This window comes from Thalassophryne amazonica, chromosome 9 (assembly GCF_902500255.1).
Source record: "Thalassophryne amazonica chromosome 9, fThaAma1.1, whole genome shotgun sequence".
Taxonomy (NCBI): domain Eukaryota; kingdom Metazoa; phylum Chordata; class Actinopteri; order Batrachoidiformes; family Batrachoididae; genus Thalassophryne; species Thalassophryne amazonica.
The window spans coordinates 43,240,279-43,312,367 of record NC_047111.1 but is presented as its reverse complement, the minus strand read 5'-3'; the positions used below and the strand labels follow the sequence as shown (position 1 = coordinate 43,312,367).

The following is a 72,089-nucleotide window of genomic DNA, read 5'->3' as shown; positions in this document are numbered from 1 at the left end:
CAGTGGTCAAGACCATGAGGTCTGCAACTGAACTGTGCAGGCCTACTCTATGTTCAGTGTAAAAAGAAGTCTGCAGGCTGAGTGCTTGCGTGTTGTGTCCCATACTGTGAAGAAAATCGCCTGCTGGGGTCAGACAGTCTGATTCCACTGAATCTCTTAAATCCAAACTTATGACAGCGGTCTTCAATGTCATTGTTTTAATTATGGTGATGATTTATTGTTTAATGTCATTTCTTAACCTGCTCTTATACATTTATTGGTTTGTTCTGATGTTTCACTGTGATTGTTTCATTGTTCCATGCTTGTTTGACTTTGAAGTGGCATAGGCTCTAGGCTTCCGTAGCTGTGATTGGAGGAACTACAACCCCAATTCCAATGGTGTGTGTGGATCGGGAGGTCTGGGCAGCTTTGTTTGAGCTGTTGCCCCCGTGACCCGACTCCGGATAAAGCGGAAGAAAATGGATGGATGGGTGGATGGATGGATGGATGGATGGATGGATAGATTCTATTTTTATTTACATTTTACACAACATCCCAACTTCATTGGAATTGGGATTGTATGAATAGTGCAACTTTATGATATGGGCTTTCAAAGTAAGAGGATGCAACTTTTGGCACTCAGTGACAGATGATTACTGTTATAAAGGTGGTAATGGACAGGTTGTCTGCCTGGGTGGTGTCCATGCTGTTTTTTTCAAGGTTTAGGGATGTGTTGGTTAGAGTTACACATTTGCTGGGCTATAACATGATGAGGTTGTGTGACCAGTTCCTGTTCTTGCTGCCTTATACCTTCCCCAACTATTCATCACATACTTCTTTTACTGCTGGGTGCCAATGAGAACCAAAGGAAATTCATTGTACCCCCATCACACTCTTGGCAGAATGAGCCTGAATCGCATCTGAATGAAAATTTGACCCGTATTCACTGCATGCACGCATTCAGTGTCGAGGTGCATTTGAAATCGTAGTGTTGTAAGAGCAGTCTAAACAGTCAGGCGTCCGCCTCAAATGTTTTGGACATGTTCAAACAGTTGTGGCGCATTCGAGGTGGAACCACTAACAAACGACAGTTGAAGTGCCATCTGACAGCAGTCCTTGCTGCATTCTAAACAATCGGACAGCATAAAAGCAGAATGTGTGAAATTCTGTTCACTTTGGGGGACATTTAGCATGTTACATCACTTTAAGCAGGTGGGATGAGTTCATCACTGAAATCACCTGCTGGAATCACTGGCTGCAAGGAAAACCTGCACCCTCTCAGCCCTTTCTGGAATACTTTGGACACCACTGGCTTAAAATTTCTTAAACTAAGGAGTTTCAAAAAAAAATCACCACCAGACAGTTGTCATGGAGGGAGGAACTATCTATAAAGCTCAGGCTGTAAACGTGTCTATTGAGATCTAAAGTTAGAGAATTTTAACATGGGTGCCCACGTCTGTCCCATCTACTGTACTTTGTGTGTTTTATTTTGATATCCCTTTTATCTTGTGCATTGTCATTGCTTTCTTCCTGTGTCTGCACAGGTGTGTCTCATCTGTGTAATCATGGTGCTGCAGCCACAAGCCCCGAGCTCTCTTAGCCAGGAGTGGTTCCACCTCTATATCCTTTCACTAAGGTACTTATATCATGTCTCCATATACATTTCAGCATGCTTTAACTTTTTCTTGGCTTTTTTTTTTAAATATTATTATATTAGTGATAAAAATGGAGGAGGTGGGGTACAATTATTTTAACCTAACAGCTAACGTTAGCTTAACTAGCTGGCAGCAGCACCGTTTATCACAGCTAACAATATAGTCGGTTCTGTTCTGTTTGAGAAACTAATGTTAATACACACTTTTGTTACATGTGTTGTTATATGTATTTGTTAATACCATTATTGTAGGGTTAAACTATGCTACTGTACTTATATGCTAGTTACCGGCTTTGTTTAACCTTGTCGGCTAGCAAGGTACGGTTGCTTATTAACGGCTAATTTAACGGTCGCTCATCTAGCTATAGTTAGCTTATTTTCATGATTTACATTTTTATTTTACATGGTGTAGATTTTTAATGATTCTTCAGTTTATGGGTTCTTTATAAATATCAACATATAGTAACTAAGTTTGGGGTTTCCATTAGGTACCATATATAATATCTATTTTGTCTTCCTATAGTAAACTAGCAGGGTGAACTTTAATAAATACCTAATACATATTACACAATAGCTTCTGTTTCTATAATAAAATAACCATATTTTTAGCTTAGCCTACTAGCTATAATTTAATTTTACTACTAGTCGACAGACTAGGTATATGTATACTGCAATCTTCTCCTGTATGAATATTTAGGTTTTAGAAGCTAACTCCTATAATATTATGTAGTATCTATATTTCTTGTATATGTTGTTTATTACCCTTATTGTGCAAATATCACTTATATACATGATGTCCATTTTCTTGAGCCGCTTGAGTGGGTAGGGAGAGTTCCCATGGGATAAAAAAGTTTTTCAACCATCCCTGGTTCCCAAGACCAGGCACCTAAGTGGCTCTTCTCTATTCTACTCTTCTTTTTAGATATTTAGATATACCTTAGTATAGTGTACACTAGTAGAGTTTTACCTTAATTAATTTAATTAAATTTAATTAGCTTATAAGCGCCAAATTACAGCAAAAGCCGTCTCAAGGCTCCTTACATAAAACAAGTCAACATAAAATGTAATAAATAATTAAAAATGAATAAAAAAAAATTCAAATACATAAATAAAAACAGAAGTAAAAGATAAAACAAATAAAAATAAAAACTATTCATAAAAAGAGAATAAAAATAGGTTTTGAGTCTTGACTTAAAAATGTCCACGGACTCAGACTGCCTCACGGTCACAGGAAGACCGTTCCACAGGGTGGGTGGATGATACGATAAGGCTCTTTGACTTGCTGACTTCTTCTTCTCCCTGGGAACACAGAGAAGTCCCACATCCTGCGACCGCAAGCTTGGGCCGGCACATAGAGTTCCACCAGATAAGCCAGATAAGATGGCGCCAGTCCATGAAACAACCTTATAAGTCAATAGCAAAACCTTAAAATCTGCTCTCACAGAGACAGGGAGCCAGTGCAAAGATGCCAAAATGGGTGTGATATGTTCAGATCTTCTGCTATGTGTCAGAGGTCTGGTGGCAGCGTTCTGAACCAGCTGAAGACCCCTAATGCTGGACTGTGGTAACCCTGAAAATAGAACATTACAATAATCTAGTCTAGAAGAAACAAAAGCATGAATAGAATTGGAATGTATTATAGAAGACATACTTTACAGAATTTTCATGTCTTGGTCTATTTAACCTCTCTGTCCTCCTGTGTTCCTTGCTAGATCGTCTTGTGTATTATGCTGAGCTTTCCTGCATTCTGCATTTTGTTGTACTCCCTGGTTACTGAACCCTGCATTGCCTCCTGGACTTTGAGTTTTTGCCTGCCCCTCTAGACAATGGTCCCAGGCCGGAGTGCCCCCTTGGTTTTGAAGCCCTGCCTGTTTTCCTGAACTGCACCATGCGCCTAATCCCCACAAGTCTGTTTGCCGTGTGTCACGCTGTGTGCAATACCCACTGTACTGGAGCCGTTCTCATTTAAAAGAACAGTTTTTTTACAGTGGGCTTCTATGGCAGTGTGCTCAGCTTCAAACAGCCAGTCAAGGAACTGGAACTTATTCCCTCATTCGGTGTCTTCATTTTGCACGGTTGGTGCTTACTACACCTCTTGAATCAAACTGACAAGCATCCAGCAGTTTATAATGAGATGCTTGTTAATTTGATGCCCTATTCAGCAGGATATGTAAGGGAGGTTAAGATAAAAGAACTGTTTGTCCAACCGTCATTACAACCACGAGGATGCCAGTAAACAGGACCCATCAACCCTCACTACAACAAAGAACTACTGTGAGATTCTACAGATTTCTCAAAGTGACAGAGAGAAAGAAATGTGAGGTTTCAGGGAAGAAGAAAAAGAATAGGGGAAGCAGCAGTCATAACCTAGATACAATACAGCCAGGTCCTCTGCTGTAATGTTTACTGCAGGATGTCAAGTGGGAGGAAACAAGAAAAACTGCAATAAAGCACTGATGATGACATAAAACGGAGAATGGAAACACAAATGCAGTCGGTGAGTAAAGGCAAACACTCAAAAGGGATAAAGAAAATGGGACATGTGGGGGAAGTTGCTTTGTAAAGAGTATAGCAGCGGGTGTCTAATGGCACTGCAGGCTGTTATGTGATGTATGGGCAACTATAGCGACAGTGCAGGAGACGAGAGAACAACAGGCGCTTACGCTAGCAGATGTTAGCTAAATCAACACTTTGCCATCTAAAGAAACACAGCGTGAGGCCAGGTGCCAGAAATATCGAGCGATATTCACTGGAAGATAACAAGAGAAGGTTTTGTATTACCTCTGAGAGTGTGTAGTTATTTTACTGTGGTATTCTGTGGAATCTGTGACAAATGCATATCTGCCCTTGCTGGCTGGAAGGACTGTGATACTTTTTGAATGGATGGAGGTTTTCCATTGCATAGTGCTGTTAAGATGTTTATCTGAAGTTGTTCTTCTTCCTCTTGGAGTTTATTATTCTGAATGTCAGTTTTTGGCTGTGATGAGATCTACTCCTAGAACATATCTGGATCTAATGGCAAAAATTCAGCTCCCTGGCTGAGACCTCCTGGAGATGCTTCCTGTTTGAAATGTTCGCCTGTTTGTGTCCTCAAGTGTCATTTATCTTTCACTCAACCAAGTGACTGAAAAAGACACTTAGCTGAGCAGTGAAACATCTTGAAGACCAGTAAGACAACCAGCTGCAGTGGTCTTTGGGATATTTCCAACCTGGATGACTGAGAATCTTCAATGATTTTGTTGGCATGCACGGTCAGAGAACTGTGGGATGTTGACAGTGATTTACATGAATAAATAAGAGACATATTTATGTGTAAAGGGTCAGTATGGTAGATTGCTACACAATAATTCCAAGCTTTCGTTTCTTCCCACATCCTTTCAGTCCTACAGGTTCACTGTTAAATTGTCATATTTATGAGTTTTTTGTTATTGTTGAGTCTGTGTGCCAAATAAATTTATTCATTCGTCCTCCAAGGTGTGTGTGTGTGTGTGTGTGTGTGTGTGTGTGTGTGAGTGTGTGTGAGAGAGAGAGAGAGAGAGAGAGAGAGAGAGAGAGAGAGAGAGAGAGAGAGAGAGAGAGAGAGAGAGAGGGAGAGAAGAGACCTCCTGTTGGAACAAAGCAATCTAAATGCAAAATATGAAGATATCTTTTTCATCAAAACAAAATATGCAGGTAGATTTTGATTGTAGAACAAACAAAAGCAGTTACTGTATTTGTCTGAGTATAAGTGATAGTTTTCTTTACTAGTTTAGGAGGTCCTGCAACCTATACTCCAATATGACTTACATACTGAAAAATCATGTGTTTGTTATAATAATTGATATTATTATTATTATTATTATTATTATTATAACTACATATACAAAGTGCTTCCCAAATTAACATACAATTTCAAAAACAATAAAACACCATACACAAAACATTGCAATTTATATATAAACAGGATGTTACATAAAATAATAAAAAAAAAATAAACATTGAGATGAAATTAAAGAAAAAAAGTTTATAAAAATTACCAAACATCATTGATTATACATAGCTAAGAAAAGAAAAGTTTTTGGACAAGTTTTAACAACTTCAATCAACCTTGTCTGCCTAATAGTCCATGGGACAAGAAGGTTTTCAGTTCCACTTAGTGGACAAAAGCTAATAAAATATTAACCCTTTAATGGTCAATTAAACCATTTGGTAGAGCATATTCATGTCTACGACATTAGCCACAGTGATTGCCAAGTGGTTAGTGCCTTTAAATTTCAATGCAGAAGGTTCCCAATTCAAACCCTACCCCTGCCACATTTCTCCATGTAATGTGGCATTGTGTCAGGAAGGGCATCTGGTGTAAAACTTGTGCCAAATCACTATGTATCTGCTGTGGTGACCCTGAGTGAAAGCAAGGGAGCAGCTGAATTTATTGATATCTACAGCATTTTATTGAAAAATGTGAGGATATTAAAGGGTTAAAAAGGAGTGGTGAATGGTCTACACTATCTGTTATGTGACTTATCAAGTCACAGGATAACATAGGTCAGATGTCAAAGCATCCAATGGATGTCAGGCTTGTTTGACTATTAATTTGGTGAGTAAGCATTTAACATGGTCAAACCTGTTGCATTTATCAGCGTTATGAGCTCAACCAATAATTTGCGTGACTTTTTACCAAAAGTGGAGAAACCTTTGACTCTCCCAAACTGAGCTGACCTTTGTTACAATTTTTGCACTTATTATTTACTGGATTGTACGTGTTGTTTAGTCCCCTTAAGTGCTACTGATTTAGTTAAAATTGGCTTTGCAGACTGTAACTTCAGTCAGAAAATTATTAGACAGCAAAAGCATACAGTCTGAAAACGCTCTCCCACCTGCTGTATTTTGCCCCTAAACATCAATACAGAGAGTACGCCAGCCCATGTGATTGCAGGGCATGTCACTGAACCAACTCAAACCTTGAGAATCTTATAATTCAGTAAAAAAAAAAAAAAAAAAAAAATCTGCCCTGAGATGAAAAGGCAGCCAAGAATACAAACAGAATGGCATTGTATGATAAATCGATGTGAAGTAGGCAGTTTCTCCAAAACTGAGTAACTGTGCAAGAAGAATGCAGCGCTCAATGAGTCATAGGCTTTTGTAGCTGTGATTAGACAAACTGCATCATACAGCTTTTGCTTGCTGCATCACAAGTTAGCTTTGGTGGAGTGGCAGATTTCTTAAAAAGAAGACCTGAAGTTTCAGCTCAAGTTTATCACAAGGCACATCTGAGACTAAAGCCTAGATCTGATCCTTTGTCTTATATGAAAATCTCTGTTTTGTATTCACACATCCAGGACAAACAAACAAAAAGTTGCATTCCTTGAAATTCTTCATGCACCGTAGGAATCCAGTGAGTCATGGCTTCTACCAGAATTTATGTGAGCTGTGTGGTCACATTTGTCATGCCTATTGTGTGCTAAACGACTTTTATCCACAGTTTGCTTTTGGTACTTGTCTTTGTATTTCCCAATGCTTAAAATGTTAATGTGAATACATTTTATTACATTTTATCTTTACTTTGTGTGCTTTTGGTCAAAGTCTTCATAGCCAGAATACACAGAGTACAGAAGAATTTTCCCAGGCCTTACTGACATTCATCTGGGATGTTTTCTGGCTTCTACATCATCCAGTGCTTGCATGGACGGGAGATTGGGTAGGAAAGTGTGAAGGCCAGCGGTTTGACTGCCTTTATTGACAAGGAAAGGTTGCTCACCTTGACTTCATGGATGATGCTGTGGTGCCTGGGTTTGTGATTATCCAGGATTCAGGGCTTTCAAAGACTTCCTGGATGTATGAAAGTGTCAACCTTGTTGAAACATTCACTTGCAGCGACAATCATGTCTCTGGATCCTCTGCCTGTGACATCGAGATGCCTGGGAAGAGTTTATGGAGTCACGAGGTCGCTGGACAGAGGTATTTGGTGATGTTAATATGTTGCAGGGGCCTCATGTATAAAGACTTGCATAGTTTCCTACTGAAACATGGCATACGCCAAAACCCATAAAGTTGTGTAAGCACAAAAATATCCAGATGTATCAAAGTGTGCATACACATGAATCCAAGCATTTCACTTTGATGCATCTAGACCTTAGCGTGGAGACGGACATACGCCATGTTTTTGTGCATATGCAGCCTTTGCACATGAGACCCCAGGTCTTAGGGTCCTGGTGCTAAGTGCCTTACTGTGTGGTTGAGAGGATGTGGAGCCAAACCAGTGATCTAACCAGTGAATTTTGGTGGTCACAATCCAGAGCTAGAGTTAAAAGTGAATACCCAGGTTTCACGTGGATGCAGCAGATAAATGGCTACTTTAGAGATATGGTAAGACTTTTACTGGCACAAACATCACTCCAGTCACCTCCAGTTTTGGTTTATCTTCATTGGCTGCCAGTAATTTTTAGAATTTATTTTTAAATTTTATTTTTAACTTTAGGGGCCCTACATGGACAAACTGCCAGTACATTAGTGACCTGCTGAAATCTTATCTTCTTCCCTGGCCCCTAAGTCATCAGGGCAGAGGGTGCTAATGGTCCCAAACACTCATTTTATACATTTGAACATTTCAAGCAGTCACACCAAGTCTCTGGAATGTTCTTCCTCTGTCTTTATGCTGCGTAGATTCCATTAGTAAGTCCCTTCGGCTGCTCCCTTGTTTGCACTCAGGGTTGCCACAGCAAATCCAGGTGGATCTGCATGTTGAATTGGCGCAGGTTTTACACCGGATGCCCTTCCTGATGCAACTCCACATTACATGGAGAAATGTGGCAGGGGTGGGATTTAAACCCGGAGCCTTCTGAACTGAAACCAAGCGCATTAACCACTTGGCCAGCACCATTAACTCTTTTAAAAAGCAGCTGAAGACACTTTACACAGACAAGCTTTTAACTAGACTTGCTTTTATCCTGTTTCTATTTTTATCATGTTTTGTATAGTTTGATATGCTATGATTTCATTTTTACTGTTTCTTATGTAGCATTTTGTGATTTTTATCTGTGATAAGTGCAATATTAATAAATGTTCCTTACTTATATTTGTATCAATTTTGTGCCTATGTGGTTGCCATCCAGGACAACAGGCATTGTATGTGGGGATGGTACCAGCGCATACACCCAGGCCTGACCTGCCTATGGGCAGATTGGGAAACACCTCTGTAATTAATAGCAGCCTCCTAAGCAACTACTTGCACAGATGAGCCAGAATGTACTTAATATCATCTTTTGTTGCCAAAAAGATTACAGAATTGAATTTGAGTACAAGCCACTGAGAAATGTGTGAAATGAATGAAATAATGAAGCCACATTATAATGCGGGTACACATGAAAACACTGTAGTAAATGTAATGTGCAGATGTCTGTTTCTTTGAGCTGATGACCTTTGCACTATTGTGCAGTGTGTGCACTTCACAGTACCATGTGTGTCCTCTGCTTTTGACATACAGCCTTTCAGGACTCCATCTCATTCATAATGCAGCTGAAGATGATGCAGCTCACCGAGGACTAGGCGTCGACTCATAAAAGCTGATATTTAAGTTCATTCTTGCTTGGAGGATTAATGACTGTGCAACTACACACTGCTTAACTCAACAATGAGTTCATCAAATCCTCCCGGGGTACTTCCAATAATTCAGTGTCAGACTACAATATGCCATTTGAAAACAGAATGGCTAAATTCAATTATTCTGTCTTCAACTGTGAGCTGTCTCAAATCTCACATAATTCTTCTTTCTGTTTTTACACCGCTAAATGTATTTAATAAAATGCTTTGTGTTGACTATGTGAATTAAGATTAATTAATTACCTTTCCAAATCCAACTAAGGCAGGCAAACCCAAAAAGGACTAAGCAGATCTCCAGGTCACAACACATGGTCAGAGATCAAGGGTGGAGGCAGACAGAGATGAGGATTCACAAGCTAGAGTTCAGAACACCAAGGAGTCAGAATAAAAAAAAATGTAGGAGAGATGAACCACAAAAGAATAAATACACAGTCTAGCACAGTGGAGAGTGCCTTAAGTAGGTGGGACTGTGATTGCCCAGGCAACAGTAGTTGTGCAGGAAAATAGGCACACTGAGTTAGCAAGACAGCAAGGGAGGCAGTACCACAACAATATCCCCCAGTCAACATGATACCGCTGGTGAGCAACCAGGCCGGACCAGACAGGCACAATGGAAATCCTAGACCAGAACAGAGTTAAGGATGAGGTGATGAAGGATTCAAGAATGCTCCTCTGGACCATAAGGCTCCCAGTTGACCAGATAGATGTTAGCTGACAGATGTAGTGGGAAACAAGTTTCCTGGACTCAGCCCTGAGAGGGATGTGCACAGCCACACTTCTTGTCCAGGCTGGTACTAGGGAGCTGGGGTGCAGTACCTGTCAGACAGCTGTTGGATCAATCCACTGCCTGAAGCAGTACGGACCGGGCAGATCTCCATATCCTGTGACATCTGTGAAGATGGACCTGGATAGAAGGAACTGAGACCTCTTTCTCCTGGTGAAGGAACAGTGGAGGTTGATAACCCAGTGAGGGGGACAAATCTGTGGCCAAACATGTCAGCAAATTATTGGTGGATTCCACCTGAGGGAGATGAGTGCTCCATTAGTACTGGTTGTTATGACAGACAAAGTGCAAAGCTACTTCAAGGTCTTGGTTGGCCCGTTCCATCTGTCCATTACTCTAAGGGTGGAATCCTGAAGAAAGGCTGACCTCGGCACCAAGACCATGTCAAAAATCCCCTCATACCTAGGATATGAATTTGTGGACACCCATCAGATACAATGTCAGAGGGGATGTCATGGAGCCTGAATATGAGTAGTTAGGAGGTCTGCAGCCTCCCAGGCCGATTTTCTACTGGCAAAACCAATGGGTGTGTGCAGTCCCAAGGAGACTACTTTGCAGGAGATTAGGATTTCAGACCCCCCTATTTTTACAGCCAAAGGTTGAATATTTTTCAATTTACCTCATGCGTGTGTATGCATATATATGTGTGAATGTATGTTGAAGTATAGATAAATAAATACAAATTACAAATTGTACACACTCATTTGCATGCACTACTAACATCTACTAACTATTGTACATTGATATATCCCATTCTGCCAGAATTTGCAGGCTCTCTGATGCCTGTCTCTTTTTATTTTAAAACGTGACAGACATTTGGATATGCCACACCATCGACAGCTCACCTTAAGAGGCTCTTAACACCATGCAAAGGCATTTGTCTTACAAACTGCATTATGTGAAAAATGTTGTTTTCCATTCGGCTGCTGCTGTTTTTTGTTTGGGGTCACCACAGCAGATACACCCAGATCCACATGGGCATTTGGCACAAATTTTATGCTGGATGCCCTTCCTGACGCAACTCCAGTGTAACCTGAAGAAACACATACAGCCGCTGGGGTTCCAAAGAGGTCTCCCACCCACGTACTAACCAGGCCCCGCACTGCTTAGCTTCTAAGATCTGACGGGATCAGGCTGACACAGAGCAGATCGGCTGCTCGTTATGTGAAAAATAATCAGTGGAAATTCCCTTATGGATGATCTTTATCAGAAACCCTGGCCTATGTTTTATCTACTCAGTTTTATCTCAAGAGGTGTGATTGAATTCCTACATAATAATGTAGTAATTTAATTTATCTGTCTTAGTTCAGCAAACATGACCAAACCATTACTTTCAGCCAGGTTTACATGTCAGGATTACAGGATTTCATTTAACTTAATCTATACTTATAAAACTCACCTCATACACAAATAACATCAAATAAGGACCAGATCACAGTCCTAGACACACAGACTGTGTGTCAGTGACTTTATTGATGCCAGATCAGTCATTGTGGTTGAAGAGCAGCAAAGTGATTTCCCCAAATTCAAAAATTACAGTATGCAGTCGACTGCACGGAATGTCCATGAGTTCACTGCAAAACTGATATCTAAGAAAGTAAAAAAGACTTGTTTAAAGAAAATTTGACTTATTTTTGTCTCAATAGAAAAATTATCTTGTCAAACATTTTCTACATAAGAAAAAATGTCCTACAAATTTTTCTTACCCCATTGTCAGATTCTTTTGCTTAATACAAAACAATTTGGCTGGATTTAGGATTATTTGGCTTATTTTGAGAGGGGCAGTTTTTGCCCCTCAGTGTTAACCCCACACCGACTTGACAGCAGGAAGTACAAGGTTAATACATATTTCATATACTACACGGCGCAGACACGTGTCTGCAGCTGATCTGAAATATTGCCTGTCATTTCTTTTATTCCTCTCAGCCTGGATTAGACTAGTGTTGATTTTTCTTGAAAGATGTAAATGGCCCACATCTTCACAACAGGACCTTTTTGGCTCATAGCAGTTGATTTATATTGTCAAGGAAAGTACTCTAAGAGTAAATCCTACATGTGCAGTGACAGTATTAACCACAACATCACCACAAATGTTCTAATTGTGTGTTGGTTTTAACATATGAAGGGGACAGATTGGCCTCAGTCGCAATATTTATTATGGGCGTCAAGGAAAAATTAACACAATATCAAGGAGAGGTTTTCACACAGATTTCCATGGCTTTTCACATTTTACTTTCACACCAAACTAAAAATTAAAACTTAAGATTCTTTTCATATTATAACCGAAAAAGCCTCATTAAAATGCACACATTCTTGCTTCCAAATATGAGCATTAGTTTCCCTCGGTGCCTCCTGCAAACAGTTTTATAGAGGCAGCTATCTCAAAAACCTATTACCAAAGCTAATGACAGCTACCTTTATATTCCACATCCGATGTTGTGGTAGAGCTAATGTTTTAGAAGAAACAAAGGTGTGAACACATATGACCCTCAGATGAAAGTAAAAACATGCAGCTTTTAAGTGTCAATACATTACTGGCAAAGAAACCACAGTGCTTCTTTACAGCATGTGAGATTTTTACAAAGCATTTTATTTGGTTAATTAAAATGCTTTGTAAAAAGCTCACATACTGTAAAGAAACACTGCTGTTTTAGTGAATGTTTTGGACATCGAAAGAGGAAGAACCCAGGTTATATAGGGAGAAGGATGCTGAGGATGGAGCCACCAGACTGGAGGAGAAGAGGGAGGACGAGGAGGTTTATGGATGTGGTGACGGAGAACATGCAGGTGGCTGGTGTGACAGAGGAAGTTACAGAGGACAGGGTGAGATGGAAACGAATGATCTGCTGTGGTGACCCCTAATGGGAGCAGCCAAAAGAAGATTTTATTTGATTAATTTGAATGCTTTTGGGGACATCCTGATCCTCAACACATTGTTGAGCATCATAGCCTGTGTATGCATAGAAACAGTGAGTGCTATGCATTGAAAGGGTAGAATTTCTGATTTTATCCCAGCGTTCATTGGGAATGGTTCCTGCAATGTTCAAAGCTTGGATAAAATGGGTGTTGGACAGGGTTGTGTAAACCAACAGCTTATGCAACTTCATTGGTGAAGAAAGGCTTCCTGGCCATGACTTTATGGATAATGCAATGATTTTTTTGGAATAAATATGCCTCAGTCCATGTTGGTTAGTTAAGTGTCAATTTCCTGACTGCAGCACTGGAGAAACTGACTGAGGAATTGAAGTGTCTGGGGTTGTGATTGTCCTGGATCAGGACTAAGATCCAGGCATCCAATGACTTCCTTGACTCGGTCATCAAAAGTGTATCTCTATGTGGAGAAATTGTTGAACTTGTAGATACATTTAGTAAGCAGTGACTTTCATGTCTCTAGTTTCTCAGCCTTTCAGATGGAGACACCTGACAAAAGTTATGTCGTCATGAGTTCATCGGACATGGGTGTTTGGCGATACCCATATGGCACTGGCAAACTTCAAATAATTGAAAACAGGATCACTGGACAAATGTATCGAGACATTCTTGATAAAATCTGTTGCCATCTACCAGATGATGAAGATGTAATGAGTGTGGACATTTCAGTAAGACAGTGACCCCAAACACACAGCCACAGAAATAATCAGTTGGTTTCAGAGAATGAAAATAAAACTGCTAGAATGTCCCAGCCAATCACCTGACTTAAATCTTTTTGGTTTTGTTGTGTGGGCCGCTGAAGAGGAGGTAATGCTGGCCCACCACCACCAATGGCGCCCTGCTTGGAGTGCGGGATTCAAGCATGAGAGGGCGCCAGAGCCACTGGGAGTGACAGCTGTCACTCATCATCAGCACCAGCTGTCACTCATTCAACTCATCACCATCACCATAAAGGCCGGACTGCAACTCCCCCTGCTCACCGAGAAATCAGCTACCTTGGAGGTAATTTTCTCTGCTAAACCGAAAACACTAATAGTCTGAACTTCTTTGCAGCCGTTTTCCTGTGGGTGTTGCCTTATCCGTGGGATTGGTGTTTGGTGTGATCAGCGATGGCTTCGCTTCACACCCCAACCAGATAAGTGGTTAGACAGGAGCTGCACGAGTGTGTGACTGGAGGTGGAGGTGCTCCCTCCCAAAAGAACACAGACTGTTGGATTACTGAGTGTGGAGTACTCACACTCACCTGTACTGTTTCTGTTCTCTGCCAGCAGTACCAGGTCTGACAGCTGGAGACGGTGACCACGTGGGGACCCAGAACTTGGCGGCTCCGGTGTTCTTCAGATCCGTTGGCGGTGAGGGCCGTGTGGGATCCGGCTCTGTTCTGGACGGGCGTCTCCTATCCTCAAGCCTGCCCACACGTCACCAAACGTAATTGACTGTAGTTCCAAACTGGTTGTTGTCTGTATTCCGTTGTGCACAATTTACAACATTAAATTGTTACTGTTTGGCTTATCCATTGCCCGTTCTTTTACACCCCCTGTTGTGGGTCCAAGTTCCTACACTTTCACAACAGGTTTGCCTCTACTGGTGGTTGGCTCTCACTGCGGTATTGTATCACTTCCTGTTCCGGAGCACAGCGGTGTTTTGCTGTATCTGTTAGCTGTTTAACCTGCGCAGTTAGATTGATCTAGATAACTAGATTTGTTTCACAGTGTAATCTTCACGTGCCTTAACTAAAGCACTCCCTCTGCTGAATCACCTCTAAATTATTTACACATTATTCACTTTGTGTGTTTTTAGGAATCCGCTAGCTTAGCGCAGCTACTAGCTCTTAGCCGGTTAGCATGGCGGCTTCTCCTGTCTCTCCCGCACTTTTCTGCTCTGGGTGTGAAATGTTTAGTTATTCCTCGGCCTCCTTTAGCAGTAATGTTACTTGTAATAAGTGTAGCTTATTCGTAGCTTTGGAGGCCAGGCTGGGCGAATTGGAGACTCGGCTCCGCACCGTGGAAAATTCTACAGCTAGCCAGGCCCCTGTAGTCGGTGCAGACCAAGGTAGCTTAGCCGCCGTTAGTTCCCTTCCAGCAGATCCCGAGCAGCCGGGAAAGCAGGCCGACTGGGTGACTGTGAGGAGGAAGCGTAGCCCTAAACAGAAGCCCCGTGTACACCGCCAACCCGTTCACATTTCTAACCGTTTTTTCTCCACTCAGCAACACACCCGCCGACGATCAAACTCTGGGTTATTGGCGACTCTGTTTTGAGAAATGTGAAGTTAGCGACACCAGCAACCATAGTCAGTTGTCTTCCGGGGGCCAGAGCAGGCGACATTGAAGGAAATTTGAAACTGCTGGCTAAGGCTAAGCGCAAATTTGGTAAGATTGTAATTCACGTCGGCAGTAATGACACCCGGTTACGCCAATCGGAGGTCACTAAAATTAACATTGAATCGGTGTGTAACTTTGCAAAAACAATGTCGGACTCTGTAGTTTCTCTGGGCCCCTCCCCAATCAGACCGGGAGTGACATGTTTAGGCCGCATGTTCTCCTTGAATTGCTGGCTGTCTGAGTGGTGTCCAAAAAATGAGGTGGGCTTCATAGATAATTGGCAAAGCTTCTGGGGAAAAACCTGGTCTTGTTAGGAAAGAAGGCATCCATCCCACTTTGGATGGAGCGCTCTCATTTCTAGAAATCTGGCCAATTTTCTTAAATCCTCCAAACCGTGACTATCCAGGGTTGGGACCAGGAAGCAGAGTTGTAGTCTTACACATCTCTCTGCAGCTTCTCTCCCCCTGCCATCCCGTCATTACCCCATCCCCGTAGAGACGGTGCCTGCTCCCAGACCACCAACAACCAGTAAAAATCTATTTAAGCATAAAAATTCAAAAAGAAAAAATAATATAACACCTTCAACTGCACCACAGACTAAAACAGTTAAATGTGGTCTATTAAACATTAGGTCTCTCTCTTCTAAGTCCCTGTTAGTAAATGATATAATAATTGATCAACATATTGATTTATTCTGCCTTACAGAAACCTGGTTACAGCAGGATGAATATGTTAGTTTAAATGAGTCAACACCCCCGAGTCACACTAACTGCCAGAACGCTCGTAGCACGGGCCGAGGCGGAGGATTAGCAGCAATCTTCCATTCCATCTTATTAATTAATCCAAAACCCAGACAGAGCTTTAATTCATTTGAAAGCTTGACTCTTAGTCTTGTCCATCCAAATTGGAAGTCCCAAAAACCAGTTTTATTTGTTATTATCTATAGTCCACCTGGTCGTTACTGTGAGTTTCTCTGTGAATTTTCAGACCTTTTGTCTGACTTAGTGCTTAGCTCAGATAAGATAATTATAGTGGGCGATTTTAACATCCACACAGATGCTGAGAATGACAGCCTCAACACTGCATTTAATCTATTATTAGACTCAATTGGCTTTGCTCAAAATGTAAATGAGTCCACTCACCACTTTAATCATATCTTAGATCTTGTTCTGACTTATGGTATGGAAATTGAAGAATTAACAGTATTCCCTGAAAACTCCCTTCTGTCTGATCATTTCTTAATAACATTTACATTTACTCTGATGGACTACCCAGCAGTGGGGAATAAGTTTCATTACACTAGAAGTCTTTCAGAAAGCGCTGTAACTAGGTTTAACGATATGATTCCTTCTTTATGTTCTCTAATGCCATATACCAACACAGTGCAGAGTAGCTACCTAAACTCTGTGAGTGAGATAGAGTATCTCATCAATAGTTTTACATCCTCATTGAAGACAACTTTGGATGCTGTAGCTCCTCTGAAAAAGAGAGCCTTAAATCAGAAGTGTCTGACTCCGTGGTATAACTCACAAACTCACAGCTTAAAGCAGATAACCCTTAAGTTGGAGAGGAAATGGCATCTCACTAATTTAGAAGATCTTCACTTAGCCTGGAAAAAGAGTCTGTTGCTCTATAAAAAAAGCCCTCTGTAAAGCTAGGACATCTTACTACTCATCACTAATGGAAGAAAATAAGAACAAACCCAGGTTTCTTTTCAGCACTGTAGCCAGGCTGACAAAGAGTCAGAGCTCTATTGAGCCGAGTATTCCTTTAACTTTAACTAGTAATGACTTCATGACTTTCTTTGCTAATAAAATTTTAACTATTAGAGAAAAAAACCATCCCAAAGACATATCGTTATCTTTGGCTGCTTTCAGTGATGCCGGTATTTGGTTAGACTCTTTCTCTCCGATTGTTCTGAGTTATTTTCATTAGTTACTTCTTACAAACCATCAACATGTCTATTAGACACCATTCCTACCAGGGTGCTCAAGGAAGCCCTACCATTAATTAATGCTTCAATCTTAAATATGATCAATCTATCTTTATTAGTTGGCTACGTACCACAGGCTTTTAAGGTGGCAGTAATTAAACCATTACTTAAAAAGCCATCACTTGACCCAGCTATCTTAGCTAATTATAGGCCAATCTCCAACCTTCCTTTTCTCTCAGAAATTCTTCAAAGGGTAGTTGTAAAACAGGTAACTGATCATCTGCAGAGGAATGGTCTATTTGAAGAGTTTCACTCAGGTTTTAGAATTCATCATAGTACAGAAACAGCATTAGTGAAGGTTACAAATGATCTTCTTATGGCCTCAGACAGTGGACTCATCTCTGTGCTTGTTCTGTTAGACCTCAGTGCTGCTTTGGTACTGTTGACCATAAAATTTTATTACAGAGATTAGAGCATGCCATAGGTATTAAAGGCACTGCGCTGCGGTGGTTTGAATCATATTTATCTAATAGATTACAATTTGTTCATGTAAATGGGGAATCTTCTTCACAGACTAAGGTTAATTACGGAGTTCCACAAGGTTCTGTGCTAGGACCAATTTTATTCACTTTATACATGTTTCCCTTAAGCAGTATTAAGTATGAGTATGAAAAACTAATTCATGCATTTATTTCCTCTAGGCTGGACTATTGTAATTCATTATTATCAGGTTGTCCTAAAAGTTCCCTGAAAAGCCTTCAGTTAATTCAAAATGCTGCAGCTAGAGTACTGACAGGGACTAGAAGGAGAGAGCATATCTCACCCATATTGGCCTCTCTTCATTGGCTTCCTGTTAATTCTAGAATAGAATTTAAAATTCTTCTTCTTACTTATAAGGTTTTGAATAATCAGGTCCCATCTTATCTTAGGGACCTCATAGTACCATATCACCCCAATAGAGCGTTTCGCTCTCAGACTGCAGGCTTACTTGTAGTTCCTAGGGTTTGTAAGAGTAGAATGGGAGGCAGAGCCTTCAGCTTTCAGGCTCCTCTCCTGTGGAACCAGCTCCCAATTCAGATCAGGGAGACAGACACCCTCTCTACTTTTAAGATTAGGCTTAAAACTTTCCTTTTTGCTAAAGCTTATAGTTAGGGCTGGATCAGGTGACCCTGAACTATCCCTTAGTTATGCTGCTATAGACTTAGACTGCTGGGGGTTCCCATGATGCACTGAGTGTTTCTTTCTCTTTTGCTCTGTATGCACCACTCTGCATTTAATCATTAGTGATTGATCTCTGCTCCCCTCCACAGCATGTCTTTTTCCTGGTTCTCTCCCTCAGCCCCAACCAGTCCCAGCAGAAGACTGCCCCTCCCTGAGCCTGGTTCTGCTGGAGGCTTCTTCCTGTTAAAAGGGAGTTTTTCCTTCCCACTGTCGCCAAGTGCTTGCTCACAGGGGGTCGTTTTGACCGTTGGGGTTTTTCCGTAATTATTGTATGGCCTTGCCTTACAATATAAAGCGCCTTGGGGCAACTGTTTGTTGTGATTTGGCGCTATATAAATAAAATTGATTTGATTTGATTTAAATCCAATAGAAAATCTATGGAAAGAACTAAAGATCAGAGTTCACAGAAACCGGTTGTGTGGAAGAATGGGCCAAAATCACACCTGAGCAATGCATGTGACTAGTTTCTCCATATAGGAGGCATTTTGAAGCTTTATTGCCAAGAAAGGTTTGTATGAAGTATTAAATACATTTCATTAAATGTGTTCAATACATTTTTCCCTGTGTCATTCCATTTTATTGCATATCACGTAATTTCTGTACTTATTTTTTGTTTTGGTTTCTTTGCATGTGTGGATCATTTACACTCTTATCAACATTTGGTAAACATTTTATGTTTGTAGGACCTTTAGAAATATATTTACTGAGAAAAATGGTGATGTGTTCAATACTTATTTTACCCACTGTACACTGCAATCCCAGGAAGCCAGTTTGTTGTGTGTTTCCAGGGTTAACAAGAGGATGGTAGGTGGTGGAGCTTTTGCATATCATAGTCCAATTTTTTTGAACAGTCTACCAACTGATGGTAAGTAGTCGAGTTTACATGAATGCCTTTAAGTCCAGAGACAAGATGTATTTATTTTGTGGCTTATGGTTAATGAGGATGTGTAGTTGCACACGTGGTTGAGACATTCATTTTTATTATCTTTTCTTTTAAGAATTGTATTGGTTAATATCACTTTTAATGAGATTTTTATTAGTTAATTTTGTTTTCTGAGCACTGTTGTATTATAATTATAACTTTGATGTTCATGTTGTGCAGAGGGCTATATAAGTACATTAAGTACATTATTATTATTATTATTATTATTATTATTATTATTATTATTATTATTATTATTATTATTATTATTATTATTATTATCATTATTATTATTATTATCTTTGTTCCATGCCTGATGCCTGAGGTTGGTGAGATCAATGCTGGACAGACACATTGCAGGTTACACCTAGAATAGGATTAATACACTTACTGTCAACCATTAATAAACATATTAATAACTACAACAGCGTATTCAGCAAACTTCTACCAACTATATGAACAGCAGTCTTCAAGAACACAAGATAACAGCAAGAAAGACTGCCATGAGAGTTTTCTTGTAGTAATAACTGTTACATTCTTAACACATTAACAGTATTTCACTGACATTTAGGAAGTACCTTGGGTATTTTTGTGCAGGTTAATGACAATTAACCACATGACATAATCAGGCTGACTGCTGACTGAACAGAAACGTCACCAGGATCAATCAAGCCTGGCTGTTAGCCTGGACTGTGGGAGGGTGGCGAAACAAAATATATTTGTAGTCATTTATGCACCTCTGCCTTAATGAAATGGAGTAATATCATAAATCATTCAAGATAATGGGGAGAGCTTAATTTGCTGACAACATTTTGTGAAATACCCATCTGATCATTTCATATAAAACCCTGTGATTCAGTCTACAACAGCAGTAACAGCAGCACACCGTGTGGTCACTATTTCACATTGATATTGTGCAAAACCTGCAAGGTCCATGCAAATAATTTCTGTAGAACTGTTGATACATGATATAACATTGCTTCTCCCTAACATCCAATGCAGGCATTAGACATACATTAATACCTGCATTTATTTCAAACTTCATGGTGTTTTTTTTTTTGTTTTTTTTTTGTTATTTTGATTTGGAAGTGAGCCCAAAGTGAATGTTGTGAACAAAGAAAGGACAAAAGAAAAATGGGTTGAATTACCACATCAAATAGTGTAGTTCAGCCTAATTAGGAAGATCTGCAGCAGGAAGTTCTAATTCTACACAAGGATAAACATCGAGGGAACACTGGAAGATGAGAAGCAGAAACACTGACCGGGAGTGAAAGGAAATGCAAGAAACTTAAATACTGACACCATAAAAATCATGACAAATAAAAGAAACAAGACCAAACTAGAGAACAGCCTGGAGGGTGCAGTGACACTGGCATGTCAGAAGTGTGCCCTGGAGGTCACATTGGTGCTGGAAACTCTGAAGGGTGGCCTAGAGGGTCAAACACCCCAATGAAATGGCTTGAAAGCAGCAGTAGGGATGAACTTCCAGATGGACGACCAGAAAATGGAATTAGTGGTGCCATACTGTAGCTCCGAAACTGGATGAAACTGGCACTCTGCCCTGTCCAGTCCCAGCATGCACACACTCCAGCAGATTCTATAAAGGATCACATTGCAGACAATTGTGTAACGGAGGCCAGCAGGTGTCGCTGTGCAGATGTAGTTAGTAAACCTCACTCCCAACGGCTCAAAAGGATTCTCTGGTCACAATGCCAGACTTATGCTTAGAGAGTCTGACTCCCATGCCGGAGATCGTGAGTTCACGTCCCGAGGGGAGCGAATGGGCGGAGTCATAACAACACAACGCAGAGTGCAGCCGCTACAATTGGTTTAATGCAACAACACTGGAATCTGGATTTGTTCACTGGGGAAGGTTGTACACCATTGAACTTAGTAGGGAAGCTCCGAGGGTAAATAATGTTCAGGATGATAAATCCAATCAGGAACCTTCTCTTGGGGTGGGGTGGGGGGTTGGGGGAGGAGGTGTGTCTTCTAAATCAAGAAGCACGTCCAACATCCCAGGTAGGAGTGGTTATCTACCAAAGTGTATGTGCCATTCAAAAATCTTAGTTATGGCCTCGATAACTGATTAACTATTCAAAAATGGTCCATCTCTGGACCATTTTCCTTCTCTCAGCTAATAGTAGAAGATTTGCTTGGGAAGTTGGCTGTCATTCATACGAATAACATGACTCACCCACCGAAGCTGGTTCTTGATGATGATATACTCCATGCTCTGTAGCTTGGCTTCAGCCAAGACACTGATGTTGGTATGGTAGTTTTCTGCTGCAGAGGACTCTGCTCAGGCAGTGTTGGTGGAATTGCTCAAAGGTCTACAGGTGGCGGCAGTAGGTGGTCCAGATCTCAGATCTGTACAGCAGGTTTGGCATGACGATGGCTTTGTAGACAAAGACTTTTGTCTCATGTCGAAGGTCTCTGTCATTGAAAACACAGATGCACAGAGATCCTGCACACTTCAATTCAATTTCAATTCATTTTATTTGTACAGCGGAAATTCACAACTAAGCTGCCTCAAGGTACTTCACATGAGTAAGGTCTAACCTTACCAACACTTGAGTCAGAGTTGGATCTTGTCATCGATGCCAGCGTTTGATGACACATGGCTGCCCAGATATGGAAAGTACGCAGATGAACTGACAAAGAGTGGATGAATCAAACAAACCAACTAATGCAACTGTACACATAATCACACCTTTTGTTATCCATTTAGTTATAATACCTACTACACAGTCAGCACACAGTGGTTTATAATCAGCAACTTTAAAGAAAAAAATATTCTGATCTCAGTCATCTTTTGTTTAATAATACACATTTCTGACAACTTTCACTTCGACCTCGTAATGTCAATCAGATCAAAAGACGTGCAACTACCCACATTATTACTGCAGCATGAGCGCTCACGACAGAGTACTAAATGTCACCTCTATAGTAACTCATTAACTTTTTATTGATTGTGTCCTGCTGGGATGACTGTAGGCCATGTTCTGCTGTCAGAAATCACAGAAGTAAGGTTGGGGGGAGTGAGAGACAGCAGCATGTGTGCACAGTGCATATATTGAATAATAACAGGGAAGAGATGTCTTAAAAGTGACACTTGATCAAAACTTCCAAATCCTAAATGGTGAGGGTTGTGAGGATTCACTTCATGTCAATGATTTCATTGTAATAATAATTACCCAATGAACATTGGGATAGACTCCAGCCTCCCATGACCCTTATTAAAATAACCAGATATAGAAAATTAATGAATGATTAATAATCAATATAATAATAAGAGTAGTAGTAGTAGTAGTAATAATAATAATAATAATAATAAATAAATAAATAAACAAAAATAATAAACTTTCATAGCTGGTGAACTCAGGTGAATCAAATCAGTTGAAAATGCAACACTGGTTGCCTGTGTATAGTCTATTGACATGTCTGCCACCTGGTAGATGGTGTGGTTAATGTGTGCTGGACTGATAATTGATGTGAATCAGGTATGGCTGTCAGTAGGTGAGTTTCCATTATCTTCCAAATTGTGCATTTTGAAGTATGATTGACTTAATATGCTAAATGTAAATGCAGTACAGCTCAAATTCCACCCGAAGACTCACAATTCAGCATCTCTCACAATCAGCTAATTGACTCCAGCCACGTACATAGTCATAAACAGATAAATACAAATCATTTTTTTTAAATCCTTCAATGTGATTTTCTGGATTTTTTTTCTCATTTTGTTTCTCATAATTGAAGTGTACCTATGTTGAAAATTACAGACCTCTCTTATCTTTCTAAGTAGGAGAACTTGCACAATCAGGAGCTGACTAAATACTTTTTTGCCTCACTGTATTCTCTGCAAATAATAAATTAATACATTACTTTAAAGCCTTAGATACTGATGGAAGGACCTTCTGTGAAATGAGTGGTTACTGTGATTTGGACTATCACTTCCACTGTGAGGGAGCATCAGCTATGACATTTTGGCCATGTGGTACATTTCTCTATGCGTGATCCAGTACGCAAGTGCCTGAGTGTTGATGATGTCAGTGGATAGAGAAGTCCAAGGGGATGCACACATTTCACCTGGCTGCATAAGATCAGTGGTTAGTTTTGAGAGGTGGGGATGGTTTGGTTGTCCGCCAGGGCATTTACCATCCAGGAAGCAAGATGATTCCATGGTCAGTGTGCAGCACCAGCAATCCAGAGTCACAAGGGGTGGTGCCTATCCCAGCAATCATATGGCATGATGTAGGCTACACCCTTCACAGGACATTAGTCTATCACAGGCCACATACGTATACTAGACAGACAAACACAGTCATACTCGTACATACACCTACGGTCAATTTAGAGGCACCAATCCACCTAATATGCATGTCTTTGGAAGTGGGAGGAAGCTGCAGCACCCAGAGGGGAACCCACATGAACACTGGGTGAACATGCAAACCCCACACAGAAAGGACTAGGTGGGCAGCGATCCCAGGAGATTCTTGCTGTGAGGTAACAGTATTAACCAATAAGCCACCGTGCCACAAAAAATAAGAAGAACAATAATAAATAGCAGGATGAGGATTCAAAAGTTGCATCGTTTGGCTGTTGATTGTTCTGCTTTTTGGCAGAGCATTCCTTTAAACTGTCAAAACTCTGCTCACTCTCTGCTCTGTTGCCTCACTGCAAACATCTGTGATCGAAATGGCTGCTTCTCCTTTGGCAGCTTTTCTCATGATAAATTAAACTATATTTTGTGAGCTGGCTGAATGAACTACAGCAGGAAATATACTTCCATTTTAGTGCAGGCTAACCAACAAAAACATCAGACTGCTGTGTCCATGTACATGTGTATGCTGTGTTGACTTTATAGTGGCCCTGATGCACAGTAATGGGGGTTACTTCTCACTATACTGCAGCATGAAGCCAGTGAGAGTCTACAACTACCCTCTGGATGAGACACCAGTCCATCGCAGGTTACTTCCCAGCCAATGCTGGGACAATGCAGATAGTGTCTTGTCCAAGGACATAGCAGGTAACATGACCATGAATCGAATCCACGTCTAAATTTTGGTAATCCAATGTATATCTCACTGAGTTACCTTGCAGATCAGGTAGGTCATGGTTTTTATGCCAACAAATATACCAAAGTACTTTTAAATATCATTGTCATCTTATGTGTGTGGCCTGTAAAGTGTCAATGTGTTTTTAATTTGGTTGGTTTGATTGTGGAGGTAGATTTCCGAATTGGAATTGGACTCTTTTTTCCCTTTTGCATTTGTATTAAAGGGAAACACATCTTTAAACATTGTATGATTACCCCCCCCCCCCCCCCCACCACCCCCATTGCATAAGACTAGAACACTGAGGTTTGGAGCAACACTTTCAGTTTCTTTAAATTGTTGAGTATGTGTAATGATGGTGTATATATAAACTATATGTATTGCAATTTATTTCAGTTTGTGGTAATCGAATGCAGTGTGCAACTTCAAAACAAGGAATTTCAATGCACCAGTTTATTACCTCTGCCAAGAAGGGAGGAAACATCACTGTGTTTGTTTGTTTGTTTTTGTTTAGTTGCAGAAAATCTTATAAAGAAATGCACTGATATCAATAAAATGTGTTGGAAATGTAAGCCTTGGGTCAAGGTAGAACTAATTCTATTTTGAGGCAGGTGCAGCTCCAGCAGACATTTTTACCTCTACAATGAGGAAATGTTTTCTTTGCTGTTTATATATTCTCCTTTTCAGCAGAATGTCTCAAAAGTACATAAATTCATTTAAGTGCCTTTTGATTTATAGGTCAAATTTGGATCAAGGTAAATTTGATTAAATTTTACTGTGAATTCATGTCAAGGGGTAGATCTTGCCTTTGATCATTGATCTTTGATCCTGATTCCTGTGATCCTGTAATCAGGATTGTTGATTAGTTCTGCAGATCAAAGGTCAGGATCCATCCCTTTATCCTGATTCAGTTGATCGTGTTATTAGGAACAATGCTAGAAGAGACAATGGCCAAGATCAAGGATGAGTGACCAGGAACAAACATCAGGTCAAACAACAGCAACAAAAATTTGAATCGTGATCTGAGTCTTAGACAAGGGATCAAAGATAGAACCTGTGATGATAAAAATAGTTTTCAAAATGTATCCTTCATCTTTAGCCATCTCAAAATCAAGTTCTACCTCTCCACCAAATGTAACTGAAAACCATTTATGCCATTTATAGATATCCTGCTGACAGGCAAACCAGATGGAGAACATTACCTCTTCATTCAGGGTAAAAATGTATGACAGTCCCCAGTTCTGTCCAAGTGTGTGTCTGTCTGCCTGTCTGTCTGTCTCTCTCTCTCACACACACACACACACAAAATAGAGTCATTCTGGCTCTCCATCATGCTGTCCTCATAACAGGAAGGACACATTTGTCTGTTTGCTCCTCAGCTCCTCCGTGTTCTTCATTATTGCAGCTTTTTGCTCAAGTGGCTGTGCAGACATTCTGGATTGGCTCCAGCTTGAAACCTCAATGGCCCAATCTCCCCTGCATGATTGAATAGGCTAAGCCTTATCTATCCCCGCTCAATATCATATAGCTGCTGGTGCTAAGCGATTGTCTTTCGTCCCATGTAGATGCTTGTCAAATTGAACAAGGGTATTGATTGGATGATAACAGAGGTGGCATTTGAGGGACTGATTGAGCTTCGGTAAGCACAGATGATCCTGAGGTATCAAGTGAGTCCTTGTGCAGCTATTGTGTGTACATGTAAGGCCAAATAGTGTAAGTTCAGGTCACTATGAGACAACGTTACATGGTACATAGTGTGAAAATTTGTTTGGGATTCCATTTGCTTCATTGTAATAGTTCTTTCAAATTCAAAATTCAAATTTATTAATTTCTATAGCACCATCTCACGATGAGACTGTCTCAAGGCGCTTTACACAACACAATACCAACAACAGAGGAAAAATTGGATTAAAAAAATTAAAAAGACAAAACATAAAAGAGCACAAGAATAAAAAAACAGATAACACAATAAAACTAATGATAAAACAAGGAAAACAAATGGGTTTTCAGTCTCGCTTTAAAATTCTCCACATTATCCGACTGTCATGTGTGTGCCGGGGGATCATTCCACAGAGATGGGACACGGTAGGAGAAAGGTCTGTGACCGGCAGACTTTTTATTCACTCTGGGAACACACAAAAGTCCTGCACCCTGCAAATGCAGAGAGGGGCATGCGCCATGTGTGCAGATGAGATGAGTTCGTATCAGTCAGATGAGTTTGTATCATTCTCTTGTCAGTGTGTGCATAATGTCTGGAGCTGCCTTGATAACATCAGACTGTAAGGGAGGGCAGAAGATAAGAGGGCAGCCGGATGGTTCACCAAAGCCGTAGAAATTCTTCTGGAGGAAAACAGCTGATCAATGGTGGACTGGACGTTTGCTTTTTTTAGCTATCGATCCATAAGAATAATCCAAAATTTCTGTTCAACACTGTGGCTAAACTTATTCAGTAAGAATCGCCTGTGAACTGTTTGCTTTTACAGCCTAGTATTTTTTATTTTTGCAATTTAATACTGTATTTCCTCAATTAAATGCCTGGCCTTGAATAGGGGCCTGCCTCATTTAATGATTTTGATCCATAATTGGCGTACAGATTAAGGAGTGTTACTGCTGCTTTAAGGACGGCCCACAGCTGCTGAGAGCGCCAGCGCCGATCGACAGGCTCAGACCCCACTGAAACAACCAGATCATTTCCAAAGTGAAGGCTTTGTTGATCCAGGACCTCGTCTGACTTTCACAAAAAGGCAGAAGTCGTGGACATCATCACTTTTTCGGCACAAAACCACCTCCGTGTTGGTCTCACAGGACAGCTTTCAGGCGGATTTCAGATGGATTCCGGTTGCTTTTCAGTCGTGTGATTATCCGATTGTGATTGTGCATGAGCTGGACATGCCCGAACATGTCCTGGAAGGCTTCATCACGGCGTTGCTTTGCGCCATGCAGCTCCACCGCGACGGGCGGAACTACGCTCCTCTTTCCATGACAAAAACTCCTGTAACAGTGGAATGTGCCGTTCATTTCTAAACTGGACGCTGTCTTGATCCGGTATGTCGTCTGACTAGCACAGGAATTGTGAAAAGACGTGGACATCAGCACATTAAGACAGACGTGTGGAGGAGTTCCGCGCGTCGCGGTGGAGCTGCATGGCACAAAGCAACGCCATGATGAAGCCTTCCAGGACATGTTCGGGCATGTCCAGCTCATGCACAATCACAATCGGATAATCACACGACTGAAAAGCAACCGGAATCCACCTGAAATCCACCTGAAAGCCGTCCTGTGAGACCAACACGGAGGTGGTTTTGCGCCGCGTAATGAACGGCTCCGTGGCGCGTCCCTCCGCTTTTATTTCCGTGAAAAACACTCCTGTAACAGTGGAATGTGCCGAAAAAGTGCTGATGTCCACGACTTCTGCCTTTTTGTGAAAGTCAGACGAGGTCCCGGATCAACAAAACCTTCACTTTGGAAATGATCTGGTGTTTCAGCAGGGTCTGAGCCTGTCGATCGGCGCTGGGAGCGCGCCGCGCTCTCAGCAGTTGTGGGCCGTCCTTAAAGCAGCAGCAGCAGTAACACTCCTTAATCTGTATAATCCCCATAAAATCATCCCTGAAAGCCATATTAATTTTCCTAACGGTGTCCACCTGGAGGTCTCTCACAGTTTCTGAAAACAAATTGATGCAGCAAAGCTCCAAATCGTTCAGACATTTATTCGCAATAAAAAAACAACGAGAGGGTGGACCAGTGCTCACACAAAGCCTGCTCACAGGCGAATGATGGAACCAACAGGCGTGAAAAAACTCACGCATGCGCACGAAGGTTCAAGCTTGTCTGATGCAATCACATGTCATTCAGATCCATATGGTTTTTGAAAAAAATAAAAAGCTCGGATACTTTTCTAACAGACCTCGTACTAAGGTGATCGCCGGCCACTAGCCCTAAGCTTCACTAAAAGACCCAGAATTTAGGTGAAGTTGAGGCTGTGGCCCACTTCAATTACTAATAACATGAATTATAAGAGTAAAAAGCGTAAAACAAAACTGCACCAGTATGCTAGCCATATGAAAGGGAAAATAAGTGCGTCTTAAGTCTGGACTTGAAAGTCTCCACAGAATCTGATTGTTTTATTGACACAGGGAGATCATTCCACAGAACAAATCAAATCAAATCAGTTTTATTTATATAGCGCCAAATCACAACAAACAGCTGCCCCAAGGCGCTTTATATTGTAAGGCAAGGCCATACAATAATTACGGAAAAACCCCAACGGTCAAAACGACCCCCTGTGAGCAAGCACTTGGCGACAGTGGGAAGGAAAAACTCCCTTTTAACAGGAAGAAGCCTCCAGGTCATCCATGTCTTTATGTCTGTAGGACAATCCCGCAGTTTAGCTAATTGGTGTGTGTCCTCTGGCTTCATGGATAGATAAAGCTGGGTATCATCTGCGTAACAATGAAAATTTAAGCAATGCTGTCTAATAATACTGCCTAAGGGAAACATGTATAAAGTGAATAAAATTGGTCCTAGCACAGAACCTTGTGGAACTCCATATTAAACCTTAGTCTGTGAAGAAGATTCCCTAGTTAAAGTTAAAGGAATACTCGGCTCAATAGAGCTCTGACTCTTTGTCAGCCTGGCTACAGTGCTGAAAAGAAACCTGGGGTTGTTCTTATTTTCTTCAATTAGTGATGAGTAGTAAGATGTCCTAGCTTTACGGAGGGCTTTTTTTTTATAGAGCAACAGACTCTTTTCCCAGGCTAAGTGAAGATCTTCTAAATTAGTGAGACGGCATTTCCTGTCCAACTTACGGGTTATCTGCTTTAAGCTGCGAGTTTGTGAGTTATACCACGGAGTCAGGCACTTCTGATTTAAGGCTCTCTTTTTCAGAGGTGCTACAGCATCCAAAGTTGTCTTCAATGAGGATGTAAAACTATTGACGAGATACTCTATCTCACTCACAGAGGTTAGGTAGCTACTCTGCACTGTGTTGGTATATGGCATTAGAGAACATAAAGAAGGAATCATATCCTTAAACCTAGTTACAGCACTTTCTGAAAGACTTCTAGTGTAATGAAACTTATTCCCCACTGCTGGGTAGTCCATCAGAGTAAATGTAAATGTTATTAAGAAATGATCAGACAGAAGGGAGTTTTCAGGGAATACTGTTAAGTCTTCAATTTCCATACCATAAGTCAGAACAAGATCTAAGATATGATTAAAGTGGTGGGTGGACTCATTTACATTTTGAGCAAAGCCAATTGAGTCTAATAATAGATTAAATGCAGTGTTGAGGCTGTCATTCTCAGCATCTGTGTGGATGTTAAAATCGCCCACTATAATTATCTTATCTGAGCTAAGCACTAAGTCAGACAAAAGGTCTGAAAATTCACAGAGAAACTCACAGTAACGACCAGGTGAACGATAGATAATAACAAATAAAACTGGTTTTTGGGACTTCCAATTTGGATGGACAAGACTAAGAGTCAAGCTTTCAAATGAATTAAAACTCTGTCTGGGTTTTGGATTAATTAATAAGCTGGAATGGAAGATTGCTGCTAATCCTCCGCCTCGGCCCGTGCTATGAGCGTTCTGGCAGTTAGTGTGACTCGGGGGTGTTGACTCATTTAAACTAACATATTCATCCTGCTGTAACCATGTTTCTGTAAGGCAGAATAAATCAATATGTTGATCAATTATTATATCATTTACTAACAGGGACTTAGAAGAGAGAGACCTAATGTTTAATAGACCACATTTAACTGTTTTAGTCTGTGGTGCAGTTGAAGGTGCTATATTATTTTTTCTTTTTGAATTTTTATGCTTAAATAGATTTTTGCTGGTTATTGGTGGTCTGGGAGCAGGCACCGTCTCTACGGGGATGGGGTAATGAGGGGATGGCAGGGGGAGAGAAGCTGCAGAGAGGTGTGTAAGACTACAACTCTGCTTCCTGGTCCCAACCCTGGATAGTCACGGTTTGGAGGATTTAAGAAAATTGGCCAGATTTCTAGAAATGAGAGCTGCTCCATCCAAGGTGGGATGGATGCCGTCTCTCCTAACAAGACCAGGTTTTCCCCAGAAGCTTTGCCAATTATCTATCTTGTTTTTGCAAAGTTACACACCGATTCAATATTAATTTTAGTGACCTCCGATTGGCATAACCGGCTGTCATTACTGCCGACGTGAATTACAATCTTACCAAATTTACGCTTAGCCTTAGCCAGCAGTTTCAAATTTCCTTCAATGTCGCCTGCTCTGGCCCCCGGAAGACAATTAACTATGGTTACTGGTGTCGCTAACTTCACATTTCTCAAAACAGAGTCACCAATAACCAGAGTTTGATCCTTGGCGGGTGTGTCGCCGAGTGGGGAAAAATGGTTAGAAATGTGAACGGGTTGGCGGTGTACACGGGGCTTCTGTTTAGGGCTACGCTTCCTCCTCACAGTCACCCAGTCGGCCTGCTTTCCCGGCTGCTCAGGATCTGCTGGAAGGGAACTAACGGCGGCTAAGCTACCTTGGTCTGCACCGACGACAGGGGCCTGGCTAGCTGTAGAATTTTCCACGGTGCAGAGCCGAGTCTCCAATTCGCCCAGCCTGGCCTCCAAAGCTACGAATAAGCTACACTTATTACAAGTACCATTACTGCTAAAGGAGGCCGAGGAATAACTAAACATTTCACACCCAGAGCAGAAAAGTGCGGGAGAGATAGGAGAAGCCACCATGCTAAACCGGCTAAGAGCTAGTAGCTGCGCTAAGCTAGCGGATTCCTAAAAACACACAAAGTGAATAATGTGTAAATAATTTAGAGGTGATTCAGCAGAGGGAGTGCTTTAGTTAAGGCACGTGAAGATTACACTGTGAAACAAATTGTTATCTAGATCAATCTAACTGCGCAGATTAAACAGCTAACAGATACAGCAAAACACCACTGTGCTCCGGAACAGGAAGTGATACAATACCGCAGTGAGAGCCCTCTCTCTTATCGTGGGGCACGATAAGAGAAAGCTTTGTGACCCGCAGACTTCTTATTCACCTTAGGGACACAAAGTAGTCCTGCACCCTGAGGACGTAAAGCCCGGGCCGGTATGTAAGGTTTAATTAGGTCAGCTAGGTAGGGAGGTGCCAGTCCATGAATAATTTTATAGGTTAGTAGCAGAACCTTAAAATCTGATCTCACTGGGACAGGAAGCCAGTGAAGAGACGCCAAAATGGGTGTAATGTGGACAAACTTTCTGCTTCGTGTCAAAAGTCTGGCTGCAGCATTCTGAACCAATTGGAGACCCCTAATGCTAGACTGCGGTAAACCAGAAAATAGAACATTGCAGTAGTCCAATCTAGAAGAGATGAACGCATGGATCAGGGTCTCAGCATCAGCCATAGACAGGATGGGACGAGTCTTTGCTATATTTCGCAGTAATATTTCTAATATGGAGACCAAAGGACAACGAAGGATCAAAAAGTACCCCAAGGTTCCTCACTTTGTCAGTGTGATGTATGACACACGAGCCTAGGCTGAGTGTTAACTGGTCAAATTGATGCCGATGTCTCACTGGACCAAGAACCATCATTTCAGTCTTTTCAGAGTTTAAAAGTAGGACGTTTCTAGACATCCAACTTCTCATTGATGCAAGGCAATCTTCTAAGGATTTTATGTGAACGGGATTACCAGCAGTTATCGGCATATATAACTGAGTATCATCTGCATAGCAGTGAAAGGTAATCCCAAAATGTCGCAATATGTGCCCAAGGGGAGCTATATAAAGGGAGAAAAGCAGGGGGCCTAAGACAGACCCCTGAGGAACCCCACATTTCATGTCACTAAAGTTAGAGGTAGTGTTACTGTACAAAACACAGTGAGAACGACTGGTCAAGTATGACGTCAGCCATGCAAGGGCACTCTCAGTAATCCCAAAATGATTTTCCAGCCTATCAAGTAGAATATGATGATCCACTGTATCAAATGCAGCACTGAGATTTAACAGCAACAGAACCGTAGTGGTGTCTGAATCCATTGTAAGCAGAAGATCATTCACTACTTTAGTGAGAGATGTTTCTGTGGAATGATATTTTCTAAAAGCAGACTGTAGCGGCTCAAAGAGATTATTCTCAGTAAGATAGTCTACAAGCTGCCGTGACACCACTTTTTCCAGAATTTTAGAGCAAAATGATAGATTTGATATCGGCTGATAGTTTTTCAATACACTAGGGTCAAGATTAGGTTTATTAAGTAATGGTTTAATCACTGCATATTTGAAACATTTAGGAACAGATCCAGAAGTTAAAGAAAGATTAATAATTTCAAGCACAATCGGCCCAAGAGTGGGCCACAGGTCCTTAAACAGTTTTGTTGGTATAGGATCAAATAAACAGGTTGTGCTTTTTGTTGATGTTACGAGTTTCATCAGCATGTCTAGAGAGATACCATCAAATTCTGTAAATCTAGGTAATACCTCAGTAGTGGCGCCCACCTCAATAGCATGGTGTAGTGGCTGGGTTAAGGCATGCTGGGATATGTTTAACCTAATGTTATCTATTTTCTTCTCAAAGTAATCCAGGAAATCTTGTGCTGTAAAAGGAGAGCGAACTACAGGTGGTTGTCCATGAATAAGTGTTGCCACCGTGTTGAACAAGAACTTTGAGTTATGCTTGTTTTTGTTGATCAAATCAGAGTAATAGGTCCGCTTTGTATAGTGCATGCTTATAGTCTAAGATAGCATCACGCCATGCAAGGTGGAATACTTCTAATTTTGAACGACGCCATTTCCGTTCTAGACCTCTTGCTTTATGCTTGAGGTCACGCAGGTAATCATTGAACCAAGGTGGCTGCGATTTGGGGGGGGCGCGGTTTCAACACAGGTGGTGCAATCATGTCGAGTGTCGTTTTGAGCACTGAGTTTAAACTATCCACAAGTCTGTCTACTGACTGGGTATTTGTCAAAAGTGAGGCTAAGACATCAGGCAATCTAGCTTCTAGTTCAGTCTTAGTTGAGGAGTTGATGCATCGCCGTAATGATAAATAAGGTTGTTGTTCCACTAAACACGGCAGTGAAACTGTAAACTTAATAAGTGAGTGATCAGAGACCACTGATGTAAGAAGCATGATGTCAATATTCGTGACAGCAATACCACGTGCGAGAACCAGATCCAGGGTATTTCCACTAATGTGCGTCGAATCCCGAATGCATTGCCGAAATCCTAATGCATCCACAATTTCCATAAATGATTTGCAGAGGGGATCAGAAGGCTTATTTATATGAATGTTAAAGTCACCAATGATCAGAATGTTATCTGCTCTCGTTGACAAGCTAGAAATTAATGCACCAAATTCATCTAAGAATTCAGAATATGGGCCAGGAGGCCTATATACAGTGACAAAGTAATACGGCTGATTTTTATTCTTCTGACCTTGGCAATGCGTAATATCCTGAGCGGAGTGGAGAATCAGATGCTCAAATGAGTTATATTTGTGACCCGCAACTGCTAATAAGCTAAATCTAGTTTTATAAATAAGAGCTACACCCCCGCCTTGCTTCGCATCACGAGGGACGTGACTAAATGTATATGCTGGTGGGCAGGCCTCATTTAAGGGGAGGACAGCTGTAGGTTTAAGCCAGGTTTCACATAACCCAATCATATCTAAGTGATGATCAATAATTAAATCATTAATCAATAATGATTTTGAGGACAGTGATCTTATGTTAATGAGACCCAGTCTAAGGACCTCAGTGGGGTTGACAGTTGAGCTGTTTGGGTTTAGGGGTGGTTCCAGAGTGGCATATATAAGATGCCTAGAAGTAGGTTTAGGTTTGAGACATTCCACACACGTTGTAGGTAGCAGACATGAAATCTTTGATATTGCTGGAACAACCATTGGGCCATCCTCAGTTTCAACATGATGCAGTGTAGTAATGGGTATTAAGTTTGCAAAGCATATCCCTCTATGATTTTTATGGACACGTCTACGGGAGCAGGCCACAGTCTCAACTTGTTGAAATTCCCTCCCTGGCAGATAAACTGCACTATCACCATAGTGGATTTTCTGCACTAATTTCCCCGCTAAGCTAATGGATTCCATACCCACATCTGTCATAAGCCTTGCAGGGTCTCTAATCACCTGCTCCGTGGCCTGCTGTAGATTCCTAATGTTACCCTCCCTGTAGAGCTCTATCTATGTTCGCAGACAAGATGGCGGCGCCTTCCCCAGTAGGGTGGAGGCCGTCCGGCATCAGCAGGCCACGGCGGCCCCAGAACGAAGGCCAGTTATCAATAAAGCTAAAGCCTTGCTGTCTACAAAACTGTGCCAGCCACCTATTTAATGATGTCAGCCTGCTAAATGCCTCATCAGTACCCCGGGAGGGGAGGGGACCAGAGACTATTAATCGATGCTGACACATCTTTCTGGCAAGGTCACAAGTCCTCTCTATGTCCATTTTTGTGACCTCTGAGTGCTTCATCCTGATATCATTGGTGCCAACGTGAATAACTATGTGACTATATCTCATGTCATGTTCCTTTGTCTGTCTTCCCTTCTGCAGCATCAGCACCCTAAGATGAGATGCAATGTCAGGAGCTCTGGCCCCAGGAATACATTTAATGTCAGCCGGCGTCTGTAACCTGACTTTGCGGGTGATAGAATCCCCTATCACTAAAGTCCGGTGTTTCGGCCTGGAGACAGGAGTGGAAGTCACGCGTGGACTCAGTGAATTCACATCTGGCAAATCCAAGGGGGAGAACCGATTCACAGTTCGCACTGGCGAGTGTGATCGGGGTGCCACAACCGGGCACCAAGCCCTACGGGGCTTCCTCCGCCTAGCCACAGTCCGAAAGCCGTCCTCCACAGCCGGCATTTCTAAGCTGATGCTAATGGGCTCGCTAGCCGGCCCAACACTAACCTCATCTGGAGTGCCCGTAACATCTAACTCCACTGCGCTAAGAAGCTGCTCTAACTTACGGACACGGCTCTCTAAGAGAGCCACCCTATCTTCCAACATCACGCAGGATTTACGGAGGGTGTAAATTAGAATTAGTAGTGTACTTTGTGCACTAAGAAATTCAAAAATGTAGCCAAGCAAACACGAGCTAACCAACAATGGATAAGCTAACCACTCCTAAGGCTCACACAGACGCAGATAAATGAATTAAAATTCACAGCAGTTACACTGAAAAACTAACAGAAGTATTAAACAGGTAAAAAAAAAAAAAGGCAGCAGTTTATTAAACAGTTAATTAACTAACAGGAGTGTAAAAAAAATGAAATGAAAAAATGACAAGGGTCAGAAATAAGTCAATAAATAAACCTGCAACTATTACCCTTTGGTCCACATGTTTATTGATTTCTTCTATGGAATCGAGCAATGCCAGTGTCGTGGACCTTTTTGCTCTAAAACCATATTGACTTTCATCAAGCAAGTTGTGTCGATCTATAAATTTATCCAGTCTGCTGTTGTAAAGTTTTTCCAGTATCTTTGAAAATTGTGACAGTAGAGACACAGGCCTGTAGTTAGTAAAAAGATGCTTGCTGCCAGATTTGAATAAAGGTATCACTTTTGCCACTTTCATACTGTTAGGAACAATCCCAGTTTGAAATGATTTGTTAAAAATATATGATAATGGTTTTGCGATTTCAGTGATTATTCGCTTTACTAAGGACATATGTACCTCATTATGATCCGTTGACGTTTTACTTTTACATGTACTACTATGTTAATAATTTCCCTTTCATCTACTGGGCTGAGAAACATTGTGTGCAGATTTCTGGCGATTAATTGCTGATTTTCCCATGTACTGTGTGGGATTTCAGCTGCCAGATCTGGCCCAACATTAGCAAAAAATTTATTGAAACTATTCACTACTTGGCTCATATTATATTCATCTTTGTTGTCATAAGTAAAGTATGTTGGATAGTTATTTGATTTGGGTTTATTTGGTGTAATACTATTCAATATTTTCCATGTTTCCTTTATATTGTTTTTAATATCGTTTAGTATTTTACAGTTCCGCATAATAGTTGTTAGTTTATTTTTATAGTCCTTATATTTAACCTCTGCCTCTCTTGATTTACTTTTAATGAATTCTCTGTATAGCCTATTTTTCTTTTTACATGCCTTTTGAAGACCTTTTGTTATCCATGGGTTAGCTTTATAGTTATTATTTTATTATACTGTATAATTGGACAATTTTTGTTATATATATTGACAAATATGTTTTCAAATTCGGAATATGCTAAATTCGCATCTTGCCTATTGTAAATGGGATTCCAATCCTGTAAAAGTAAATCATTTTTTAAGGCAGTGATAGCTTCTTCAGATTGCAGGCGCTTGCAATATTGTTTTTTCTCAGTACATTTTTTATTAAACTTCAAATCAGTTACTATAAAAATTGGTAAATGGTTACTAATATCATTAATTAATAAGCCACTTAGTGTTTTGGTATCAGTATCATTTGTAAATACATTATCAGTGAGAGTAGCTGAATGTGAAGTGATTCTTGAAGGCCTAGTAATTTTTGGATATAGATTTAGACTGTACATAGTGTTAATAAAACCCTCAGTTACTATATGCTGATGCGGGTTTAAGAGATCAATGTTTATATCTCCACAAACAAATACTCGCTTATTACCCATCTGTGAAATTTTTTTTGTCCAATTTTGAAATTCTTCAATTTTAGAGCCAGGAGCTCTATATATGCAGCTAATAATTATATTTTTGCCTTTTTCCATACCTATTTCAATTGTGATGGATTCCAAAAGATTTTCCACAGCCACAGTCATTTCATCTTTAATTTTGTAGTTAATCCTTTTGTCAACATACAAAGCCACTCTTCCTCCTCTATTTCATCTATTCAGATGATTAAATTCATAACCCTCCAGCTCATAATTTCTGTCATCACCCTCTGTAAGCCATGTTTCCATTATGGCAATTATACTGAATGGTTGACAAAATTGTTTTAAATAGTCTTTGATACTCCCAAAATTTTTGTACAGACTCCTGCTATTAAAGTGGATTATTGACCATTTCCCATCACTTGAAATGCAGTTATTGTATTGTTCCTCTGTGTAATACTGACAGTTACTATCTATGAAGGAATAGAAATGATTGTCCAGATTTATCTCATATTCCAGATCTTGTATATGATGCTCAGTGTACTTAAAAGGTTGAAATTCCAGATTCTCATAACCATGTATGATCTCAGTTATATTATTACTGTTCAGAAGCACCAGTGAATGGTCTGTATGTTTGTTAGTCATTATGAAAGTTGGTTGTGTTTACTTACCATGTTTTAGTCATATTTTGCCAATTCCTCCATGCTTCTGATCAGCAACACTTTGGCTTCTTCTGGAGACCCGTTCAGTTTGATGAATACTTTACAGTTTGTAGTCATGTGTTTTGAATTTTTTGTTGTTTTCTCAAGTATCTTGCCTTTTTTGCTATATCTGCATTGTGTTTAGTGAGATGTTCATTTATGTAAACATTGGATCCTTTAAGTTTATATCCTTGTTTGAGCAGAGTTGTTTTGCCTTTCCTGTTAACAAACCTCATGATGACTGTAGGTTTGTCTGATGAATTCTTCCTGGGTAACGGATGACATGCTTCAATAGTGTTTATATCCAGATCGATCCCCTTAATTTGTAAAAGAGCAGCAACTTGTTGCTCTGTAGAGCATTCATCTTGTTCATCGGGCTCCCCCCTGTTAGCAGAGGCTGCTGCCCAAGCATACGATCTGGGTCTGATGTAGAGCCCAGATACAACAACATCGTTCATTCGCATGTACTGCTCCATTTCAGTCACCCTTCTTTCCAACGACGCGATCCGTTTGTCCTTCTGCTCAATAAGGCCTCTCAGGTCCTTAACTTCCTTCACTAGTGCCAGTATCTCCTTCTGCTGAATTTTTAACGGCACAAACCTCCTCCGTGAGAGTATCCAGAACCTTCTTAATATCCTCCAGATCCTCCGTCACAGGTGCTTTCTTTGGCCCCATTCTCACCGTCTTATTTAACAGCTGTTTGTTGTGCAACAGCTGTCAGCTTTTAGCTGTTAGTCAAAACCAGGCTGGCTTAGCCTAGCCTGCGACATCCCGGCTTCTCTGCGGGGCCGACAGGCCGACTGCTGATGTTAATTGCGGCCGCAACGAGTTGTGGGCCCAGGTGGTGTCTCCGGCGGTGGAGGGCTGGTGACGAGCTGCGGTACCGGCTGGGCCTCCGTCGAGCTGTGGGCTGATGGCGGCCTCCCTCGAGCCATGGTCCCAATGGGCCTCGGCGAGCCTCGGACTGATGGCAGCCTCCCTCTAGCTGCGGTCCCGGCTGGGCCTGCGGCATGCTGCGGGGCTGATGGTGGCCTCCCTCGAGCTGCAGCCGAGCTGGGCCTCCGGCGAACTGCGCGCTGATGGCTTCCACCGACACGCCTGGTCCTGGCTGGGGTCTTCGGCAGCCCGTGGACTCTGATCGAAGTTGTACAACGGTAAGGCCGTCTACCCAGACGCCGGACGGCCGCTCACGCTTACTCGCTCTGGTGCTCACGCTTGCTCGCTCTGGAGCTTCAACCAGTTGACTACAGCTCTTGACCCCGCTGTATCACTGCGCCCTGAGATCCATCACTGGTTGTAGCCGCCTCACCTACCACTGTGAGTTGCATGCCAAAGCGGGCATGCCCTTTTTGACTGTCAGTCATTATACACATTGGATAATTCTGGTTTACAAAACTCTTATCGGTCTGGTGCCGACCTATTTATCCAGTTTACTTCAGAGATCAGAAAGCCGTTATGTTCTGCGCTCGAATGACATGTTATGTTTTTGTGTACCTCGTGTCCGCACTGAAGTAGGAAAGAATGCCTTTAGTTTTTCAGATCCCTCAGATTGTAACCTTCTCCAATCTGAACTGAAACAGCCCAGACTGACTTCCTTGAACACCTTCCGGTCTATTTTAGGAGTTTGCGAATGGGATTCTTTTGCGCAATGCCTATGTTTCTAAATCTAAATCTGATTGAGACTTTACATCATGTGCAATGTTATTATGACCAAGAGGATTGTATTTTATTTATCACCAACATCCTCATGTTGATGTGAACCTGCCCATTATGACATGTGCTGCCGCCTTTCTTGGCCAGGTCATCCATGTAAAAGAGGTTTCAATCTCAGTGGAATTCTACCTAGTTAAATAAAGGTTTTTAGTTATTTATTCATTTATTTCATGCTGCAACTGGACATCCAGTTGTTTTTTAAGCCAAAAACATGGAACTGGGTGCCCAAAATTGGCAGTGGTAGAAGGCTGTAAGGCCTTTACACTGATGGGAAGCATTTAATAATTTTGACACTATCATGCTTCATATCAATCAATCAATCAATCAATTTTTTTATATAGCGCCAAATCACAACAAACAGTTGCCCCAAGGCGCTTTATATTGTAAGGCAAGGCCATACAATAATTATGTAAAACCCCAACGGTCAAAACGACCCCCTGTGAGCAAGCACTTGGCTACAGTGGGAAGGAAAAACTCCCTTTTAACAGGAAGAAACCTCCAGCAGAACCAGGCTCAGGGAGGGGCAGTCTTCTGCTGGGACTGGTTGGGGCTGAGGGAGAGAACCAGGAAAAAGACATGCTGTGGAGGGGAGCAGAGATCGATCACTAATGATTAAATGCAGAGTGGTGCATACAGAGCAAAAAGAGAAAGAAACAGTGCATCATGGGAACCCCCCAGCAGTCTACGTCTATAGCAGCATAACTAAGGGATGGTTCAGGGTCACCTGATCCAGCCCTAACTATAAGCTTTAGCAAAAAGGAAAGTTTTAAGCCTAATCTTAAAAGTAGAGAGGGTGTCTGTCTCCCTGATCTGAATTGGGAGCTGGTTCCACAGGAGAGGAGCCTGAAAGCTGAAGGCTCTGCCTCCCATTCTACTCTTACAAACCCTAGGAACTACAAGTAAGCCTGCAGTCTGAGAGCGAAGCGCTCTATTGGGGTGATATGGTACTATGAGGTCCCTAAGATAAGATGTGACCTGATTATTCAAAACCTTATAAGTAAGAAGAAGAATTTTAAATTCTATTCTAGAATTAACAGGAAGCCAATGAAGAGAGGCCAATATGGGTGAGATATGCTCTCTCCTTCTAGTCCCCGTCAGTACTCTAGCTGCAGCATTTTGAATTAACTGAAGGCTTTTTAGGGAACTTTTAGGACAACCAGATAATAATGAATTACAATAGTCCAGCCTAGAGGAAATAAATGCATGAATTAGTTTTTCAGCATCACTCTGAGACAAGACCTTTCTGATTTTAGAGATATTGCGTAAATGCAAAAAAGCAGTCCTACATATTTGTTTAATATGCGCTTTGAATGACATATCCTGATCAAAAATGACTCCAAGATTTCTCACAGTATTACTAGAGGTCAGGGTAATGCCATCCAGAGTAAGGATCTGGTTAGACACCATGTTTCTAAGATTTGTGGGGCCAAGTACAATAACTTCAGTTTTATCTGAGTTTAAAAAGCAGGAAATTAGAGGTCATCCATGTCTTTATGTCTGTAAGACAATCCTGCAGTTTAGCTAATTGGTGTGTGTCGTCTGGCTTCATGGATAGATAAAGCTGGGTATCATCTGCGTAACAATGAAAATTTAAGCAATACCGTCTAATAATACTGCCTAAGGGAAGCATGTATAAGTGAATAAAATTGGTCCTAGCACAGAACCTTGTGGAACTCCATAATTAACTTTAGTCTGTGAAGAAGATTCCCCATTTACATGAACAAATTGTAATCTATTAGACAAATATGATTCAAACCACCGCAGCGCAGTGCCTTTAATACCTATGGCATGCTCTAATCTCTGTAATAAAATTTTATGGTCAACAGTGTCAAAAGCAGCACTGAGGTCTAACAGAACAAGCACAGAGATGAGTCCACTGTCCGAGGCCATAAGAAGATCATTTGTAACCTTCACTAATGCTGTTTCTGTACTATGATGAATTCTAAAACCTGACTGAAACTTCATATGCTGTTGCAAATTGTGGATAATGCAAAAAAATACCACTCTGATCCACAGACATTGAACTTCTTTAAGGATCAATGGCCTTCATTAGGACTCACCATGCTAGAAATGGTTAATCTGTCCTTTAGAACCAGTTTGTTAAAGCTGCGGTAAGTAGACCTTTTCTGAAGAAACCACCCTACATCATGGTTCACTGGCCAATTACAGACCAGTATTGAATTTATCTAATTCCTATATGGATGGAAAAATTAGGAATGTGAACATAAAACGAGGTTGATCAATTGTCCTGTTTTCTCAGGACATGTCCTGTTTTCTCTGAGAAGCCAATCTGAATTTGTATCTTTGGTTATACGTAGTATTTTGTAATACAACAATTTTCTATCAATACAGAGGAAGCATACTTTAAATTTATTGAAATTATAAGATATCATTAAGAAAACTTTGTGTATCTCATTGTGGGGCCAATTGTCCTGGTTTTTCAGTAGTCAAAATATGGTCACCCTACATACAACATCAACTTGTAAATATCTTATCATGATGACTACATCTATTTTATGTGCTCTTGACCTCACACTGAGAATAAATTAGAACTTTATAGTTCCTAAGGAGGGGATGTGGGTCATTCTGAAAGCTTGGGGTCTCTCCTTCATATTTTCCTCCTGCACCGCAGCTGTTCCCGGCTGTTTCGACTCTCCGATCATTTCTCAAGTGATGCAAGATAACTGCTCAGCCAGCCTCTCCTTCAGTCTGATCACACTGACAGGCAGTCCTCTGTCCTTCATGTCCGTAGTCACCTCCTCCGCTGTCTGATACAGCAGCATTCTGTCTTCATAATGCACTCATAGATTAGCAAGAAATGGAGTCTGAAAGTACATGTAGTTCTGCTTTTGCACTCAGCCCTTGCTTCAGAATCTTTGCATTTCTGCACAACTGCTGGGGGATAACATTGGTCAAGAGATATTTGTCTCCTGTGGCATCCTGTTCTCTTAAAGGCTGGAATATGTATATATAGCAGTAGGCACAGTTCTGCTAACCGCTAATTAGTGAAGCTAAGTTTTTTGGCGTGTGGCATGCTTTGTGCCTTTCTCTGTTGAGGATGTCGAGGATTTATTCATTTTTGGTCTTATGGTAGCAGGGCTGGTACTTTTTGGCTTATGTGCTACCCTGATCTACCGGAAAAGTGGCAAGACAGCGGCATCAAGAACTACAGCCCCTCGCTTGTCCGTCATGATTAACGAGGTTGGCAAGGCAGTGAGTGCATTCTCAGACTGCGATGACTCTTGAACTCAGACGCAAATTGGATGACATCTTGGAGCAGATGCGTGCCTTGCAGTTGAAGTGAAGATTTCAGAGGCAGGTGAATATTCTTAATTCATAATTGGGAGTATTCTTAATTCATAATTGGGATTTGATTGTTCAAGTAAAAATGTTAAAAGTATTTTTCACTGCTCAAACCATAACATTACAGGTTTATCAAGCCTGAAGGTCAAATTGCCCGACTGTTTTCCCTCCAGAGGAATTTCTTAGGCCTGGGGAATATTTGGCTGTTTCTTATCTCAATTCACAAAGACATTAAACTGTTTTCACAGGACTGAAGCATGCTCCCCCACCCCCCTACTACCCCCCATCAAACACCCCCACTCTGGCGTCTGCTCATGTCACTCCTTTCCCCTTCTGTGGGGGTGATGCAGTTTTAGCTGCAGCTGGTCCCCGTTCTTCCCCCCAAGCTGACAGCGGCACATCTCAGGGTTGCTGCGTGGCCTTCACCCACTTACCTCAATTCGGATAACGGACGTCTTCAAACTTAGTGCACATAAAGGATTTTAACTGAGCGCGAGGTCTGTATGGGAAAATATCAGACAGAGGTGTTGACAATACAGACCAAGCTTTTAGCGAGGTCTGTGTGAAAAACACCAAGGGAAAAAAAAAAACAGAATAAGCTAATGTCAGACAGCACTGTATTCTACTTTGGTGTTCTGCAAGGTTGAGTTCTGTAGCCATTTCTGTTTTCTTTGTATATGAGCCGATATATGGAAGTAATTATAATTTTTAATATTTGTTTTCATGCCAGTAACATCATGTTGTATAATATCTTTTAACCGTAACAGATTTTTAATCTTACCAATACTGTCAGTTGATTCCCTAGTACGTTTTAGCCAATTAATAATACAACAACATGCTTTTGGAGGGCGGTATGCATTTTCAGAGGCTCAATGTTCATCCCCAGTTGCCCAAAATGACCGATGTTCTCCCGAGTTAGACGAGGGCAAATATTGGTCATTGCGGGCGACTGGGCATGGATGGAAGGACTCTGAAAATGCATACCGCACGACAACTGCATGTTATTTGCATTATTATCACTTACTGATATACACAACACGTGGAATCACATTAACAATATTTAATGTTATTTCAAAACGCATGACACTCAGAAAACACATACATAAAAAGTTGGCTCATTTTAACAATATTTAACATCGTGGAGAATGTCAAATTAATGTCCGGAATTGATGTTGATGGTGCAGTTGTTAAATATCGGGTTATAAAACAGTGACTTCATTTGGTTTTGCACATTGTTTTGGGAGTTTGGAATTGTCACATTCATTACAGTGCCTTGTGGAGGGGCTTGGCCAATGTCGAATACGTTTGTCGCATCTGTGGACACATCTCCCATGGCAACCGTGCTTGCTGCTGACACAGTAGATGGACCAGTCACCTGCAAGCAAAGTGTAGATATTGTAACGATTGATTCATGAAATGCCAATATGGACTTTTAAAACTACCTGTTTTAATTACCTGTTTATCGCTGCAAGATTCCAGGATTTCATCGTCATTAGCCCAGTCATACTCCATATGGAAGGTGGCTTGATTTGATATTCCTTGGCCCACGCTTCCTAATGCAGAGGTGTTTTTCAACTTCAGCGTGTCAGTGAGGATTGCATTACACATTTTCTTCTGGTTTTCAGAGATGTCTTCTATGTAATGGCTTAGGCTACTGGTTTTCCAGTGTTTTGTAATTGCGATGATACTGTGAGGATCCACCCCAGGTCTGTAGAGTGTGGTTATTGTCAAAGCTCTCACGGAGTGGCAAGTATAGATCTGTGACAGGCCTGCTTTTTTTGAGATGGACTGCATCGTTCGTGAAAGTGGTGTCTTTCCCATTGGCACATTTTTGTACCAGTGTCCATTGATGTCATAAACCTTAAGAGGGTATTGAAATAATCTGTTGTTGCCTGGATGCAGTTTCTCAAGTAGAAATTTAAACATAGTCACACCAGGGCCATACATATGTTGCCTCACATAATCTTGTTCTGCTTGCTTGTTACTACCCCAGTGGTTTTTGGTGACTTCTGTTGCCTGCATATATACGTACTCCTGACCACTATTGTCCCTTGCGGTAGTAAATGTGTCCTTAGTCATGGTGGCCCAACCCCTCGCGGCCACATCGGCCAAAAAATAACAGAGACTGAACCACTTGCACTCAAGCAGTACAATGGGATCACAATGCCATAAATGAAAATATTTTCCGATTTTTGCCATGTCCAACTCACCAATAGAAGGTTTGTGCATTGGCTTCTTGTTTCCCTGTGCAAAATATAACTTGCATCGAGTAACGAACATCTTGTTGGCTGTGGTGAAGGCGCCGTCCTTGATTATATTAAAATCCCTGCTGTAAGGTGCGGCGCTCACTGTCCGTTGAATGGCTGCCCTTAGCTGAGTCAGTGTAGATGGGGTGAGTGATTTACCTGGCTTTGTACTCTTCACCTTGGCATAGTAGCACCGCAGCATGTCTTTTAGTTCTGGTGGCATAACAGTATGCAGTTGCATTCAATGTTGCGCCGCGCCAGCTAGTCACGGAACTTGTGCATTCCAAACTCGGTGGATATTGTCGTGTTGGCTGGTACTGCAACTGCTCTCCAATTCGCCAGTGCGTCCTCATCAAGCTGGCTGCTTTGGCTGGTATTCATTGTCAGACTGTCCATGAGAAAATCATCCGGAATATCCATATTGGGACCAACACACAGTTCTCGCCTTTTCATCTTATCGTCTGCGGACAGTTCTTGGGCTGCGTGTGCTATGACGTCATCATAGTGGGTGGGTATTGGGATACCCTCCTGCAACTGCAGGCAGGTATAGACAGGTAGCGTAAATGTGAATGTATGCTACCAGCCCAGCAATGCCTCAGTAAGTGATAAGAATGAAGATTATCGGTCATCCAGGTAAGACATATCAAGAAGTTTAATTCAAAATAAGCTTACTACATATTTAGTCTTCAGGATGTTTCCCCACTCATCTAGGTGACTTTTTATTTTGTTTAGCCTGAAGAAGTCACTTGGATTAGTAACAAAACACGTTGAAGAAGTCAAGTTGCTTTTGAAGTCTATTTTACGATATTGATGTCAGTGCTTAGAGCCTTGAATGGTTTAGCATCCACAAACATCATTGACAGAAAACTGTTATGTGTCGGACGCGGGCGGAGAACCGACCAGCGTTTGAAGTAGGACCCAGTATAAAATAAGCAGAGCACGGTACAAAGGATAACCAAATTTAATAACATAACAGTGAGTGCAAAATAATAACAAATGAGTGCGCGGTCTGGCGAGGTGGAATAACGGTGCGCTCCCAGCAGCACAAACGGTCCGGAGCCAGAACAGTTCGGACCCAAGGACCCCGCCGACACCCCCCAGGTGGCCGCGACCAACCGAGTCTGTGAAAGAAGAAACCATCATGTGATTCCACCACTCCACACACAGAGAGACCACTCAAAGGTGTACATAAACAGCAAACACTTCCTGGCTTAATTACCAATCAGCTTCCCACCCTGCAGGCATGGAACACCCAGTTCAATTCTCCACTGCAGTGGAAGCTGATTAATACGACTAACAGTAACAGCCCAATATAATAAGGTGTGAGGGACCCCACATTTACTGACTGTACTCATGTTAGTCACAAAACCTAAAGTACCTCAGGAAGTGTGCTGACGAGCGTGAGACCTCACCCCCTCCTCTTTCACAGACCATGGCATCAAACCTGGTATGGTCTCTGCATCCATGATGATGAGATGGCTCTCTAGACGACGATCTCACCCGTCTGGTCACAATGTCGAGTCTCTGGCAAATACACACTGTGTACTCCAGACTTAAATGCAACCATGCCCCAATCCATAAAGATGCACCACAGCTGTGAGTCCTGACGAGAGCTGCACATGACAAGCTTCAGGTGATCAGGGTGAGGTCCTGAATAACTCAGCCACACAGCCACTCAGTCCTGAACGCATGCCACCTGGAGGAAAAACAGAAGACAGAAAACAGAAGACAAACAAAAGCAGCCAGGCACGCCAGGCACCCCAGCCACAACAGCACCCCACCCTCACAGGAAGCCTCCCAGCGACCCACACAAACCTGGCCCAGGAAAACACCCCCCCTCCAGGGACCATGGCTGGAAACTGTATCTGCATTCATCTTCCAACTGATCTTCAATAACAGAACTGTTGACGTCTTCACCTCTGACTGCATCTTTGCCTTTGTTTCTGTCATTCAATTTGCACAGGTGTGGCCAGGAGTTCTTGAACCTGTGCGGTCAGCCTTTGTCCAGACCATGTTTAAGTCTGTTTAGTCATAAAAACAAAAAAGACAAACACAAACAACCAAACCACCCCCCCCCTCCCCAGAGGACCGTCCCATCAAACCCCGGGAAGAGGAGAAAAGAAAACACAACCCGAACTTAAGCTTGCAAACAAAAGAAAAACGCTAACACCCCCCCCCCCCCCGGACAACATGTAGGACCAACACCCCCCAGAGGACCATCCCGCCAGCTCCAGGAGTAATAACCACAGCCGAGGTCCCTCTGGGATCCAAAGTCACCCACAGGGGACTCCCAGCGCCTCCCAGAGGACCGTTCCATCAAACCCAGAGAAGCCCCCCCTCATGACTACGGACCCAGCCCCGGCCGTCTATGGCTAGATGGACCCCACAGCCCTTTCCCCCCCAGAGGACACCCACCCAGTCACACCCTGAGGGCGGAAACTGGGGGGAAAAACAAAAGAAAAAAAAAACATACAAACAAAACAACCCCTCAACCCCACCCATCGGCGCAGTGGAAACTGGAAGTACGTCCAGTGTCACCAACCACGACTATACCCCAGAAGTCAACCGGGAGGAGTGGAACAGCGTAATGTGCAGACTGCACAAAACGGGCGCACCCCTCCGACTTCCAAACCAGCCACCAGCTGCGGTATATTCCCACTGCCCCAACCAGCAGCTACGCCGATGGCATACGGCTCAAGGCACGCTGAAGCCGGAGGTTGAACAGTGAATCAACAAAAAAAATAACCACACCGAACGCCCCCCCCCCCCCCCTCCCCAGGTGCAGAGGTTACCTGGAAACGCCCAGCACAACCAAACGCACTACTCCAGCAACCGCCGACAACCTATGGCTCACACGGCTGGAGCCAGAGGGAAGAGAGGCACAACAAAAACAAAAAAAAATAAAAAAGAAAAAACAACCCAATTACCCCCCCATCACCCCCCAGAGGACTGTCCCATCAAACCCTGGGAGGTGAAACCAAAAGAAATAAAAAGAAAGACTAACAGACTAACATAAGGTTACCTGGGTCCTTTCTATGCTCCAGACAGCCTGCAAGGTCACGACCCCAGAACACTAATAGTGTAAAACATCCCACACAAAAACCAACTCAAAAAACACCCACAAAAAATGAACCAACACAAAACTAATAAGTGACTTATACCGTTAAGCTCAAACAAATGGAACACACCTGTTCCACCTTAAGAGCTATAACGGTAATGTGACTCAGTCACCAACAGGGGGAGCCAAAGTGCTAAAAATAAAAAACCCCTTTGGTAACCGAGTAAACAACTCACGCTGCTTTCCCTGTGCGCAGCTACGTGTAACACACAACCAAAATGTGCTTCAACTAAATTACGCCGGAGCTGACACAACAGAAGCAGTAGCTATCTTCACCCGGGGAGACGGGGCTACAACTGTAACAACAGGAAGCACAGCGACCCGTGCCACAGAACTCCGCTGTGCGCGTTCACCCATTACAGACACACTCATGCAGCTCCCGTTTTACCTCTTATCCGGTCGAAGTGTGACGCGAAGCCGTCGCTATTCACACTCCACAACAACCCACAGATAAGGCACCACCACAGGAACACGGCTGCAAGAGAGCTCAAATCACTATTCAATAATGGGTTCTCCGACACGCACCATCCGGGCGGAGAGCACCCGCAACTGATCCGGATAACTCCTGACGTCTGCTGCCGCCTTCCCGGCGCAGTACCGCCTCTGCTACCGCTGGGTCCGTGATGTATTGGGCCAGAGACTACTGTTATGTGTCGGACGCGGGCGGAGAACCGACCAGCGTTTGAAGTAGGACCCAGTATAAAATAAGCAGAGCACGGTACAAAGGATAACAGAATTTAATAACATAACAGTGAGTGCAAAATAATAACAAATGAGTGCGCAGTTTGGCGAGGTGGAATAACGGTGCGCTCCCAGCAGCACAAACGGTCCGGAGCCAGAACAGTTCGGACCCAAGGACCCCGCCGACACCCCCCAGGTGGCCGCGACCAACCGAGTCTGTGAAAGAAGAAACCGTCATGTGAGTCCACCACTCCACACACAGAGAGACCACTCAAAGGTGTACATAAACAGCAAACACTTCCTGGCTTAATTACCAATCAGCTTCCCACCCTGCAGGCATGGAACACCCAGTTCAATTCTCCACTGCAGTGGAAGCTGATTAAACGACTAACATAACAGCTCAATATAATAAGGTGTGAGGGACACCACATTTACTGACTGTACTCATGTTAGTCACAAAACCTAAAGTACCTCAGGAAGTGTGCTGACGAGCGTGAGACCTCACCCCCTCCTCTTTCACAGACCATGGCATCAAACCTGGTACGGTCTCTGCATCCATGATGATGAGATGGCTCTCTACACGACGATCTCACCCGTCTGGTCACAAGGTCGAGTCTCTGACAAATACACACTGTGTACTCCAGACTTAAATGCAACCATGCCCCAATCCATAAAGATGCACCACAGCTGTGAGTCCTGACGAGCTGCACATGACAAGCTTCAGGTGATCAAGGTGAGGTCCTGATAACTCAGCCACACAGCCACTCAGTCCTGAACGCATGCCACCTGGAAGGAAAAACAGAAGACAAACAAAAGCCAGCCAGGCACGCCAGGCACCCCAGCCACAACAAAAACTCTGCATATTTTCCATTTGTCCCTGGTCTACTCAGACCAGATTAGACCAGTCAGGTGTGTTCATGGCAGTTAGAAGCTGGCTGGTCAATGGAACACTACTGATCTGACTTATTGCATGTAGTTAGTTCAAGGAATACGATATGCAGAACTTTGGGTCCCATGAACCTGGATTTGGAAACACTGTACTAGAGCTTTACATTGCTAATCAGACTCTTGGGTGCTCGAGTAATAAATTATTGTTTGTTTATTATCAAGGTGCCCTTACGCAAGGCACTTAATATTGATGCATTTCAGTACAAGTGTTTCACTTTCCAAGATTAGGTGTCTGCGTTAAAGCATGCTTCTCCCGAAGGTAAAGTATGAATATAAAGCAGGTTTGAGGTGAAAAATTATGTACAGTCAGCAGAATCCTGCTGTAGATAAATTAAGGTTAAAAAAATTGCAGAGGGCAGCCAAATGCCTGAACTGGACTGCTGCTCAACAATATGAAGATCCAAGTCTGTTCACTTTACCAGTCGGTGAGGAACAGAGTTCAGAAAGAGTTGATCTGAAATGGTGTTTGTTTAACTCAAGTACATCATGTACAGGAACAGTGATGTAAATTAAGGTTTTCATTAAATTTACAGCACAACTTTATTCATTTACTGTTTGACTGTTTTCCAATCAGTCTCCTCTCACACCTTGATATGCCATGATTCAGTCCCTGAGCCTGCAATCTATTTGGACCTAATTGATGTTACCTAAGTTGACAAAACAGCACAAACATTCCAGCCTCAGTCGACCATGGCCTACACAAAGAGTGTATGATTACCATCCCAGAGTGGTAGTTACAGCCAGGTAGGGGTCAAAGAAGGATTGTATAGGGATCAAAATTTATAAATTCAAATTAAAAGAAATACTGGAATAGTTTAAACTGATTTGAATGTTTGGCCTCCAAAGTAACAAGCAAACAAGTTAAACATGCCTTCAATACTGTAACATATGACAAATGTTATGATGTAACATGATGAGCACAACAGGTGCAAACTATTCCATTTAAAATTTGCATCACCTTTTTATCAGAATTGAAGCAAGTTTAACTTTGGACTGTGTATAAACTGTAACTGGTATTTGTCACCATTTTTTATTGCCCCCCCATAGCTCCATAATGTCCCATTGTACACAGTCTGACCTAAACCTTTTTGTAATCTTCATGATCAAAAATGGCAGCAGGGTGGCTTACTGGTTAGCACCGTTGCCTTACTGTAAGAAGGCCCTGGGATCACTTCCACCTGTCCCTTTCAAGCTTACAGAATCATGAGGTCACTGGAAAGAGCTGCTTGGCAATGCAGATATTGCTAGGTCCAAGTCTTGGACACTACCAGTGACCTTAGGCAATGACTGGATGTCTTTGGTGGTAAGTCTCTTTAGAGGATCCCAGAGTTACATTGTGTCAAACAAATGGTTACTTCGTAGACTCAGATGAAGATTATCCCCTGCACTGTGTGGGACTGTCGACTATGACATTTTGGACATGTGGTGCACTTCTCTCGACATGATCCCACACATAGTGTAATTCAGATGCTGGCCGGTGCACACCGAACGGTCCGCCCCTAAAAATTGGTCCGCCTTTTGCATCTGCGTATGCATCATTTCGGACCACAGTAGCACGTCTGAGACGGAGTCGCTTCACCCAAAGCAATCAAATGGATTAATGAGATTATTAACCATCAGATGATAAAGGTAAAACCTCTTAAATCATTCTAAAGTCAGGTGTAAGCAGAAACGAGGCCGTTTTAAGCCAAAACTCTAAACAATTCTGTGACGCTTTGAAAAGACCGACGCGCAGTGAACGCTTCAGCTAGCAGCTTGCTTAGCCATGGCACTGTGATCGCTTCCGCCACCTTTTATGATGAAATAATGCTGAATTCATGTGGAAATGATTGTTGTACTAAAGCTTCAGATATCTGATGGTGACATAGATGATGACTGGTGTGCAGTTGAAGCAGAAACGAGGTGTTAATCTGTGAAACCGCGGCATCAGGGGAGACTGATTTTTAGGAGGGTCGTTCAGTCAGCGACACCAGTCTTCATGAGAGCAAGGAGCGTCTGCACCCATGTACGCTGTGTTGGTCTCCAGCTGAGGTGGTGCAGCACACAGTGGTTAGCTGATCCAGTACCGGACTCGGAATCTACAGCCACAGCTGACAGTGTTGGATTCATGGGGTGTGTGTGTGTGTGGTGTGTGTGTGTGTGTGTGTGTGTGTGTGTGTGTGTGTGTGTGTGTGTGTGTGTGTGTGTGTGTGTGTGTGTGTGTGTGTGTGTGGCGGTGGTGGGGGGCAAATGACGACTACACACTCCATATGCCATTTGTGTGTGTGTGTGTGTGTGTGTGTGGTGTGTGGTGGGGGGGGGTCGGCACAGTTACGCCCATGTGTGTTGCTAGGTGACGCAACTTTTGTGTGGCACTTAGACACTTTTCACAGACGGGTTGAATGTGATCTCCTGCTCTCGACTATCGTACCAGGTGCGCGAAGAGCCTCGCCTTTTCTAAGTGTCCACTGAGCGGTGTTAGATGTTCGTGGGTGACACCTGGAATTTGACGAATGGCATGCAATTCCGCCTTCATGCATTAGTCGGCTTCAATCGTGTTATGTGTGAAGGGGCCCTTTAGGGACAGCACTGGGCTATTGATGTTTAAAAACGCAAGCTTACCTTTTATCTCATTGCTATAATACTCAATTTCAAAAATATTTTATAGCTGCAGCCCTAATTTAGAGTTAGAGAGGTGAAGAAGAGAGTGCAGGCAGGGTGGAGTGGGTGGAGAAAGTGACGAGTGATTTGTGACAGGTGGATATCTGTGAGAATGAAAGTAAAATCTACAAGAGAGCTGAAGATGCTATGATTTTCTTTGGGAGTGATGAGGATAGACCAGGATTACACATGTATCAAAGAGGGACCCAGGTATATAGGGAGAAGGATGCTGAGGATGGAGCCACCAGGCAGGAGGAGAGGAGGGAAGCCAAAGAGGAGGTTTATGGATGTGCTGATGGAGGACATGCAGATGGTTGGTGTGACAGAGGAAGATACAGAGGACAGCGTGAGACAGAGACAGATGATTTGCTGTGAATGGGAGCAGCCAAAAGAAGAAGGTGGTACCAAAAACCTGCTTGGCTGATAAACAACTATTCTTTCTTATCTTTTACTCTACCTTTACCCATTATCCACCTTATTTTCAGCCTCATAAAGTGCTTACCCCCAAGGCACCTCTTCAGTTTTACCACTACTCTATTACCTGCTTTCAGATTGCTCAAATATGATCAGAGTGGGAAAGTGAGTCTAAAAGAACCAACAAGAAAAATCAACACAAGGAAAGGGGGGGTAGCAGATGGTGAAAAGACAGCCTTTCTGTAAGTGAGAGAAAGAAAGCAGGAAGAAAGAGAGGAAAGAAACAGTGAGGAAAAAAATCAAAGATTGGGATGTGAGGAAATAAGAGGGCAATCAAGACAAGACAGACTGTCCTGGGGTTAATGGTGAAGCTGCTGAGCAAATGAACATACAGCAGCAGGGCATCTACCTGAAAACAAGAACAGGAGAAGAAAAGGAAAAGGGAGGTGAATCAATGTGACAAACAGGGTGAAGGAAAGAGCCATGGACTATAAATGAGCCCATTTTGCCTGATGGGGGAAAGACAGCAGAGAAAGGTCAGCGAGTTGCCAGGCTGAGGTAGTTCGAAGCAGAAACACTGATGAGCTTCGTATGTGAAGGAACATTGACCAGACTACCCTGCCGGTGCATCCAAGCCAGCTCTGTGCAGAAATTATAGCTTCAGAGTAAAGGTGGAGACAAGCGGGGGAGGAACGGAAGTCAGCAAGGACGTATGGGTCAGTGCAGAAGGAAATGGATGTTCTGCACTGTTGTGAGCACTTCATTCAGTGCACAGCATCAGGGGGAAGGTGTGTGGAGGCTCAAAAAAAAGAAGTACTTTCTGTCTTTTCACACCCTGCTACAACCTCTGTTTTATAAATGAAGCCTTAAAACAAGTTTTAAAATTTGTTTGGGTTCTTTCTTACATTAAAATAGTTTCTCGGTTTGCTTTTTCTATTTTGTTGGCTTTATATTGTTAAGTCTCTGTCCCACTGAATAATAAGCCATGAATAATGAGCCAGGCACGGGTGTGTCAGCGATTATTCAAAGAATGATCCACGTTTTAAGCTATTACATATCCGCTACTAAGGTGTCTCTGTGTGCTTCTCTGTACCTCACATGTGCCACATATCAGCGAGCCACGACAGACCTGTCATTTCAGCTCCATCCAGCCTTGAATGGCTCGTGTTGCCGCACATGATCCACGTCAAGTCACATATGACCCAAGATGTTGTCACATTTTTTTAAATGCAGTCCAAAAAAAAGATGCTCCTGTACAGTCCAGCCGGTGTGTGCCAAGCTGCTGTTCACTGTGTTCTAGAGTCATTAAATGCACCAGACCAGCTAGAATGGAACCATGGGTTCCTGGACAGTCGCCTCTGCACATACTCTCACTGGCTTTATTTCTTCTACGGCTTTACAGTCATTTTGACACCGTGATCCAACTTTTAACTTTGTGTTTGTCCGTTAATGTCTACAAAATGACTCTTTTGCGAGCTGGTGTTCTGTGTAAATGCTCGTCTTGAAGGCGAGTCATTGCGTCAGTGTGCACACACAGTGGAGCTCATCTGCTCCATTAACAAGATGTTAAATCTATCAGAAACATACTTTTACAGCTGCTTATATAGAAGGAATGAACATGCAACTGTTTTACCAAGCTATTACAATATAAACATTACAAATAATTACCTTTTAAGCTGTTCCAAATACGTTCTCCACCTCAGTGCAGTCGAGAGAGGGAAAAAGGGTCCAGATGAAACACTCCTCTGTGATTCCAGAAGTGTTTTCAAGTGCCAAGCTCTGACAGAAAATGATTAATCTGTTATAAAATAATTATTTTATATACAGCATCCGGCGCACAAAGCAGGTGGAATTGTAGTATGCAAGAGGGCTGAGCCCAAATACCCTGTCCAGTCCTCATAGCTGCCAGGTGCTGGGATAAAGGGCTTTTAACAGCCTTGTCCTCACCACAAACATGCCTCTAAAATCCTCGTTTGTCCTCATAGTACCTCATACACAAAGTGCCCCGGGCTGTTGTTGCGAAACTTTGAACTTCTTCAAATTAGCGCCACACTCAGAGATGAGCCTTGTCAGCTGAATATTCTGCCTCTAAGAGCCTCTCAGAGCCACTATTCTCCCACAGTTGTTGAATACCTCCTCTCGTACCAAAAAAAAAAAAAAAAAAAAACTTGCTGTGTGGCTCATTATTCACTGTTCATTATTTGGTGGGACCAGGGCTTTAGTTTTGCTTACAATGCAACTTCAGCATACCATGGCCTACACAAAAATGTATGACAACTATTCCAGGGGCCAATGAATGATTACATTGGGGTTGAAATTCAAACCATGCTCCAATCATATTGATACACATACCACATTATTTGTCTGATCACAAAGATTCCAAAAAAGACAAAATTTAGACAATTTCACGTAGCTGTTATGGAGTTATAGGGTTAGAACACCAAAAGTGGTGACAAAGGTCAATCTGAAATTGCACATTGGTTAAAAGTTAAGTTGCTCCAATTTTGGTTAAAAAAAAAGTTATGCAAATTATTGGTTGTACTAATGGGGTTCCAAGAAGGAATAGTTTGCGCCATCTATCATGCTTAGTTATCATATTACGGGTTAATAAATATCATATGGTATAGAATCCAATAGATGTTGACATTACTTTGGAGGACAAGCATTCAACACAGTTCAACACAAAACCCTACATTTCAGATGCAACAGTGATAGTTATTAAAGCAAGTTACTTTGGTATGAAAACTATATAACAGGTATTTCACCTATGTGTGTCACTGAGCAGGAGGAAACATTAACAAAGCTCTTTTACTCCTCACGTCAGAGAACAACATGAAGCTCATCCAAGCCCTGTGAATGTGCTGATAGTGTTACTTTTCCTTGATGCCATTTACTTAAAATACTTCTGGTCCAGTGCTGTTGTTTAAACCATACAAAATATTGTCCAAAGGCACGGACATCCAAACCAGTTATTGCTCTCAAAAACACTCTTTACGTCCAGAGCTTATTTACAGTGACATCAAAACAAAAACGATTAAAGTGTGATTATTCTACATTTTAAAAATTAAGGCATTGTAGGTGCTTAATTCATCTAAATCAATGTGTTATTTTGACAGCCAGTATATATACACGGCAGCAGTTAGTGATTAGCACTGATGCGTCACAGCAAGAAGGTCATGGGATCGCTTCCCGCCCTTTCAGTGTGGAGTTAGCATGCTCTCCCTGGGTCTGCATCGGTTTCTTCCCACAATCAAAGACATGCTTATTTAGGGTTTGGTCCTTTCTCTGCCCCTGACCAAGGCAGAGTCTGTACATCTGGAGTTGACCTCTGGGCGCCAGACTGTGGCTACCCACTGCTCCTAGTGTTTGGATTGTGTCTAACTGCAATTAGGGTGGGTTAAATGCAGAGGACAAATTTTGTTGTATATATGTATGTACAATAACAATAAAAGGCACTTTACTTTACACTGATCTGTAGGCAGTAATTAAACATCATACTGGTAACATGAAATACAATGTATGTTTTGTTTTTTTCCTGACACAAATGTGCAGGTTTCTGATTACATTTTTTTCTGGAATTTCTGTGTCTGGGGAAAAGGTCACTGTAGCTTATTTCTTTTACAGCTTTCAAACAATCCCCTATGGTCCAAAATTTCAAATTTCTGAAAAGAAAAATCATATAAAATCAAAATACCATATGAAATAGTATACTAGTCACACTAGATATCATTGTTTATGTTCAAGCATATGCAAACTCACAAAAAAGTCAAAGTGATCCAGGATGAAGAATAGGTCCCTTTTGAGAGAGAGAGAGAGAGAGAGAGAGAGAGAGAGAGAGAGAGAGAGAGAGGAGAGAGAGAGAGAGAGAGAGAGAGAGAGAGAGACAGAGAGAATGATGTGTGGCATTTTAGGATTCCAATTGCTCTGATATTATGCCAAACGCATATTGTGTAATGTTAAATAATGTTCTTTATCACCATACTACCAGAAAATATGTCATATCTGCTTTAAATGATTCTACTTTTTTCCCCATTAAGTGCAGCCATTTAGCACAAAGAAAAAAAAAACCTTTAAAAACTATGTTCTGAATTGAAAAATTATTAGAATTGTTCAAATGTTTTGGTATAAAAGACCCCAAAGAGGTAAAACAGTGGATACATTTGATATATTTTTAGCTGCATCTTAAATGTTGATGGCCATGTTGGATTTCATTTGTGTGTGTGTGTGCGCGTGCGCACATGTGTGCATTCATATGTGTTTAAAAGCAAAGTTATTTCATCAACAAAAGTTTTTGTTGCTTGGGAGTCACTTTGGATGAAGAAAAACATAGTGTGCATTTGCCCAACCAAGTGGTAATTAAATATGAGCCAAATTTAGTCGGCCTGACTTTTACATTATAGATCTTTAAAGCTGGAATTTCTACAGTGTCCAATCCACCTGGGAAACAAAGTGACATCAATTGTAAATCTAAGAATAAAATCCAACTGAAATATGGGCATTCTTTTCAAAGGCAGATATGAATTTGATGAAAGTGTAAAATGGTTAATTTTTCACCCATCTTCTGGAGCACACTGTGTTCAGATGAGACTGTTTAAAAGGGAACAAGTACTCATGGTGTAAAAGCTCACAAGATAAGATCAGGGAAGGATTGAGAGGATTATACGCCCCTATTGACCCTATTTTTAATCGATGAAAATAGAATAGAGAGAAATGGCTAAATGAGGACAGCTGTTCCCCATCACAATCCTGTCACGGGTCTTTCTGAAGAATGAAATAATGTGATTTTCTTATTGGTAGTGAGTCAACGGATTCACACCGAGTAGGGAATGCTGTTGTAGGGCCAAGTGAAAGGGAAGCGTTTTAAAAACATAGCTGTAATAATGGATCCCTCGAGTGATACTTGAGGATTGCACAGACCTGAAAGATATCGCAGCCTTTCTCTGTGTGGGTGAAATGTAAAGGAACCGTATTCCAATTCTCCCCCGCTCATCCTCTCATATTCAATAAACCCACTTGTGGTGAATGAGATGTGAAATTGCTTTCCATCAATATAAGGGTTCTTGGTAAAAGGCATTTTCAGATCTCCATGAATTGGATTGTTCCACCATTCATTTGGGGGAGCTGAGTTAATGACCATTATGAATGCAGAACTAGCCAGGGAGTGACCATGACTCCAGAAGTGTTTGATAGGCCTGCCGGGAGACCCGGCTAGGTAATCCAGAACTAGCCATGTGAAAGAAAGGGCATTGTTGGATAATTTAGAAGGAAGGAGTGAAGCCGACAGAGGAGGAACTGGTGGGGGAGAGGGATGGGGGGTGAGAAAGAACAGAGCTGCGATTGTTTTCAACTTTACTAGGAGGGAAGAAACTTTTTGCAGGTTTTAAAAGCAGTTTTAAAGACTTTTCAAGGAGGTTCTAGTGCTTAATTGAATGGGAAAGTGTCTCCAAACTTTTCAGTGGTACTGTATATTATTGTTTTAACAATGGAACATTTTCTGTTTTTGAATGCTTGCATAGAATGCTAGAAGGAGAGAGCATATCTCACCCATATTGGCCTCTCTTCATTGGCTTCCTGTTAATTCTAGAATAGAATTTAAAATTCTTCTTCTTACTTCTAAGGTTTTGAATAATCAGGTCCCATCTTATCTTAGGGACCTCGTAGTACCATATCACCCCAATAGAGCGCTTCGCTCTCAGACTGCAGGCTTACTTGTAGTTCCTAGGGTTTGTAAGAGTAGAATGGAGGCAGAGCCTTCAGCTTTCAGGCTCCTCTCCTGTGGAACCAGCTCCCAATTCAGATCAGGGAGACAGACACCCTCTCTACGTTTAAGATTAGGCTTAAAACTTTCCTTTTTGCTAAAGCTTATAGTTAGGGCTGGATCAGGTGACCCTGAACCATCCCTTAGTTATGCTGCTATAGACGTAGACTGCTGGGGGGTTCCCATGATGCACTGTTTCTTTCTCTTTTGCTCTGTATGCACCACTCTGCATTTAATCATTAGTGATCGATCTCTGCTCCCCTCCACAGCATGTCTTTTTCCTGGTTCTCTCCCTTAGCCCCAACCAGTCCAGCAGAAGACTGCCCCTCCCTGAGCCTGGTTCTGCTGGAGGTTTCTTCCTGTTAAAAGGGAGTTTTTCCTTCCCACTGTAGCCAAGTGCTTGCTCACAGGGGGTCGTTTTGACCATTGGGGTTTTACATAATTATTGTATGGCCTTGCCTTACAATATAAAGTGCCTTGGGGCAACTGTTTGTTGTGATTTGGCGCTATATAAAAAAAATTTGATTGATTTGATATGCTGTGCAGTTACAAGCTGAATACAAAGAAATAAAAACAAATGTATGTCTGTCTTAATTATTCTACTTTTAAATTCCTGATGTGAATAATAAATCAGTCAAAACTAAACCTGGTTTCAAAGTCAACATAGTTACCTTTGCTAACAAAGCTGGTCGGGGTATCTGTGTTTTTGTCCCTGTTTGTTTGTTTGTTTATTTGTTTGTTCAACTGTTCATAATTTTTCATATATCATTATGAAATTTTTACACAGGATTCATATCCTGATATCCCAATTTTCAAGGTCATAACTGAAAAGTCAAAGTCAGGAAAAATCTTGGAAATTTTGAAAAAAAAATCCCTATCCTTTAACATTGATCAAATTTTAAAAAACTATTAAATCTGTCAAAAAAGATAAAAATTCTTTCATATTTTAGAGCATTATGTACTGATGTATCCTTTATTGACTGACAAAGTTTGATGCAGATCTGATCCATATCGCAGATTTAGCAGATATTTGATTTTAACATTGAAAAGCCCTTTTGATCTACATATATTTTGAATTATATTTTAGCTTAGGAAAAGTCACTTCTAATAGGACTTTGACCTTGGAAATTTTTCCAAGGTAAAATTTGTGGAATTGGAAACTAGTATTGGTGGAGGTTTGCGCTCTACAAGCACAGTGCTCTAGTTCAAACTGTATACTATTTTCAAAGTAAATTTTTATTATTATTTTACTTTTTAAAGTTTAGAATATTATTATTATTATTATTATTATTATTATTATTATTTCTACGAGGTCTGTCAATAAAGTATAGGTCCTTTTTATTTTTTTCAAAAACTATATGGATTTCATTCATATGTTTTTATGTCAGACATGCTTGAACCCTCGTGCGCATGCGTGAGTTTTTGCACGCCTGTTGGTGACGTCATTCGCCTGTGAGCACTCCTTGTGGGAGGAGTCGTCCAGCCCCTCATCGGAATTCCTTTGTCTGAGAAGTTGCTGAGAGACTGGCGCTTTGTTTGATCAAAATTTTTTCTAAACCTGTGAGGCACATCGAAGTGGACATGGTTCGAAAAATTAAGCTGGTTTTCAGTGAAAATTTTAACGGCTGATGAGAGATTTTGAGGTGATACTGTCGCTTTAAGGACTTCCCACGGAGCGGGACATCGCGCAGCGCTCTCAGGCGCCGTCGTCAGCCTGTTTCAAGCTGAAAACCTCCACATTTCAGACTCTATTGATCCAGGACGTCGTGAGAGAACAGAGAAGTTTCAGAAGAAGTCGGTTTCAGCATTTTATCCGGATATTCCACTGTTTAAAGGAGATTTTTTTAATGAAAGACGTGCGGGCGGATTGCAGCGTCGGCTCGCAGCCGCTGCGACGCTCCGCCACAGGAAAAACACCCTCTGTTGGAAGCCTTAAGGACAAGTTGGAACATGTCCAGCTGTTAATTTCTATATACTCACTCCACTGAAAGCCATCAAAAGCCGCCTGGATTTTACAAATGGTTATCAACACGGAGGTGTTTTTCCTGTGCCGCCGCACCGCGCCGGCTACGTCCCGACGCGCGGACCCGTCCGCACATCTTTCATTAAAAAATCTCCTTTAACAGTGGAATATCTGGATAAAATGCTGAAACCGACTTCTTCTGAAACTTCTCTGTTCTCTCACGATGTCCTGGATCAATAGAGCCTGAAATGTGGAGGTTTTCAGCTTGAAACAGGCTGACGACGGCGCCTGAGAACGCTGCGCGACGTCTCGCACCGTGGGAAGTCCTTAAAGCGACAGTATCACCTCAAAATCTCTTATCAGCCGTTAAATTTTCACCGAAAACCAGCTTAATTTTTCGAACCGTGTCCCACTTCGATGTGTCTCACAGGTTTAGAAAAAATTTTGATCAAACAAAGCGCCAGTCTCTCAGCAACTTCTCAGACAAAGGAATTCCGACGAGGGGCTGGACGACTCGTCCCACAAGGAGTGCTCACAGGCGAATGACGTCAACGACAGGCGTAGAAAAACTCACGCATGCGCACGAGGGTTCAAGCATGTCTGACGTAAAAACATATGAATGAAATCCATATAGTTTTTGAAAAAAATAAAAAGGACCTATACTTTATTGACAGCCCTCGTATTACTATGATTGTGTGCATATGTACATTTCTCAAAAATGTCTACAAAAGTGAACCTTTACTTTTAAGGAGGTTGGGGGCCATGCCCCACCCCTCAAGCTCTACACCTGCACAGTCTGTAATAACCAACCCGATCTCATGCCACGTTTGTGATGGATTCACAATAAGTGATTTAATCTATAATTTGTGAATCAAGAAATCATTTCACGGCATCACCCCAAATTTTGACACCATCACAAAATAATTTTGTGATACTATCATGAAATGTAACACATTCATCACTAGATAGATAGATAGATAGATAGATAGATAGATAGATAGATAGATAGATAGATAGATAGATAGATAGATAGATAGATAGATAGATAGATAGATAGATAGATAGATAGATAGATAGATAGATAGATAGATAGATAGATAGATAGATAGATAGATAGATAGATAGAATCACAAACTAAATTTAAATTAAGTCAGATTAAATTCCGTGGTGGTACACAGTAAAATCACCAGTGTTAAATTAACACTGCCAGTGAATATATGGTCAGTCAGCTTCCCCACCAAAAAATTGACTTTGGCTTCACTCTGCATTTACACCCAGTAAAAAGGAGACAGCACTTGTCTCATCTTGTTCGCTTCCTTTCATTCAAATTTCACTTTCCCTCTGCCTGTAATCGAGATCCAGGGATTACTGTTCTCCTATATTTACAAGTATCATTATCTTTTATTTGTAACCATTTCAGATATTCATCTAAAATTTGTATCCTTTTCAGGGTCATTTCCCTGCCTTATTGTTATCACCCGCTACCTTCTGACATCTTCTAACATGATGACAGAAAAGTAGAACTGCAGAGGATTCATGTGAAAAGCTCAACACAGTCTCATTCCGTTTCGTGATAGCATCAGGAAAAGTGAATTAATTTATGGTTCATGATACTGTCAGGACTATGGTCTATGGGTGTTATCGTTAGGATTAGAGGAAGGGGCAGGGTTAGGGTTAGAATTAATAGAATAAAAAAAAAAACACATCAAAAACTGTGACTCATTTCTTGACAGGAGCATGAAAAAAGCGTGAGACTGGCCTGGAAAAGGCTGCAATCAGCAACCTCAGAATGGGACAGGAGGAAAGAGCTAATGAATAAATTAACGCAGGCAGCTGACAAATGAGTGCAGGAAGGATAAAGACTGGATTATAGCATAAAATTAAATAAAATGTTTATGTGTGGTGAGAAGAGGATAATAATTTATCATGTCACCTCTGGCTCCCAATAAAAAACAAGCAAACAAACAAAAAGGTGGATATGAAAACAGAATTTGCTTTTTCGTTCATTTTTTAACCACGGTGCCGCGAAAACAGCCACACTTGCAAAAATGTCGCGGCTTTATTTAATTAAACTGGTGACAGAAAGTCAGTGTAATCTTTGCAGTTTGTATTGAGGAGTGTAAAATATGGAGAAGAAATGAGCAAAGTCTGTGCCTGTGTTGCGTCACCTTTCTGTCTGCTGCAGATATTTTCAGAACCCACTAATGTGTGTTCTCTTTAGCAATTTGCTTGCCTCCCAATTACGCTGTGATGTTTTCATTTTGTCTGTTTACGCGAGTCGACGGCGCGCATCTGCGATCCTTTTTAGATGGCCCTCCTGTCACAGATGAGGTCCTTGTGAGTGAGTTAAAGTGCTGCTGGAGGTGGCGGCATTTATCTGTCAGCGTGACTGTACAGCTTGCTCTCGTATTCCGAGCGGTGCCGGAGATTGATTCGCCTCAGCCGTGCAGCGCTTTGGCAGATTGTCAAACAGCATTGACAGGGACAAACAAATCCATTTTTATGCATTACTCAAAAGGTGTTGCATTTAAATTCAACACGGGGTGCCTGCCATCTGCTCGTATCTATCTAGTTATATAATCAGCGATATTCTTTGGTTTACAACCCCCGATATATATGTACAACTACTTTCGGTGCCATGTTGGTGTTGGTGTTAGAATTGAGGATGATAATATCACATCTTCATTTTTTGCAGTTTATTTGAATCTGATAGATGTATTAAGTTTGGTGTCTAGTTGAAGTATTTAAGTGGCGGTTATTTATGGTAGTCACTGAGGGGCAACTTTGGAAGTTTCTGCCACATTTAAAAATTGTGTTAAAAATCAAATTACTCACCCTGTGCCAAAATGAATTGTTTTGGGCAGTTTTGGGGTGGATCTCACCTATGGTCATGAGGGTTGGGTTATGACCAAAAGAACTAGATAGCGGGTACAAATGGCCAAAATGGGCTTCCTTAGGAGGGTGGCTGGTGTCTGAGATAGGGTGAGAAGTTCGGTCATTCGTGGGGAGCTCAAAGTAGAGCCGCTGCTCCTTCACATTGAAAGGAGACAGCTGAGGTGGTTTGGGCATCTGGTAAGGATGTCTCCTTGGTGCCTCCCTACAGAGGTGTTCCAGGCACGTCCATCTGGGAGGAGACCCCGGGGAAGACCCAGGACTAGGTGGAGAGATTATATCTCCACACTGGTTTGGGAACGCCTCGGGATCCCCCAGTTGGAGGTGGTCAATGTGGCACGGGAGAGGGAAGTCTGGGGTCCCCTGCTAGAGCTGTTGCCCACGAGACCCAATCTCGGATAAGCAGTTGATGATGAGTGATGAGAATTTTGGGATGGATCTCCTTTGACTTATCAGGTTGGGTAGAAATCAAGACCTGTGAGAAGGAGGTCAACAAACAGACAGGCAGAAATGAACTTAGCCCCCAGTGACTGACTTTCGCAAATTTGATCTTGCAGAGCAATTCTGCCAGAAGGACTCAACGGGTTAAAGAAAATGATTTTTTTTATTCTTACATAATTTAGCAGAGCTATTTATTTGGTTTGGTCTCAGTCTAAATCGCGGCAGTGGGATGAGCCAAGATAATCTTAAATCCTGCCAGTGGAGGAGGCAGCGGTTGGAGCCCATCCCCCGAGGCAGGCAAGGACCAACCGTGATGGTGGGTAGCGGAGGATCAGGCAAGGAACTGAAAAAACCAGTGAGAAGTTAGCAAGCTGTCAAAGCTTTTAAAGGACAATGTCTGCATCTGACTGGCGTGTTGTGATTGTTAATGGTGGCAGTGTTTAGGATTGTGTACGTGGCTGAAGTCAATTAGCGATTGTGTGAGATACTGAAGTGTGAGTCTTGTGGGAGAATTTTTGCTCCAGTTCATTTCCAGAATCCACCTCATCTGTGTGCCCATTTTGGTAGAAATCAAAGTGAAAAGCCTAAATGTTAACCTTTCCCCCATCCCCCTGACCTTGACTCCAGTGATTAAACTTTGGCAAATTTGCCAAAGCAATTTCTGGAACTCACGTTCATGCGTGGTGTGTGAGCTTTTGTGGCAATCAGAGTGAAAAATTAGATTCTGGTGTTTGATCCTAATTACTTTGACCACAATGATTGACTTTTGGTAAGTTTGAGCTTGTCTGAGCAATTCCAGAACTTATCTACATATATGTGCAACATTTGGGAAACATCTGAGATAAAAATGATAATGTGAACCCCACTGATTTTATTGGCTTTTTCAAAACAAGCAATTTGTGAGCAGTTGCAAGGGGTGATCATCATCTACATACCAAGTTGGTTGGAAATCTTCTAAAGGATCTTGGAGAAGTACACCGACATTCAAACAGAGAAACACTGGCAAAATGATTTTATAATATACCTCACTGCCAGGTGTAATGTGCAGCTTTTTCTTTTGTGGAACCCCATAAATACAGTCAGTGCAAAGTATGCAGTCAACAACAAAGATATTCAGGTCAGGTCTTGGAGAATACCATTGGTGCAACATGTAGCTGCATCCTTGACCTGACAGAAATGGTCTGGGTATAGATGGGCAACCATCCAGAAAACACAAGTGGTCCAGCCTTATCTTCTGGAAATAGCCATTAATCTGTCATAGCCAGGGGATTCGTGGCTATCCCCTTGGCCTCATCCAGTGGGGTCCTCAGCGCGAGATCACCTTCAGCAAAACATACCATGTAGCCACTGTGCTTTACTTGATGTTCCCCTGAGAACATAAACAGTATTCCTCAACTGGGTCCCCTGAGATACATCCAGTTCACAGCATATAGCACAAGTGTCCAACTCCACATTGCTATTGAGGTAGTACAAAATCTGAGTGCAAAACAGGGGGCAGGTCACAAAGCCATTGTGCTGTGTTTGTTCACATAATTACTCATGTGTGTTTTGGGCATAACATGAAATAAATCAGACTGTTGTCTGTCATTACCCTTGAGACTAAAGTGCACCAGTGTGCAGCACATTGCTGCTCAGAGGATGAACTCAGAAGTGAGAGATTTTCTGGCAAGAAAATGCTAGTTTTTTAAGGACAACACAAAAACTCCTTTTGAACTTTTGATCTCCTTGTGAGATCAGATTTTAAGGTTCTGCTACTAGCCTATAAAATTGTTCACAGACTGGCACATCCCTACTTAGCTGACCTACAGTAGTGTTCAGAATAATAGTAGTGCTATGTGACTAAAAAGATTAATCCAGGTTTTGAGTATATTTCTTATTGTTACATGGGAAACAAGGTACCAGTAGATTCAGTAGATTCTCACAAATCCAACAAGACCAAGCATCATGATATGCACACTCTTAAGGCTATGAAACTGGGCTATTAGTAAAAAAAAAAAAAAAAAAAAGTAGAAAAGGGGGTGTTCATAATAATAGTAGCAGCTGCTGTTGATGCTACAAACTCAAAACTATTATGTTCAAACTGCTTTTTTAGCAATCCTGTGAATCACTAAACTAGTATTTAGTTGTATAACCACAGTTTTTCATGATTTCTTCACATCTGTGAGGCATTAATTTGTTGGTTTGGAACCCAGATTTTGCTCATTTACTACTGTGCTTGGGGTCATTGTCTTGTTGAAACAAGACAAGGGCATGCCCTCTTCAGCATAAGGCAACATGACCTCTTCAAAGTATTTTGACATATCCAAACTGATCCATGATACCTGGTATGCGATATATAGGCCCAACACCATAGTAGGAGAAACATGCCCCATATCATGATGCTTGCACCACCATGCTTCACTGTCTTCACTGTGAGCTTGAATTCAGAGTTTGGGGTCGTCTCATAAACTGTCTGTGGCCCTTGGACCCAAAAGAACAGTTTTACTCTCATCAGTCCACAAAATATTCCTCCATTTCTCTTTAGGCCAGTTGATGTGTTCTTTGGCAAATTGTAACCTCTTCTGCACATCTTTTATTTAACAGAGGGACTTTGTGGGGGATTCTTGCAAATAAATTAGCTTCACACAGGCGTCTTCTAACTGTCACAGCACTTACAGGTAACTCCAGACTGTCTTTGATCATCCTGGAGCTGGTCAATGGGTGAGCCTTTGCCATTCTGGTTATTCTTCTATCCATTTTGATGGTTGTTTTCCGTTTTCTTCCACGCGTCTGTTTTTTTTTTTTTTTTTTTTCTTTTTCATTTTAAAGCATTGGAGATCATTGTAGATGAACAGCCTATAATTTTTTGTACCTGCGTATAAGGTTTCCCCTCTCCAATCAACTTTTTAATCAAACTACGCTGTTGTTCTGAACAATGTCTTGAACGTCCCATTTTCGTCAGGCTTTCAAAGAGAAAAGCATGTTCAACAGGTACTGGCTTCATCCTTAAATAGGGGACACCTGATTCACACCTGTTTGTTCCACAAAATTGACGAACTCACTGACCGAATGCCACGCTGCTATTATTGTGAACACCCCCTTTTTCTACTTTTTTTTTTACTGATAGCCCAATTCATAGCCTTAAGAGTGTGCATATCATGAATGCTTGGACTTGTTGGATTTGTGAGAATCTACTGGTACCTTGTTTCCCATGTAACAATAAGAAATATACTCAAAACCTGGATTAATCTTTTTAGTCACATAGCACTACTATTATTCTAAACACTACTGTAATTAAACCCTACGTACCGGCCCGGGCTTTGCGTTCTCAAGATGCTAGGACTACTTAGTTCTCTTGGGTGAATAAAAAGTCTGCGGGTCATAGAGCTTTCTCTTATCGTGCCCCTGTTCTGTGAATGATCCCCTGCCGTCAGTAAAACAGCAGATTCTGTGGAGACGTTCAAGTCCAGACTTAAGACGCACTACGAGGTCTGTCCAAAAAGTATCGGACCTTTTATTTTTTGCAAAAACCATATGATTTGAAATCAATGTGATTGCATCAGCCACGCGTGAACCTTTGTGCGCATGCGTGAGTTTTTTCACGCTGTCGGTTGCGCCATTCGCCTGTGAGCAGGCTTTGTGTGAGCAATGGTCCACCCCTCTCGTCGGATTTTTATTGCGAATAAAATGAAAGATTTGGAGCTTTGCTGCATCAAATTTTTCCAGAAACTGTGAGAGACCTCCAGCTGGCCACCATTCGGAAAATTTAGATGGCTTCAGCGATGATTTTATGGGAATTACACAGATTAAGGAGTGTGTTCCAGCCAGTTTAAAGACCGCCCCACAGTGTCTGAGAGCGCGGCGCGCTCCAAGCACCAATCAACAAGCTCAAACCCCGCTCAAAAACCAGATAATTTCCAACGTGAAGGCTTTGTTGATCCGGGACGTCGTCTAACTTTCACAAAAAAGGCAGAAGGCGTGGACATCAGCACTTTTTTCGGCACATTCTACTTTTACAGGAGTTTTTTTTCATGGAAAGAGAAGCGGAGGATTGCGCCACCATGCCGCTCATGGCGCGGGACAAAACCACCTCCGTGTTGGTCTCACAGGACGGCTTTCAGGTGGCTTTCAGACGGCTTCCGGTTGCTTTTCAGTCATATGAGTATCCGAGAAATTGTGCATGAGCTGGATATGCCCCAACATGTTCTGTGAGGCTTCATTGCGGCGGTGCTTTGCGCCATGCGACTCCGCCGTGATGCGCGGAATTCCTCCGCACATCTGTCTCAATGTGCCGAAAAAGTGCTGATGTCCACGTCTTCCGCAATTCCTGTGCTAGTCAGACAACATACCGGATCAAGACAGCATCCAGTTTAGAAATGAACGGCACATTCCACTGTTACAGGAGTTTTTGTCATGGAAAGAGGAGCGGAGGAACTCCGCTCCTCTTTCCATGACAAAAACACCAAGACACCTGCAGCCCCTTTGACTGTATGATTAAAAGTTCACACTGAACTGAGTCAAACTGAAAATGGTTGTGTGCTGCACTCTGACACAGACATGAGGTGAGGGAGTTGTCATGGAGACATCATGGGATGAAAACATCAAACTGTCAATAGCAATGAGGCTTGGAGCAGCATCACCAACTGCTATAGTCTGTTAGCATGAAGTTATGAAGGCCACCACACCACAGGAGCCACGCACATGCACACACAAACACACACACACACACACACACATCTGCAATGCCGCATGGGGAAAGCAATCAATCTGATGGAGGTTTCCATAGGCAAGCATGTGTCTGTAGGCATATCTGTGACTATTTCTGAACAAGAAGGAATGACAAAATCACAAGCCTGCATACGTACAGTCATACGTCACTCTCCCATTGCAGATTTTTGGTTTTAATTTGAATTTCGATTCCAAAAATGAGTTAATCTGCACTATTTATTAAAAAAGCAGGCAAAGTTCATGTTTCCTACTATTATTGCTGACTACTGTACAACTGAGTGTGGATGATAACAGTGACGCGAATGCTTGTGCACGTGCCATACAATGCTGCAACTAATTGTTATGTGGTTATTACCGCACTTTTCCACAAAGCTCCTGTAGTTATTTCCAGACTTTCCACATAAATCCAATGGTTATTACTGCATTTTCCCACAAAGGTCCCATAGTTATTAACACACTTATCCACAAAGCTCCCATAGTTGTTAACACACTTATCAACAAAGCTCCTGAAGTTATTTCCAGACTTCTCCACATAACTCCAGTGGTTATTACCACATTTTCCCACACAGCTCCCATAGTTATTAACAAACTTATCCACAAAGCTCCTGTAGTTCCACACATTTCCACAAAGCTCCTGTCGTTATTTCCAGACTTTTCCACAAAGCGCCTGTAGTTATTTCCAGACTTTTCCACAAAGCTCCTGTAGTTATTTCCACAAAGCTCCTGTAGTTATTTCCACAAAGCTCCTGTCGTTATTTCCAGACTTTTCCACAAAACTCCTGTAGTTATTTCCCACAAAGCTCCTTTAGTTATTTCAACACTTTTCCACATAACTCCAATGGTTATTACCACATTTTTTCACCAAGCTCCCGTGGTTATTAGCACACTTATCCACAAAGCGTCTGTAGTTATTCCCACACATTTCACAAAGCTCCAGTGGTTATTATCATACTTTTCCACATAACTCCAGTGGTTACTGCATTTTTGCACAAAGCACCCGTGGTTATTAACACACTTATCCACAAAGCTTCTGTAGTTATTTTCACACATTTCCATAAAGCTCCTGTAGTTATTTCCACACTTTTCCACATAACTCCAGTGGTTATTACCCTATTTTTCCACAAAGCACCCGTGGTTATTAACACACTTATCCACAAAGCTTCTGTAGTTATTTCCACACATTTCCATAAAGCTCCTGTAGTTAATTCCACACTTTTCCACATAACTCCAGTGGTTATTACCCCATTTTTCCACAAAGCACCCGGGTTATTAAAACACTTATCCATAAAGCTCCTGTAGTTATTTCCACACTTTTCCACATAACTCCAGTGTTTATTACGGCATTTTTGCACAAAGCTCCCATAGTTATGACCACACTTATCCACAAAGCTCCTGTATAGTTATTTCCACACATTTCCACATAACTCCACTGGTTATTACCGCATTTTCCCACAAAGCTCCCGTGGTTATTAACACAATTATCTACAAAGCTCTTATACTTATTCCCACACATTTCACAAAGCACAAAGCTTACTGTTACACTTTTCCACATAGGTCCCGTGGTTATTAACACACTTATCCACAAAGCTCCAATAGTTATTTCTGGACTCACAGGCCATTCCAGCAGGGGCCGGTAAGTCATCTGTATATTTTATGCCAAGTGGTGTGTGTGTGTGTGTGTGTGTGTGTGTGTGTGTGTGTGTGTGTGTGTGTGTGTGTGTGTGTGTGTGTGTGTGTGTGTGTGTGTGTGTGTGTGTGTGTAATTTTGAAACTAACATTTGCTGCTGTTTGGTATCCTTATGTAATTTGGTTCAAGGATGAACGCCACCAAAAGAGAAGTTGATACGACTAATATTTTTGGAGAAAGTATGAATAGTAGCTAACGTGAAAAATGGACCTTGATCATTACATTCTGGACTCACACATCATTCCAAATCCTTATAAAACCTTTGCATAATTTATTACCACTCTTGAAAAATGTCAGCTACTCATTTTTTAAACACTACCGAATCTAGAGCCCATGGATCCCCACTGGCAATGCACTGGTTACCATTTAAAGACTGAAGCATTGTTTTGTTTTGCTTAACAAATCTTAGGGCCCCTTCACACATAGTACGAATAAGTACAAATCAGGGTGAATCACTGTGGAACAGCTCGTATGAGAGAGCCATGAAAACATCGAGCCAACAGGCAGGCATGAACGACATGGTTTCGTGCATGTGACGGTGTCATGCATGAGCGTGCACGAAACCATCGCAGTGGGAACACAGTGTGAGTAGCTGGGACGTGTTGCAACACATCATGCCGCTGATGTGGAGAAAAATAAATAAAATAAAAACCAGCTGTATAGCTGTATTAATGAATATCACTGGGCGCTCTCCAGTCCATCGCAAAAGCGATATGTTTTTCTGTATTTCCACATGAGGACAGCAAGCACACACACGGCAACGTCAACACGGTACGTGTTCTGCAGCTGTGACGTCCAGGACCAGAGACAGCCAGCCACGCCCCCTGTCCGTTCAGCACACAGACCAAGGTGTCACTCTGTGATCAGATGAGAGGCCCCTCACCTGCGGGGGGTGCACGAACCAAACACACACCATGTGTTGTGGGGAGTGCAGGGGAGCACGTGAAACACACGCACATGTGTTGTGGGGGGAGCCGACACTGGCACGCCACATGTGTACTTGGCAACTTCACACTTGTGGGGGCACAAGCCAGCTCAACAGTGATTGTCTGCAGACTGTTTTCATGTTGACAGTGTGAATGGCCACAAATTTTCTAAGTGCCAAGTGAGCAGTGTTAAATGTTCGTGTGTGTCCCCTGGAATCTGACCGACACCTTCCACGAGAGGGATCGAATGGGCTCTCACAGGGCACACTCTGTTTTTCAGCTGCTGATGTGTGCAAATAGTTGTAGCAACAGGTGTACGAGACATTGGAGGCAGTAGCAACACATGTACAAGGCGTTGGAGGCAGCTACAGTTTTTCACACTTAGCATGAAATTCCTCCTTGTGCATAGTCGACTTAAATCATGTTATGTGTGAGGGGGCCCTTAAAGTAAAAAGCACAAGCATGTTTAACATTTTGGCCCCAGAAATCCACAGATAAATGGTAGAGAGAAAGCATGCTGGACAGGAAAAACCTACATAGAATTGGAAATGAAAGGGAGATGAATAAAAAAGCCAACTGAGGAAATGAGAGGAGGGAAGAAAGGCAGTGAGTGCCTCTGGGGTCACCGTGTCTCCCAGTTTGACAGAACCATTAGCAGTGTCTGCCTTGGATATATGCCCATTCCTATTTCCATCACAGCTGGGCGCAACCAGGTGTGGACTGTGACCAGCATTCTCAAGCTGTACACAAACAGCGGCCGATGCACACTGTCTCAGGCACAATGTTAATGTCTTCATTTGTTTGTGTGCAACGTACTCCCAGAAAATCATTTATCTCCCTGTCCTTCACCCATCAGCTCTCCCACAGTCCTGTCCATCCAAGGTTGGTTCAATCCCAGGTTAGCATTGCTCACCTCCTTCTCCTCTGCTGAAAAAGGCAGGGTTTCATTTGGGAATAGGAATGAAAAGGGAAACAA

The 72,089-nt window shown here is 42.0% G+C and overlaps 1 long non-coding RNA gene across 1 annotated transcript; it reads right to left on the bottom strand.

The window, feature by feature from the left end:
• Nucleotides 1-25,648: 25,648 nt before the first annotated feature.
• Nucleotides 25,649-39,237, bottom strand: LOC117516520. Its single transcript, XR_004562444.1, has 3 exons — nucleotides 39,073-39,237; nucleotides 27,280-27,284; nucleotides 25,649-25,659 (listed from the first exon to the last, which is right to left on the bottom strand). It is a non-coding gene; the product is annotated as an uncharacterized LOC117516520 (long non-coding RNA).
• Between the last annotated feature and the right edge of the window lie 32,852 nt (nucleotides 39,238-72,089).